Source organism: Falco peregrinus, chromosome 8 (assembly GCF_023634155.1).
Source record: "Falco peregrinus isolate bFalPer1 chromosome 8, bFalPer1.pri, whole genome shotgun sequence".
In the NCBI taxonomy this organism is placed as follows: Eukaryota; Metazoa; Chordata; class Aves; order Falconiformes; family Falconidae; genus Falco; species Falco peregrinus.
In genome coordinates this window covers 28224608-28296696 of record NC_073728.1, presented here as the reverse complement: position 1 = coordinate 28296696, position 72089 = coordinate 28224608, and the positions used below count along the sequence as shown (strand labels likewise).

The 72089-nt window shown below is 40.1% G+C and overlaps 1 protein-coding gene across 1 annotated transcript; it reads left to right on the top strand.

Annotated features, from left to right (window-relative positions):
• Positions 1-30224: 30224 nt before the first annotated feature.
• GYPC (glycophorin C (Gerbich blood group)) lies at positions 30225-64742 on the top strand. Its single transcript, XM_005237668.3, has 3 exons — positions 30225-30434; positions 57686-57736; positions 60167-64742. Exons 1-3 carry the CDS (start codon positions 30401-30403, stop codon positions 60361-60363), a joined length of 282 nt encoding a protein of 93 aa, XP_005237725.1. The 5' UTR covers positions 30225-30400; the 3' UTR covers positions 60364-64742.
• The last annotated feature ends 7347 nt before the right edge of the window (positions 64743-72089 follow it).

Genomic DNA, 72089 nt, shown 5'->3' with positions numbered 1-72089 from the left:
ATGATCATGTCAGCTACAGGACTGGGTGTCTGGGAAGTGGTGACAACAATCCTCATGTCCCTTTAGGTGCAGGAGCTTCCACTATACTTCAGTTAAATGAGACCTGAACCCTAACTCCCAAGCTGAACACACTGAGCACATGGGAGAAGGAAATCTGTACTAGAAAGCGTATTCACACTTTGTAAACTGACTTATCACTGACATCCAGCAAAATCAGTGCCCAGGCACACATCATGTTTTGGGTGTCAGGCCAAAAAGCCATCCTTATGTAACCCTTGATCCAGCTCTGCATACAAGGTGCAAGGCCATGCATCCTGTTTGTATGCAAAGCAATTCAAACTCCAGGTGTCCTATACCCCACCATTTGTTCTTAAGGCATGTTTTATGAAGTTCTGTTTGGAAAGTACCCCAGTGCTGACTGGACTGCTTGGTACCGGTGGTGTTAGCACATTGCAAAAGCAAATGAACTAGATGATGGTGGGCATACAGAGAAAAGAAAACAGATGTTTTACTTTTGTGTTCATATTCTTAGGTCAGTTCTAGCTTGCCCTAAGATATGCTTAAGTCTGTGTCTAAACAGAGATTTCTACCGATACAGTACAGTGCGAGATAAGTTTGGGGAGGCTGGAAGCAGTCAAACAGTGTCTGCCACACTGCACAATAAATGGAGTAAGGAAAAATGTAACTAATGATTTGCAAGCAAAGCTGTATGTCCTGTGAAACAGCACTTCTTAGGCACGTTTCAGACAAAGCTTGACACCTTCCCTTTGCACTCTTTTCAGAGAAAAAAAAAATTTTATGGCCAGGGCCTGAATAATTTTCTGTGAGACACAGTTGTCTCTTTCCAGAAGCTTGCACAACCTCCACCTCATTATCCGCAGGAACCAGCCTGTGGAAGCGCTCCACATTCCACACCAGTAACTGCACAGCTCCTTTCATCCCTCCACTGTCTTCTAGTTTTGTTTAATTGAGCCAGTACCTTCCAAAATCATTAGAGCAGCACAAGATCATCATATCTAAGCTGTTGGACCCCGAAATCAAGTGCGGAAGGAAGGAAGGAAAATGTGTGTATGTGTGTGTGCGTAGAGGGAGGAAGAGCATTCATTTTAAAGAAAATGAAAAGATTTAAAAATGCAACAACCAGTATGTATTGTGACCTTTCTGCCTGAGTTGCCACTTCTCTCAGTACCACAGCTTCAGTGACCAGCTGTTTTCCCATTACTATAAAAGGAGATACCACCCTAAGGAAAGAAATTCTCTGCAGAAGCAGTTGATGTGTATGGTGCACCAAACATCTAGCCATGTTGCAAAGGCTTTTTGCAGTGAGCAGGTATGTATGTCTTTGTGTGCATGAAGAATAATGAATGAAGATTCATTTTCTGACTTAATTGATTTGCTACCTGAATATAAATATTCTATGCTATAAGGTGGAATCCACCAGTTGAAAATAAGCTGAAAGCAGCTGGAGGATACCTTTGCTTTCTTGGGTGCCTTTGCTATTGAATTTCTTTAAATAAGTAGAAAACCAAACTATTTCAGAACTAAAGACTTAGCCATAATTATATAGACATGGAAGGTCTGCTTTTGGTGATCCCGAGGTCTCTATTCCCAACATCTAAAGAGTATGATAGAATAAATGTGTCATCATCACTAAATTAAATCAATATTCTTCCCCAAACAGTATTATCAGAACAATGAACTCCAACATTAATTACTCAAAGGGTGACTGGGTTCAATAACTTATTAAGAAAACATATATATTGGGCCTGTCCATGCAAGACAAACAGGAAAGAAGTAATAGTACGTCAGGTAGGACAGAAGCAGCATGTTTGCTACAGCTTCACATTAATAACTCTTCTAATAAATTTTCACTAAAATTTTAGAAAAACATACTTTGAAATCAATTGAAATGTGACAAAATATATCATAAAGCAAGTATTAATATTTTCTTTTTCATTTTTTTCAAATATGTTATGTGATGTCCCCCAGGAATCTCACAGCCTGAGTTATTAAAGAACCCAGATGATGGAATGAAGAATATATTTACTACACCTGCAGACCATGTCATGCTGGAAAAATCTGATAGTTATCCTGAAAATAAACCTTGGATGTAGCGTGGTGAGAACCTACTTTTCCTTTTAATCAGCAGATTATAACACATTTCAAAGAGACATTGCTGTAATAACTGAACTGTGCTGCTGTGTGAGTGTATGTGAGTGTATTTATCCTCAGCTCACAAGGAACAAGCATGATGAGAAGCATGGTGTCTAACATGAAGGAAGGGAGAGGAAAGATTTCAAAAGCCTGTGTTATACTCAGGCTGCCTCTTTGTAACTTCGGCAAAGCTTACACTGAGAACAGTTTCACCTGGAGGGAGCAGAGATCACTGAGGAGCTGTGACGACTGCAGTGATTATGAGCAACGTCTTCAGAGACAGATTTTCCTCCTCCCGTGCTGTTTACACAATGGTGTTATTTTAGATATAAGGATGTACATCTGAGAAACCACATTTATAGAAATACAAGGCAAGAATGAGAAGGTGAGAGAAAAACAACAATAAGAACCTCGCATAATACAGAGGGGAAAAATAGCCGCACAATGTCAAGTTCCACTCATTTTTACTTTTCCAGTAGGAACAGGAGCAGGGGATTACATTTACAGGTGAATTACTGCTATCAACAGCAGATCTGTATTCTCAAAATAACAAAAGCTTTGAGGCTTACTCAAACAGACATCTTTAAGATGTAGAGTAAAATCAGAACACAGTGGGAAGGGAAAGATGGTACCACCACTGCCATTCAGAACTGGGCATCCCAGAGGAATAAAGATATACCCAGGGCAACGTATTTGGAATAAAGCAGTATGTGCAGTAGGGAAAGGAGTGCACTTGGCAGCTCTGGTCCATTCAGACCGGAGCAGGACACAGTTACCTGAAGGACCATCTGTCCTGAGATGAGAAGCACAGACTCAACCACAGGCCCAGCAGGTTCTATGACTCAAGCTGGGATGAGCTGAGAGCAGTGGACCTGCTGGAGAACTGGGCTGCAGCACCCACAGCTCTGCCTGTTCCTGCCATACAAGAGTTCAGGCCAGCGCCGAACCTGGAATTAAATGAAAGTTGTGGAGGTGTGATCTTAGGAGGCAGAAGTGGCTTCAGTGTTTGCTGAAATCAGAAAAGTCCATTTGGCTTTTCTTCTTTCATTTTTTCCAAATTGTAGGAAGGCTTAGAAAGAACGGAGGGATGAGGCATAGGCTGGAGCTCTGATCTGGCTGGACTAGAAATCTCATAAATGCCCTTTTGAGCTACCCAACAGCCTCTAGCTGTACTATTGCAGTGCCAAGCCCAAGGAACTCTCTTTGCTGTGTGTGTAGTTTGCTGTATTAACTTTAGTCTTGTCCTGCCAAAATATGGCAGGGAATTTGAGCCATCTCATGTCTCACCAAGAGTCTAAGAAAAATGAGTTCACTTCGCCCCTTGTTAGATCATTTAGACAAAAGGTAAGCTATATTAGGAGATGTAAATTGCTAGTGGCTTTTCCATGTCTCTAATAATATTACACTAACACAGAGAGTCAGTAGTTGGGAGGAGTTTCCCTTATTTTGTTTTGCTTTGAAAACTATTTATTTTAATGTTTCTATTTCATTAGAAGGAAAAAAAAAAAGATTTGCATTTTTTAATATTTCTGTTTCATTAGAAGGGAAAAAAAGATTTGCTTTTTTTTTGGTAGGAGAATAAATTTTAATTATATTAGCAAAAAGCCAGAATCTTGGTTCTTGAATAAGTAAGGACAATTAGTCAAAATATTTACATATAATAGGAAGCATGTTCATGTCAAGGGGGAAATAAGCCATCAGCTTACTTTTCACTGTAATCATGTAATTATTTTTTCCATCTGCAACATGGTATTAAAAGACATATGACTGACAGATGAAAAAGGAACTAACAGTGTTCTGTGTTTCTTTTTGCCCAAAAGGAATTAAAAAAAAATGATGTGAACCCATTGGCTAAAATGAGGTTGGCCATTTATAGAACGACTTCTTATGAGTAGAGTTTCTGTTTCCTTTTGTTAAACTTTATTTTAAAAAAATCAGCCTTTTCTAAGTCAAATTTAAGGGTGATTTCTTTCAAATTAGTCGGCAAATTTCATTGATTCTTTCTAGTCCTTAGGTTTAGACCTGATGAGTGCAAAGGAAACATTTACTTGCCTACATAGCCTTTGCAGGAAGTTTTGGTTCTGTTTATTCCTTTTTTTGAGCACAAAAAGGCTTTGATCAGGTTTTTTTAACTCAGCAGCACAACTTAGGCTCCTGAGCCACACTACACCCTGCTATGACAGTTGTGCAGTGCTGGCTGCTGGATGCACAGCTTGGCCGTCTCCCATCTGCACATGACAAAATCTGTCTTTTATTCCCTGGATTCCTCTAGGAGGACGTCACAACATGGGCACAGCGGGAACCAGCATGGGCTAGTCTGGATGATCAGGGGACCAGGACTACCCAAGATGCAGTATAGACATAGCCCTGGTGTCCACATAACTGCCCTCTTGCTTACAATATCTGAGTCCTAGCACCACAAAATCATTGCTACATGGCTCCAGGCGAGAAGGTGGCATGCATCCTTGCCATCCTGAAACAAACACCTGTCAGTATAAACATAACTGACATATCCATGACCTTGGGAGGAAGTTCCTTCATAGAGGCCACAGGATCAGGTCTGAAAACTTCGTTTATGTTTCTCAGTGGGGAGTCCAAGCGTTCAGCACTTGCCAGGAACGCTCTACAAACAACTCTCTAGCCTTTGCATTGTGACTTTCTGAACTTTCTTCTCTATTTGCCTTCATTTTTCTTTGAAACACAATTTACATCACAGGCAGCAGTGGGAAGCTGAGAATTCACAGATCCCACTGATTTAATGTTAGTTTGCTTGGGAAAAGGATGGAGCAAAAATTGCCTAAAAACTAAATAAGCACTTTCAGATTAATAAATATTAATAGCAAAGCTTTGCACTTACAGATCAGCTTCCATCTGGAGGTCTTGACTGGCTTCATAAATATTAACAATCCGTTTCCATCAAAATCTATCAGAATATTTCCACCGGGAGTCTATGAAAATGGGTCTTGCTGTTGGATTTGTTGGTGATTATGATTTTTACCCCTTTTTCTGACTCACATCAATCCTATTCCTCCTTGGATCTGGTCAGGCATTGGAACACATGCTCTGAACAGGACTCCATCTGAACATCTCTCCTTGATTTGTGAGCTTAATTAGCTCTGAAGTGATTCTTTCTTCAAGAGGTGGTGGCTCCCTTTGTGTTTGGTTTTCCCCTCCTCTACAAGCAGGAGGGAGAGCTGGTCAAAAAAAGTGTTATCATCAGGAACAAGTGCATCTGCCTCAGCTGGAAGTGCAGGCTGCTCCTGAAAGCAGGATTCAAAGCCCTTCTCTTATTTATTGAACACCCGTACCTGTTAACCATTTCCCCGCTACCAGTGGTCCCCTGTGTTACAGAAGGGCTCTGTTTAGAATCAGATCTCCATTCAGAAAGTGCTCAAAATGAGAAGATGGAAGGTGATGTAACACCTTGAAAGGAATCATATCTGTCAAAATAGTAGCTTTTTTTTTCTTGACTTTGCCTGACAACAGCACTTCTGTAGAGTCAAAACTCTGCACTGCAAGTTGGCTGGATGCGTGCCTCTTGGAGAGTCACAAGATCCTGGATAGTTCCAAGGCATCACCAGCGGCAGAGCTGCTGCTTCCCATGACACAAGGTGACATTTCAGTTGTGAAGTGAGCAAGAGCCCAGAGCTGCCACCTCACACAGAAGCCAAATTTGTTTCCCCATTAGGGTACTCTTTTTGCTTGCTCATGCAGGTTATTTGCTTGTCTTACTCTCTCGCCTTTTTTCTTGCTTCCTCAAATATAAATTCATTGAATAATCTCTTAGGGTGTCCACAGTGCCAAAAGAAAGACTAACATAACCCTGTGGAGACAGAATTTTCTTCAGTCTGGTTTTCTGTTGTAGGAGAGTTGGCTTTGTTTTCATTTCATGGATGCAACCACTGTTACAAACTGTGACAAACTACTGGACACTTTTCTGGTTTTGCAGTTTCCAACTAAAAGTATCTGGTTTTAAAATATGTTTTAAAAGACTACTGACTTTTTTTTGTATTAATTTTAAACAATTTGTTCTTTTCATGCCTGATTCACTTAATAGAAAGTGAATATTTGAGACTGGATGTTAGAGGGGAATATTGTTTTCCCTTCTCCTACTTCCCTTGTTTCTAAATGAACAAATACATAATCAAGTAACAAGTTCATGGGATGACTTGGCGGCTATTTTGGAAAAGAGGAAAATAGTGAAGAAAGGAGTATATTTGTTTAAAAAGTCAAACAAATCATGACCTATGCATTCAGTCAGGAATCTAAGATTCAACCTTGATTTAAAAAAAACCACACAAAACAATATTGTGGAGCAGCCTGACTCATCATGCTTTTAAAACAGAAAAATTCAAAGAAATATAAAAAAGGTCTTTTTAAAAAATCAGTTCTGTGCCACATAAGCCTTGCAGCACTGTCTGCAAGGTATCCAAGCTTATAATGTGGGTCAGAAGCCAATACCCTTGCTAACAGGGAGAGAGTGGGAGGATCATTTCAGTTGCCTTGTCCTCAGTGTTTTGTGTTATGGTTTTGTCCTGAATAAATGGTTTCACAAGTGAGCTGTTGAAGTAAATTGCCTTTAAATGACATAAAAAATGAATTATAAATGACAGCATTTTCACAGTTTAAAGCAGAAATGTTAGATTCAGTTCTTTCCTTCTTGGATCTGAAAGCTCTGAACATCTTGTGGAACACACATACAATATGAATGCTGCAGCATCTTTGTTTGCTTAGAGAATTTTCAGATTAACTCAGTACAAAGTCAATTCATCCTCAGGCAATACTCCAGCTTAGCCCAGGGGGTGAAATTATGTGGTAACTTTCTGTAGTGCCTTCCATGGCTGAGGCTTACCTCCAAAATCTAAGCTTTTTACCATCAAGCACATATCAAAAGTAATTATTGTATTTTATGAAGTGGTACTTAAAACCAAGCCACTCATGGTTACCAGAAAAGTGACCCACAGCACACAACATGCAAAGACAGGTTAAAGGATCCGTGCTTGTTTCATCTAGCAAAAACAAGGCTAAGATGCTTGCTGGCAGTGCCACTGTCTGCTCTAATTATGATGCCTGTGCTGTCGTTTTTCAAACCAAGGGAATGGTAGCACAAACATCCTGGGACCCAGGGGCCAGCCCTTCAGGTAAGTGTCAGAGATCCAGAGTCATGGACAGCACAACTCAGCCAACTTGACCTATTCGCTCCTTCTGCCGGCTGAAACTGCCAACATTAATTCATACCAGAGTGCAGGCAGAGCAAGGACATCATTGCACATAGACTGGCCATCAGCTGCCAGCCACTAGCAATGCTTGATTCCTACCTGATCTGACTAATTTTTTAGATGTGAAAGAGTTTGCACTTCACTGACTCTTCTGTGGGCTAGCCAGTCCTGCCTAGAAATATAAGTAGCTTTAAAATAACACATTTTTTTTTAACTGCTCAGGATTTAACCTCTTACAGTGATAACATGAGAGGAGAGGTAGCCTTACATGAAAGCAAACAGTCTGAACCTTCTGAAAAGAGAACTCAAAGTTGAATTTTCACTGTTAAGTTCATACAACAAAATCCATTTTATGTACCTCTCTCTGCTCCCAGAGAAACATTCTCCTCACCTTCCCCAGGTGCCCTGGTGATTTTGTAGGAATTCCTCCACAAAGGTCAGGGATTTTTCCTTTTTTCCTTTCCCCCCCCCCCCCTCAAAAGAAAGAAAAGAAATTACAAAGCACCTAGCATCTGAATGGCATTCAGATCCAAGACCTCCCTTTTTGTCCCCACCTGGGGCACCTATGTTCATATTCCTTTTCCTGCATTTCTGCAGATTCATTTTAGCCACAACCACCATCTTCTGTTGCAAAGTATGGAATTTTAGCCCTTTTGCTGAGGCAGCGCTAGCATCGGCCACTGGGACTAGGGATATCCCTTCTTCCCAGTTAGGGTTAGTAAGAGCAGGGTGCTGTGGCCTTGATCAGTTCTGACAGAAAATGCTCTCAAGCAAAGGAAAAAGTAAAAAAGAGGATGCCAGGATCAGGCCTTTGCTGGAACGTTGTTTCCTTCCTGTAACACAATTCCTTGAGACAAGGGTTTGTGGGTGTGCAATGTGTGGCATCCTCTTCCTCCACGTGTTTATTCAGGGCTCACTCAGCCCCATGGACATCAAAACTAAATCCCTCCTTACAAGCCTTTGTGGTGAGTCACCCGCCTACCGCGTGCTTAGATGCGCATCCAGGCTACCTGAATGTCTCATGTAACACAGAGGCAGGTTTATCTTTCTGTTTCTGGCCTTTCAGCTGTTGAAGGATCTTACACTGCACTACAGTGTCAGAGGGACATACTTTTCCCAGTGCAGTTCTGATTCATGAGAGGACAACGTTTGCCACAGAAGCTGAGGGCTTAAGCAATCTCTTTCCCCTGCTTCTGACCAGAGCTCTCATTCTTAATGCTGCTAACAGATATTCATCTCTTGCACAAAATTGCCTTATCTTGCTCCCATAAAGGAGACTGTCTGAGATGCATCTGGGAGCACTGGAGGTGAATGCATGTTTATCTGCCTCTTTCAGGATGTCTTAGCTCAGAGATAGGGGAAGGATACTAGACCTTTTGTTTTCTCCTGTGAAGAAAAATATAGGCTTTGGGATGGGCTGAGAGAGACTTTAAACAAGAAATCAGGTGGTTTGAGGGAATGTGAAGAATTATTTTTTCTTTAGAGAATAAGAAAATAGGAACAGAAATAAGTAGAACTGGGTGAAAAGTAAAAGAATAAACAAGTATGATGAACAATGGAGAGAGGTAATGAAACAAGGCCAGAGCTAGGAATGGAGAAAAGGGAAAAAAGATAGTTTTCCAGAGAGAAAGCACAGGTCTAAATTCTGCAAGCCATTATTTCTTTCTGAAGGAAAATATCTGAACGGCAAAAAAAACCCCAAAGACACTGTGATATCCCTCTCAGGATGTCTTCCAGCAGAAGACATGGGGTATGCATGCCCAGCAGCAGTATGGGGCTGCATCAGCAATGGGCTGCTGTCCTGTGCGGGCAGGGATACAGTTGTGTAGGAAGCCCAGTGCATCCCTAGGAAGATGAGATGACTGCCCATCTGCTCACCCTGGTGTTTTGGCTCTGATATTGGCTGGGATCCCAGAGCTGCACAGGGAAAAAATTGGGATGGCAAAATGGTAAGGACATTTTTTCCTGTCTAGCTGGTTACTCAGGCACTGCTGTCTCCTTCCTCTTGCTCTTCCTGGAAATCAGGAGCCAAACCCCCCTTCCTACATCAGTGATTGCCAAGTTCCTCTCAGCGGAGTATGACAGGAGAGGAAGAAGCCAGTGCAAGTGTTAGGGATCCCAGGACATCACCCTGACCCCTTCCTTTCCTTTCCCATGAAGGGGATTCCAGCTGCAGTTCTTACTCTGTTTTAGCTTCAGGCTCATTTTATTTGGGCCTCACCATGAAAAAAGTTAGGGCTCCCAGATCAAGAAAAGAGAAGGAGCAAATAGTAATACTACTGATAATAGCAGTAATAACATTAATGATGATGATAATTTGGAATATGTTATATGGTGCAGAATGAGTCAGAGATGGGAGAGCAGGAAATGAAAAAGAAGATGAAAAAGAAGCAGAAAAATATTCTGACAGGCTTTTCCCAGGGATTTTTGCTATTTTTCTGCTTTTGTTGCATTGTGTTTCCTTCTCAATGCAAATACAAACCCAGAGCTCCTGCTGACATGGAGACATTCTTCAAAAATGCTAATATGATCTACATCACTCCCAGAGACAGGCTCTCATTTTGAACACAGTTTGTGATAGTTCCCAGTTTCACCCTCCAAACCCCAGAACAAACTGATGCAAGTTACAGTCTGGAAAGAGAAATGCCCACTTCTAAATTAAGGCTTTAAAATATTCCCCGCAAGTACTTAAAAAAACCCACAAGCTGTGTGTTATTGTCATTATTATTACTTAAAATATATCTAGGGAATCTAATCTAATATGCCACCCTGCCTTGCAATGTTGAAGTCCATCAAACCAAGTTAATTAACCAAGTGGAATTAATTAATTCCTTTGATACCACCCAGTTTGAGAACTGAGTGTTTGGGACTTTTTAAACCTTCAAACTGTCAGCTGAAAGAAATTATTTCTTTTAAACAAACACAAAAATGAAAAGATGTTCGTGCTGAACAATATTTTTTCTGTATTGATCTAAGATTATTTAGGCTTCGTCCTCATACTGTAATTTTTCTCATTATTATTTTTTTATCAATCTAACATTCTAGATGTTGGGGTAGAATATAAACATTATTTTGGCCCCAAATTAAGCCAAGGCAATAAAATGTTTAGAGCAGAACCTAGGTATGGAATTCATAGTGGCCTAAGGAACCCTTTTTTTCTCCATTAACAATGGCTGCTGTAACATGGGCTCTCACCTCATACAGTATTGTCATCATCAAGTGACTGCATAGCACTTTAGACTGGAACTGCATTTTGGTCCTGTTACTTCTTGCCTTGGCTCTGTGACCATGAAAAACAGCAGCTTTGTAAGTATTTGTGTATTTGTGGCCATTTCTCCACTCGGGCATCTTTTCTTTAGGCCAAGGGCCTAAACCAACTTTTTTTTTCTCCCGACATTTTATCACAGGTCATGCTTACTAGAGCAATAGTCATTCACTCTGTCTCCCCTGAATTCTCTTCAATTGCTTCATATCTTTGCTGCAGCGTAGTGTAGAAAGCTATACATGGGAGCTATCTAAAGCCTTGTCAATGCTCAGATAACTTTCTATATTTATACAGATGATACTCCTCCTTATGTGTTTGCTTTTCCCATGACATCATGAACATGACATGACTTCTTCAAGTGTTACAACTCTTCAGCTGTCTGAAGAACTGCTACCTATTCACCATCTTCTGTTTGTGCAGTTGATTTTTCCTTTCCTGCTCTGCTGTCTTATACTTCCTACTTTTATATTACGCCACCCCAGATTTTTTCCAATCATGCCACCAACATACCAGAATTCATTTGAATTCCTATCTTCTCCAGTGTCTTTGCAATTCTGTCCCAGCTTACACTCTACAGTTTTAATAAACATCAACATGATTGGTATTGCATCAGGCAGGTTGTTAATGGAAAAATTAAAAGATCTGGGCTATAGGCCTGCAGAATTAAATTCAAAATATTATTCTGTTTGAAGATGGAATCACCGAGTCCCTACGTTTTCTCTAAGTTGATACCCACTGGATATCAGTTTCATGATATCAGCCCCCCACCCTCAATTTTCTTTTGCTGTCTCACAGAGTCCCTCTGTATCCTTTCCCCACTAACACTTTTTTTCACAACTGAGGACAGAAAACAGGAACAGGAAAATGCCCCGTGAGGTTTGACTGTTCAGTGCTCCTCAATGCCTGCCTGCAAGTCTGCCAGAACCAATTTTGCCTGCTGCTTCACTTTGCTTCTAGGCTGATAAAAAGTGTACAAAGCATCACCTCATTTTTCCTGGGGCCTGGGAAAATACATCTTCCTATTAAAGAACATAAATAGCTTCCTAGTATTGTCCCACCAATGATGAACCCAGTCATTTCCTTCTTCCTGGATGTACAAAACTGTTTGTCCAGACATGCCAGATTCCCCCTGTCTTGTTATTCACAGATCATGGGGACGTGCTACTGGGGAGGTGGGAGGTGGAGTGTCGAAACAAAAATCAAGTCCAGATATATTAATAAAAGTGAGCAGAATAATGAACCAAAGTCTAGACATTCAAAGACACCTAAAACAGTAAAATCCTTTTTTTTATTGTATATATATGCCAGTCACTGTGGTTTTATTGTGCCTAATATGTTTGCATACATATACTTGCAAATCCTAACCAACATTTCCAGACCATGTTCAGACTAATTACTGCAGCATCTAATGTAGACTTAGTCTATATTATTATATCTATTGTCAAAAAGCAATGAGCAATATAGACACAGACAGTGAGTGTCACATCACAGGTGAGGCGCACACCACCTAACTTGTAAAGCCTTCAGAGTTAGCATCCATATCTAAAGTAGGTATGGAGAGTGCACAGAAACAGGTATTCCTCAGCTGCAATTTGTCACAGCCTAAATTACACGTTTAAAAAGGATTACATTAATCATGTCCTGGAAACACCTATTGCTTTCCCTTAGTCATAAAAGGAAACAACATGATTGGCATGTCTGTCAATATCACACATATTCAAACTTGGAAAAAAAAGAATCTCAGTGGAAAGCTTGGAGGTGACTTATCCTAGACAATCCACAGACAGAAACAAAAGTTGTGTCCAGGTCATTGTCATGTCTTGTCCTACTTTTCTTTGCTGATCTGATGGGAATAAACACAGCCCCTGTTAGTGTCACCACTCCCCAGGACCTGGAGACTGTATTAAGGGCTTGAGCCCCTTCCCTTTGTGCTAAATGTCAGCAGAGAGGTGATACCCAGCTGGATAATGCAACTATTCCAGCTTTTGAAGCTGGGTCACAGAGGACAAAATATTAATTATAAGTTCATATGACTAACTTTTCTCCAAGAAGCAGTCTTCTGAGTTGCTAACTTAAGTTGAAGTGATGTGTTACCAGAAAAGTGAAGGCATTTATCAGGCAAGGATCTCAGAGTACATCACTTGAAAATAACATAATGCATGGCTTTGAAGGCATAATACAGCAACTTTGGAAGTGCAGGGGAGTGGATGTGACTTACACAGATTTCAGCAGGTTAATACGTCACTATGCATAGGCAGGTAGCAAGCGAGATCAGTGAAGGCAGGGAAAGGGACCGGGGGCTTAGTATGCAGAAGTCCAAAGATGTAGCATTTAAGCATTGCAAGTACACACAACATGAGGATCTAGAAAAAGCAAGGGGCCTGTCATTATTTATCTGTGCTTTTCTTAAGCTTAACTCTGGATTGGAAAAATTATTTGAAGCTCTTTGGGAAAAAATGCTATTTAGTCATGATATACAGCATCAGACTTTTGATTTGGAGAAGCCAAACCTTAAGTGTACTTGTTGAAGCAACTGTAATATCAGATAATTGCAAATGGTACTCGCTAGCTGGGGAACAACAAGCTGGTGAAGAGACGGATTTCCAAGGTTTCAGAAAGCATATGGCAATGCATCAGAAGAAAGCAGATAAACAAGCACTCAGTTAAGCAAAACCCCTCCATTTCTTCTACAGGAACTGGTGAGCATCTGAACAAGCAACATGATAACTACATCCAACTCAATAGTTTTGTGATACATATACAGAGTTATTAACAGTATCCAGCACAGAGCCAGGCTTAGACAATGATAGATGAATGGATAGAGGAAGAACAGGCTTATGGTCTGAAACTGAGAAAGGCTCCGAAAAGCTCTGGAAAATAGACATGTTGAACTTAGGAAGGGATCTGCTGGGTGTCTTCACCACCATTTCAGATACCTTAAGGCAAAGCGAAGGTCTTTAGAGTGACGCAGCTGGTCTGGGAATTGACTGAAATATTAGTCTTTTCTTTCATGGTCATCTCAAAAAAAAAAAAAATGTACAGGAAGCAAAGATCTGCTGTTTTTAAAGTTTGTCTGCTTCAACAGGAAAAAACAATGAGATTGTCTCTCATTTCCAAGGACATCCTAAAAGCAGGCAGCAAGCACCCGGCTTACTTCACCAAATGGACAACACATTAGAGAATCCACAAGAAACACAAACAAAAAAAAAAAAAGCTTCAGCACTCCTTTTGTTTTGGGACATTTCCTTTACATAGCTGTCTGACCAGATATCTAACATTGTTCCTTATCAAGTGGCTGCATATTTTACTGCAATAAAGCACTCCAAGCAGAGCCTTCAACCTTTGTAAATTTTAAAAAGCCATTAGCCTGGTGTTAAGCTACCACAATGCAAATTTACAACTACTCACATGTCTGATTTGCAGCCAATCAGGTGAGATATGAGTGGGAAAATTACATGTCAGTCTTCAGCACTTAGAGATGCTGAACTTCATAATACATGGTAAGAGATGCTGTGTCACACCTCTCTCCAAACTATCAAGCTGCAACAAGGTCTTTTACCATCTCATACCAGCATACTCTTCATACAGTCCCTCTGCTACCTTCTCCTCATCTTGCTTCATCCACGGCATGTTCTCTTCTCTCTTGCTTCTTCCTCAGCTGCTCTCTCTTCATTGGCTCTCAACCACTTAACTTAACCAGCCACAGCTGCACCTTATCTACATCGGCCAACCTGCTGCCGCTGAAGCCAACCTACAGCTGTATGGTATCAATGCTAATTAACCCAGCTTCATTTCTCTACAATGTTGACTGCTCTTCTGGCCTTTAGATTATGTTACCATGAGAAAGAACTAGTGTCCCAGAACTGGAACTTGGTCCCACTGTGAATGTGATGTGTTGGACCTACAGATATAGAAAAGTAGGAGGAATAGCTGGGTGTCTGATGTGCATATACAGCAACTCTTTTGCATGCCTGAAGTGTGTAATTGCATTCACTTCATGTGTACATTATATCCTAATTGACTGTTGAATCAGCAAACCTCACAGATAAGAAGATGATTTTTTTTTCCATATTTACAGACTTAATCTTACTCTCAAATTTTTCAGTGATTTGGGGTCTTGGCTTTTATTTCTTTTGTCTTCAGATATTTCTGCACAGACAGGAGTTACAGGAATTTCTAACTCTTTGGTATAGAATTATCAAGACCCAAGAGTTTTACAAACATGAAAAAATACTTCTAGGAAAAGAAGAAATCAAAGACATTTCAAAAGGCAAATTACGATTCAAGCTTTTGCCAACACATTTTTTATTGGTACACTTAGATAAGCAACAGCATAACTATATATGAAAACCTGTAACAGGTATAAAGGAATAGTAAAAAGCAATAAAGGAATAGGAAATGAATAGGTAAATATCTGCCCTGACCTCACCAAAGCAACCTTTTTCTAGTGAAGGCATCCACCAGCAACAACAGAAGTAGTAAATATCAAGATTCATCATTGATATTGCTGGTTTCAAAGACTCCTTTCTGTCAAAATGCTCTCAGTGACAGGTCATCTGCTCTGGCCTCCATCCTTTTCTCCATTATCTCCCAAGGACATATTCCCCTTCCAGTGAAAGGCATATGTAGACACAGACCTTCGAAGCCTACTGGCAAATCACCACCTGCACTATAGTACAAAAAGTTTTCCAAGAGGGTGAAATTTGGTACCAATCTGCAGCCCTGTTCTGGGACGCATGGCACCACTTTGATACAAGCTCCTTCCAGAAACTTCAGTAAAATTGCATATCATACAATTCAAACTGGATGAATTTAGAAACAGGTGCCCTCAGCTTTGAAAACAGATGCCTCATAAATAGCATCCAGACATTAGAAAACCCAAGGACTCCTGAGGACTTCACAAAGCATAAAAGGAAGCAACGTTAATACATGGTTTGGAGGAATCTGGTGCCAAAAAAAGAGCAGATATTAAAAGCAAACATCAAAAAGAAATAACAGTTGTTTTGAATAGTTGTTACAGTGTTAGGCATTGGGGAGCTGTAAAACTTCCTCAGCCATTCTTGTTGCTATCATTTTCCTACATTGTCACTAATACCCAAGCTACTGTAGTAATTTAATTTTACTTTATTGCACTGCTTTTCCAGCCCTTCTAATGAGATAAACACTTCTGACGGTGTTGAAACTTGAGGTGACAACAATTTGCAAGACAGACCAGGCACAGAGTATGAACTGTACAAGTTATGAACAAAAAGGAGAAGGGTGGGGTGGGGGGGTGGGGGGGGGGGGGTGGGGGGGGGGAAGTAAAGTATACTTTGTGTTCTTTGGAGTTAGACCAGAGAAGAAGGACCCCAGTTCTCACTGATGAGAGGTATTTGAGATAGTGGGGAGCTGGTTCAGCACACGACTATCCGTAAAGTTTGTCTTCAAGACAAAACTGGCTTTCTGATTACATTAAACAAGTGGATGGCTGCCTTTGTGGTTCACATGCTTGAACTATGCTCAGGATGCTGACCAGTTTGAAGCTCATGGGTGACCTTTTAACAGGGGATGTAGAAAATGTCTGCTTTGTACAAGGAGGGTGTGCCATGAAAAGCTAGTTTATTTAGTAGTGTTATGTCCAGAAGCAATACAGAATGTACAGAGCTTTGCCAGGGATGCTTGCCTTTCTAGAAAAGCTCCACACAGTATTGGCACACTCACCCTGCTTCCTGACACCCGGAACTGAGACAGACAGACCTTCTCATTCAGAGGTAGCTTGGTTTACTTTATTGCACCCTTACTCTGGACAGAATAGTCTGTCTCTCTCTGCCCCTCCTTTTCCTCTTTCTAAAAGAAAGAATTTCTTTCCCACTCCTTTTTCTGGAGCTCTTCCCCACTTCATCTTTGTTCTGCAATATTACTTAATTTCCTATTGTTTACTACAATGCTACATACTACAATACTTCAACTACTATTATTTTTTCTCATTACCTTTTACTAAATCATGAATACCTCCTACTTCTCACTTTCATGCACCAAACCATCCTTGACCTCTTTGTTTGCCATACATTTCATCAGCACAACTTTTGTTGGTAACACTATACCCTTTTGAGCATTTTGGGGAAGTAACAACAAGCAGGTTGTTTTTGGTAAAGCACACTTTGTCACACCAGGGAAGAAGAGGTTACATCACAGGGACAAATGTTTCATGATTTCCAGGGGACACCAATCTGTTTAGAAACCGTAACTGCAGGTACAACAGAGCTCATGGCATCTCACTAACATCCACAGCAGGATAGCAGAGAAAGCCTGTAGTGAATGCCTCTGCAGTGAGAAACTTTGATGACTTGGGCTCATGCTGAGAAAAGTAGTTGTGCTGAAGTCATGGAATAAAGTAGAAAACAATATAGCCTCCTACTCAATTGTTCTTTCTGGTTAGTTTTTAGGTATTCTGAACCCCAGGTCAGAATCTCTTTTATTTCCAACTGAGGTCTATCATTTTACATCAGTGGAGAATTTGGGCTTTTCTCTTTTGTGCAGGGAAGAGTTATATTAAATTCAACACCTAATATCACTCTCATTTACATAGTGCTACATCTGAAGTTCATCTACTCTTGAATCCAAAGTACTGAGTGCAAATCCAATAGGTCTATCCCACTTTTACAGTGAGGTAACAGAAAGTAAGCTGTGTGCTTCAGTACAATAAGAGCAGAAGTAACATACTGTAAAAGGACTAAACTTGGAAATAAATTACTGGGATTGTACAAATACAAGAAATAAAAATCTCCTGGGCAAGGAGAGAAGAGTTAAGACACTCTGTCTGGAATTGCAGTCTATTTTCTTCTCCAGTAGAAGCTGTCCTGGACTTGATACACCAGCTGCCGTCTGATATATATCTCCTGCCTCCCCATATGCTTTATGTATATACTTGCATATCACTCTGCAGTCAGCCAGCAGCTTTAAAATGTCACACTGATAGCTCGCTTGGTGACACACCCCACCTTCTGTGCTCATGGCTTGATTTGTAGGTCTCAAGTCTACTTATGTACACATAAAGGCAGAACAAAGAGGTGGTTTACAGTGAATTTCTTGAGCAGTGCTACAACAGCAAACTCTGGAGTGAGCTAATACATGTGGTTTCATCGGCATGTGGCCTGTAGGGACAGAATAGACATCACAATCATATCATCGGGTACTCTGCCCTTTACAGGCCATAGATTTTCATTGGCTAGTTCACAGATTAATATCTTCAAGGCCACTCAGGCCACAGAATGATATTGAACTAATAACTTCTGTTTGGCTCATAAATCTTCCAGCAAGATGTCTGTAAGATTTCAAGAAACAGAAAAAAATCATTTTTTTTTCTCAGTACTTTTTCCAAATCTTGATTGTTAAAAAAATGTTTCTTTTCTTCTCATTTGCATTGTTACAGAGTAAATGCACAATTATTAAGTCTCATTAAACTTTAACTCACTAGATTCAAAACCCTTTTTAATACCTGCTTTTTCCTTCCCATGGAGATACTTGTTAGTAATAGTCATATTACCTCTTGATCTTCTTTCTGATAAACTAAACGGATGTATGTCTGCAGCAAGGCCTTGGCCTTGAGTGAAACATAAACCAAATATTCTTAAACATATCTATCTTCCATGCTTTCAAAATGGAAAAGAAAAAGCTCCTCCATGCTGCTGCTTTTTGTTTTCCAAAATTCTGACAAGAACACAGAAGTTAGCTCAGACCTCCACAGTTTGCATAAGAGGTGAGGCCAGCCTTTGGTCGTTTGTCTCAGACTTCTTACAAAGATGCAGCTGATGAGATTTTTTTAGAAGGGCACATTTAGTTTCAAGTAATCAAATGGCCTTCCCAGGGAATTCAGACAGTCTACGCAGGGGAGCAAAAGTCCCTGTACAGTCAATAGAGGGAAAGAAAATGACACCAAATGCAAGTTAGCACACCTAAAAGAAGCACTCTTCCTTCTCTGCTTCAACAGGTAGCCTCCATTTCTCTGTGGTGTGGTCCGATCCTCTCACACACAGTGGGCTCCCAAATGGACCTTACATCATAGAAATGGTGGGGCACAGAAGTCCAAATATGAACCAAATAAACCCTGTATAGCAGACATTCTGCCTTCACAATGACAAATGCACTATTCAAAACAGACACTCAATAGTGAAAAAGCAAGAAAGAACCTAAATCAATCAGTGGCCAGAGTGCCCACCAAGAAACCCAGAGTGCTCCTAAGGGCTTTTCACACTAGGAGCATGAAATCAGTGATCTCACTTGTCTGCAATGACCTCTAACCACAGTGCTATGCCATGACCCCAGTGGAAGGTAACTTCTTGGCAGAGCAGAGAGGTAAAAGAAGTCAAGAGTTATCAATATCTGTCTGTGGCAAAGACATCAGTTAAGAGCAAAGTGGAGATGCAGTGACTTCTCATTGTGTTTGTATACATTTTACAAGGAGAGACTATGTTGATATAATTTGTAGTCTGACAGACTTTCCACATTTTTACTTTCAGAATGTAAATTATGTAAGATTTTTACTTGATTTATGTTAAACTAACGTAACTTCTAAATGGAGAAAACCCCTTCATATCTCAATATTATAGCTGTGTTTCTAGATAATATTTGCAGTGCAAGATACTTCAAAATATATTTTTTTCCCCAGTGATCAAAACCCTCAACATTTCCAACCTTTTCTGTCACTACTATGTAGGTGATCTTCTGTTCCTAGGAGGAATCCACATAATTTTTAGCTCTCTGGCACTAAACTGTGATTTTGCAATATGAGTTCACTGGCAGAGTAGGAAATTGTTAGAAACATTCAGTCTGCCTTCTGCCAGTAGGATAACTCATGAGTACAATTACTGAATGTCCCCACATAGCTTCCAAAACTTATAAGACATTGACCTGATGCTATTAAAAAGCTGACATAAATACCTTTTTTTTGGTGTCTGTGGAATTAATGTCTAGGTATTGCCCATGGTCATTCAATTACATTGACAGCATCAATGCTGACTTTAGTGGACAACATAAAAATATTAACTGATATGATAACAAGAGAGTTAGATTGCTCATATACATGCACAGATCATTTGTTATGAGGTATGGGTAGCTGGATACAGCTGTTAGCACACTCCATGTTTGGGCTGGGCTGACAGCTGGGCAGTTGTGCTGGATCACCAGTGATTTAGGAGAAGTTAGGTGGAAAGATTAACAAGTCAGGGCTAGTAGCAAAAGAGTTATATGGTAACATGAGACAAAAACAACATTATTTCATGGAAGCGTTTCTGACTTTTTTTCAGGTAAATTGCACATTTTTAATACCTTAGGAGGACAAAACATCATCATAACCACTATGAACGACAATGGCTTTATACATAGACAGTATCTGGGTACTCTATTCGGTAACATCAGATATCAGCAAGACACTACCATTCTATTTTTCATTTTATATTTTAGCTGAGAGACTCTAAGCTAGATCATTTATATGTAAATTGGGTCCAAATCCCCTAGATATATTTAAGCTCCTCTTTCTCTCCTTTATTTCTCCACCTACAAAAAGTACACAGCAATATTTGTACAGATATCAAATGTGTGATCTTACAGCCCAAAGATTAATTATTTTAGGCTATTACGTATAGCAAAATTCCAAAACTTTGAAGGTATTGCAGAAAAAAATTATTATTCCACGGTAGCTAGTGAAATTCAGTTTTCTGGGGGTTATTTCCAGTTCTAAACTTGAAAGAAGATGGTCTTAGAGCCAATATGTGATAAACAGAGGGATAAGTTAATAAGTATTTGCAATTACTTCTTTAGTAGAAGTTAACCATTTCATTTCAAAAAAATCTATTCTTATATTAGAACTGGTATATCTCCATCTCACTATCAAAAATTATATCTAACGTTGTGTTCTACATTGTATTAACACAGTACTCATACAATGTTGCTGAGTAAATTTCTGCATGCATTACAGCTGAGAGGAACCATTCTCACTGAGGTGAACATTAGCAAGGACTACAGTGACTACAAACCAGTAGAGGTTTTCAGAGAAACGTCAGGATTTGAATTAATGTTAAAAAAACCCAACCCAACAGGAGTAAAAGAAATAAAGTTAGTCAAAAATTATTTGGCTGTAAGTATTGTACTTTTCAAGCAATTAAAGCTTTTATGATATTATGTATAATATGCAATAACACCACTTTATTTAAATATATTTAAACTATATTTGGTGTATTGGGTTTACATGGCAAGGTTTTGGTAGCAGGGGGGTTACAAGGGGCAACTTCTATGAGAAGTTGCCAGAAACTTCCCCCATATCCAATGGAGCCCGTGCCAGCCGGCTCCAAGATGGACCTGCTGCTGGCCAAGGCCGAGCCTGTCAACCATGGTGGTAGTGTCTCTGGGATAGCGTAGTTAAGGAAGGGGGAAAAAAACCTGTGACACAATCTGCAGCTGGAGAGAGAAGTGAGAATTTGTGAAGGAAACCATTCTGCAAACACCAAGGTTGGTGGAGAAGGAGAGAAAGAAGGTGCTTCAGGCACCTGAGGAGAGATTCCCCGGCAGCCCGCAGTGAAGTGTGAAGCGAAGCCCCCGGCGAGGCGGGCTGTCCCCTCAGCCCATGGAGGGCACCGGGGGAGCAGATCCGCCCCCCCGGCAGCCCAGGAAGAAGGGAGAGGTGGGGGAAGGTGATTTTAAGATTTGGTTTTATTTATTATCCTCCACTGATCTGACTGGTAGTAAGTTAAGCTAGTTTCCCCAAGCCGAGCCTGCTTTGCCCGTGACGGTCACTGGTGAGCGACCCCCTGCCCTAATCCCGGCCCAGGAACCTTTCGCTGCATTTTCCCTCCCCGGCCCAGCTGAGGGGACAGGCAGAGCGGCTGCGGTGGCACCCGGCACCCAAACAGGGTCAACGCAGCACAGCTGGACATTTCAGAGAAAATTTGACATTTATTGTTTTAAGTTAAAAAAAAAAAAAGAAAAAACCCAGATTATGATGGCAGGTGAAATTTCAAATGATGGAATATTGATACAGTGTTAATTAACACAGAGTGTTTATTCATGCTACATGATGCATATAATCAGTTACACTTACTAAATGACAATTTGATTGCCCACTATTCCAAAGCATACCAGCACTTTTATATGCTAAAGGCAGGGACTCTGACCATTTGTATTTGCTAAGTACAAGAGGGACAGCCTCTGTGAGGATCATGAAAGGTAGCAGGGTAGAAATAGCAAATTTAAATATTCCTAAACATACTGTATCATCCTTTATGTCTGGATTTTAGCAAAGAAGGGTGTTGTTTTGGTTGCTTTTTTTTCTTTAGGGGGGAGACAAAAGTATTGGATGTGATGTATTTCATCTCACTAATTTTAGCCACAGAATAAATCACCTTCTGGAAACCTCTATCTCCTCCTTTGATTCAGGAGGAAATGCAGAAGACTAGAAAAGCTTATGTGACTAATACCTCAATCACTGAAATTACATAAAATGACACTAACCCTTTACCTTTAAAAAGTTTCTTCAACAGACTGCCTCATCTTAGAATCTAATTAGGAAATTTGATTTGGGTGATGTGGTAGAGAAAGTGTCCATATATGAATATTTATAGGAAGCTTGCAGTAATGAGGAAGATCTTCAAGCATGCTTTCTACTCAGAAATAGACCTAAGCATGCACTTAATTTTAAGAGCATTCTTTGTGTTTTCTTAAATCAAGGTAGCCATACGGGCATTCTTCAGTGCTTTCCTAATACAGATTTGAGCTTCTAGAGACAAATCAGTAGTATAGTGCTGGTGCTACACAGAATTGCTCCAGCTCTTTTTTCAGTATTTAAAACACTATCAAGATCCAGTGATCCTAGAGATTTCTGAACTAGGATCTTTCCCAAAACTTCCTGATCTAAACCAATTCCATTCCTGAACTCTTCCTGTCAGATCCTTTGAGCCTGACTTCACAAGCCAAAATTCATATTAAGCTACCTGATAGAGAAAAGATATGTTTATATTGTTCAGATGTTTTTCTTGTAGTTATGTTTATTGTCCTGACTTATAACTTCCCAGGCAGCTCTTTGATTTAATAAGGAAGAAAACTATTTCCAAATAACATATTGTAGGTTTCATAGTGAAGTATATGTATGTCAGTAGAGTTTGCATGCAGCTCGCTACAAGAAAGGAGTAATATCTACGTATTACGTTTCGCCATCTTGCCTTTTCCTTTCAGTTTGATGCCTACCATATTCAACAGGAACACAGGGATGATAAAAAGTAGATCTGTGGGAACGCTGCAGAATCAACAGCTGAACAACATGGTCATACATGTCATTCAAATAGGTTTCAAGGAAGTCAGTGACATTGTGCTCAGCATGAAACATTTGGACTCTGCATTAATACAGAACAAAACTCATTGTATAATTTAGTCAGCAAAAGCATTCATTGCGTGCCCCAGTGCCTGATTAGTTGTGAGTGGGTCTGGCTAGCTGTTGCAGTTGGGCTTATTGCCATTCCAGCATGTGCAGTTTGAGGGTTTTTTGCTTTGTTTTGGTTCTTGCAGCTGTATATTCTCCTGCTGAATGTAAAAAATCTTGAAGTAGTGCCAATCAGATACAGCTGAATTGCCTTTGCTGCAGTAAAAAAAAATGATCAGCATGCAATTTATTATTAGAATAGACCATTTAAAATTTTTACTCCCATCACAGCAGACAGCTATATCCATTTTTGTATAAAAACTTACTTAGCACAAATAAAAGGAACAGCAGATCAGCCATTCTGAAGACAGTATTCTATTTTAGCTGGACTCCCTGGGGAGCGGACCTCAAGGGTAGCCACATCCAGTGCATTTAGTTGCATTTGGGGAACTCTTTCTCTCCCACTCCCTGTACAACTCTTGTAAAACAAATTTATTATCAGTGGCTTAGGAACCTCGCTACTGTGAGATAAATATTTTACTATTTGAGAGAACGACCAACTACTCATTAAACAGGGGTGGGTGAAATTCTTTTAAAATTAAAAGGAAAAACAAGGCACCCACTCGTGTCTCACTAAAAGACAGTGGGAAATCACATGTCTAATACTTGATTTTGGCTTTGAGAGTCCTCCCTGGAGCTCTGGTTTTACAGTCTTTTTCTCATCTGCTTAGTTCCAGTGCATAGTCTTTTGAAAGCAATGGGAGGAACTGTCTGCAGGATATTAGTAAACCCAGTCACACTACTGCACTTGGAAGACACATGTGTTCATATGGCAGGAGTAAAAAAACATGGTTTTTTTCCTTACAGTACACCAGTGAGCAGATAAGGAAAAATATTTCTACTGTAAATTTACACCAGGATATTAGCCAGGGGTCCCCAGATCCTATGCTTATTGATTTAGAAATTGTTTAGAGTAAGGTTTAATACAAAACAAAAAGAAAAAAAAATCACTAACCAAAACAAAAACAAAAAAACCCCAAAACAACAACAAACTAAACCCAACACTACCAGCATAAAAGTATTCATTGCTTTGGGAGCTCCCAAATGTCAACTTCATGGTCCTAAGCGCTGCCCTGCATGCAGTATATGGTAACCACTTGCCGCCTTGGGAATGGTCTCCAAAAGCCTAAGGATTTGCAAACGCTACCACCAGGGATCAGAGAACACACCCAGAGGGAGTTTAGGAGGACCCAGATCTGTCCTAACTGCTTGTAAACCCTTTCTTCCAGGTGCAGTGCTGAGTTATTCCTGCAATTCTAATGAACTCCATTAGGATTGCTAAGTCTTCCAGTTATTTAATTAATCACTTAAGAAAGGAAGCAACTTGACCAAGTCAGTAAACACAAACATCTTCATGATTGCTTAGACAAGTTGCAAAATTAAAGAAGGAACAATGCCAGTTTAAGGTTCTTGTAAGATACAAAAAACTAAAATCTCATGACCCATGAGAAAAATGAAGTTCAAACCTCCCTTGGGTTAGGAATTTTGTGGAGTTATTTTTAAAGCAGTGACAAGAGCAGAGCTAAGCAACAGGATCTCAGGGTCATCACACATGTCCTCATGGTGTCCTAGTTTCATTCAATGTAACTACTATGCCTTTATCATGTGCCAGCTTTGTGCTCAGATTGTGGGTTGAAACACTAAACTGCACTGAAATATCTCTGAATTTATAATTGATTCAAGGCTATGAAAAGCAGTCTAATAATCAAAGTGAAGGCTGTTGCTACATCAATATGATAAGGAAGATATCTAGCACAGTTATTCTAGAAGTGTACTTGTAAAAATTAACAGGACAGCATTAATGTGGTAGGATAAGTACCTTTGAGTAAATTTAGCTTGTAATTCTGCCAGTTGTGCATTGACCAGAGGTACAGAAGAGAAGCAAGAGCTCTTTGCTCTTGCACTTATAGAAGAAAACAGTCTTAATCTGATGCCTTTTTCTCCAGAGAGGATAGTACATGCAAGCTAAAAATGAGAGCAAGTAGGTCTGTTACTTTTTAGGTAAGCATCTACCAATCTGACTGTGTCTGTTTGGCTCCACGCTGCTCAAACATGGGGAGCAGACTCAGGAATGGATTTAAAATGCACACACTTACCTAACACCTTTGTTGGACATGCCACAACTATTGTTTTGGTCAAAGCTTTCACACTATGAATTAGAAGGATCTCAACTCTTGATGTGTCCCACCCATGCCTGATCCATTCAGATTAGAAAGGGTAGAAAAGATGCTGTAGTCTTTACTAAAGTAAAAGAGCGCTTAGGATCCAACCTTTCAGAGAGCTTAGGTGGAGACAAGCCCATAGTTGATGTTACACAAGGACAGTCCGAGTGATGGATAGGCAATCTTTGAGGGCATTTTGAGATGCACTTAACTAGCAGTGAAAACGTATTTTAACACTGGGGTGACAAAGCATGCAAGGCTGAAAAGGCACCAGGACTCTTACCTTTCAATTTCCTGGCCATCTTGGAGTTATGCAGGGACAAAAAAACCCACAAGTTACTGAAATTATGCTACAGATAATACGGTTCCAACTATGTAAACAAGAATGATGGTTTTAAGTCAAACTGAAGGTTTAACTATACCAGATCTCCTAGGAAAGATGACTTCCAGTGTTTAATTCTGTTTTCTGTGAGCAAGTCTTCCGTTTTGTTTTAAAGTTCACTATGCTTAACTTTTTTTATTTATCTTTTTGTTCCTTTGTTATGAGAAATCCATGCACCAAAGCCTGCTCTCAGATTTCTTGAACTCAGCAAGCCAATAGTATGATTCACTCCGTCTACATCTACCCAGTCTGTTACCACTGTCCCAAACATGCAGCATCAAACAGCATGTGAACATCCTGTTGACTGGTCTAGAGTACAAGCAGATAATGTGCTTTTCAGCGGTGCTGGGTATTAGACTGGAGAGGAGGAAAGAATCAGTGGGTCTAAGGCATTCTGTTTGATCTTTGGACATGAAAACATTATAGACAGTCACAAAGAATCTGCAACACTCTGTCCACTGAGCTCTTGACCTTACCCATTTTCCCCCCATGGTGTCATTAAACAAACTACAGCTCATGGAAAACCAAGCACAGGGTTGTAAAGAAGATGTAGAGTCTCCTTATGTTTCCGTTCCACAGAGTAATAGCATGTTTTGAGAAGTATTTTCATTCTAGTGACACTGGAGGTTTCCCTGAGAACACAGATACTTTACAAACACAAATGGAAAAGAACATGCCCCAAATAAACTAACAATCTAAGTGGGGACACCGTAAACACAAACAGGCACACTACATCCTTTAACTGCAAATAGTTGTGAGATAAGCTGGGGGCACACTGTGTTCCAAGGATATGAATATATCCCAAAGATTCAAGCAGAAGTCAGAGGCGTGGTAAAAATAAAGACATATGTTTGAGATACAAAGTAGGAAGGAGAGCTGATCTCTTATCTTCAGAGTAAATCCTTCTCTTTTGGTCTTATATGAGGGTTGAAGAACTCGTTCAGTAACAATTACTGTTATGATTACAGACAGAAAATTCTTACTCTGTGCCCCAAGGACTTCACAAGCTAGTTGTGCTTACAGTCCCTGGCAGCATAGGCATCATAAAAATCTGAGTTATACTAGCTTCATATTCCAACCTGGGTAGTAAGTCTACTTTGATCCCTTTTGCATGGTCACAAAGGTTTCATCCTCCATGACATTACACTAGACCTGCTTTCACCCACACAAGGGATGGGTAGTCTATGGCCAGTAATCCCCACCCTCTTAGCACAGAAATAAATGGGGAACAGGAGGACTGAAGTCAGGGTGGAGACCCTACTGTACATGGTAACAAATAAACAGACTATTACTCCTTCCAGAGATAAAGGTAATCAGTAGAAAATCATATTTCACAGGGAGTCCAGAATCAAACGTTTTTCTTGAGCATCTCTCGTATGAAGTATCCCTCGTTCAGGATTCAGCCTAGCTTCTGCTGCTGTTACATCCCCTCCTCAAAAGTCCAGATGGTGGATCCAAACACTCTCTCTGATGCTGGGGGGCTGCACAGGGTGGACAAAGAGGGATATTACTAAAGAGTTTTCCACTCAGCCTCTTTCAATCTTGCTACAGTTTTTACAGGCCGAGATTAAAGATTTTGCATTATGTTTTGTCATGAAGATCTAGTTTCTAGTCTGATGACCTACTGTTGTCAAGCATAACTTCCTGAAGAGAGACTTTTTCCTTTGGTTTATTTATTTATTTTCCTTCAAGAGCAGCCTAAACCCTCCCTTCCTGTTGAGAAAAACAGCTGCAGCACATGGCATCAGTGTGCCGAGCCTGAGTGACTATGAAATATCATTTATCTTGGAGCGAGATAGTATCAAAGAGAACAACTGTGTGGGCCTGACTATGAATCCATTACCGAGTTGTGTTCAGGAGGAGTAGGATAAGTTGCGGTATCAGAGGCAAAAGAGGTCTCACTTCTGAGCTAACACTCTTGAACCTGAAAGAACTGCCACATCTGAAAGCACTACTGAGACAACAAGGGAATTTTGGTTTCCTTCCTCAGAAAAACACTCTGAGGTTTCAAAGGTTGGAGATACAAAAGTGTTCACGAGGGCAAAAACCCTATACTTCTACTGCACATTAATGGGAACATGGTGGCCCCAGAAGATCAAGTAATTGGCCGATGAAAGCCATACGGCTGACACACACACTTCCCAGTGTACCTGTGTTATCCCACAGATCAGGTGTATCCTGTATGAATGCCACAGCCCTTAGATATAAAATGCTTTCAGCCACCCTTTCACTTTTTTTTGTTTTGCGGGGGGGGGGGGGGGGGGGGGGGGGGGTTTTGTCAGAAGCAACCACTATATTTGAAGTTTAGGAAAGAGTTCAGACAAGCTGGAAATCAACAATTAACCACATATTTCCCCCACCATGACTCCACTCCCCTCTTTTGCTCTGGGTTCCCTTGGTGCCTCCTGGCCCTCAGGGGTAGTCGGCTGAGGGTCAGAGCAGGCAGAGAGCACTGGGCTGCTCTTTGTTTCACAACCCGGTCTCAGGCTCCTCCAGGAGCATGCTGGGCTGTGTAGAGCTGGTTGTGCTCATTTCTCTTTTCAACCTCACATATTTCCCATTAATGGTGAGTGGGAAAGGTCAGGGAGTATGTCCTTGAGGGCCTGCTTGAAGGCAAGCAACAGCCTTGGGAAATGGCTTTCTGATTTCCTGGAAATCCCAGCCTATTCAATAAGCAAAGAAAGAAGTCCTAGAGAAGAGTGAAAATATCAAGGTGCCAAAGGGAACTTTCCTATGTGGGCTTGATTCTGCCAGAATCCTTCTATGTAAACTTGGGTATAACTCCCCTGGTGTTTTTGGTGGTAGGAGGGTAGCCTTAATAAGAACAAAGAAAACAGATGCAGGAAGTGTTGCACAGATGCAAAAGGGCTATGCACTAGGAGCTACCTGGGTAGAGTTTAGGCAGCCCACTTGAGTGTGTGTATGCCATCTTGAGTAGCCTGCCACAAGACTCCTGGGAAAGGTCCAAGCCACTGGCACTAGCATAATGAAGGCATCAATACTTCAGTTCAGCTGCAGTGGCTGAGAAGTCCTTTCTCAACAGCAGTTGTGAAATTTCTCAGGGATCAGGATGATGAAAGATTTAAATGTAATAACTTTGCATGACAACAATTCTCACGCCTTAGGACAGAAAGTTCCAATTTTACCTGTGCACATTGTGCTTCAAATATAGAAAAAGAGGTAATAAATAACATGCCCATCAGTATTTTCATAGAGGATCTATGTGGTGTAAATCAACGCCGTGTTATAGAGTTGAAGGCAGTGGAGCAACGTCAGTTTTTTCTATTATTTTTCTCTCTGTATTTTGTGCCTTGCTTTGTATATCATTAAATGTTCCAGGGCTTTCTACTGTGAGCCCAGAGTGTGGAAAATGCTGAGTAAAGTCATTTACTGTATCCATGCTCACAAACAAGCTGTTATTTGTTGTTGGCATGTAAATAAGTCACTGTTCTTTCGATTGTATAGCTGTTTAATAAATACTGTGAACCAAGTTTGCAGCATTGATTTTTTGTAGGAGGTCACTGAGATGATTTCACAGAAATACCCTGCAACACTTTTGCAAAACAGGATGAGTCTCAGCCTGAATTTCATGACTCTGTTTTTTTCCACTTCCATTCCGATGGTTACTGTGTTTTTGCTGTCACAGGCAGGCGGTTAATTCACCCTGACTCACAGAGACGAGGAAAATGGAAACTTTGTCCACTCTTCTGAGTGTCTAAGACATATGCATTATAAATTAGTTGTATTTTGGTATGACCTAGAAGTCCTAGCCCACGTCAACTGCAGACAGGCTGTGTATGCACACCTAAAACAACTACATACAGCTGATTGCAGTATAGCATGTGGATAGCCAAATATTTTTAAATGTCAAAAATATAAATGAGGGAGCTGGTAGTCTAGTCCAGGATGAAAAATTTGCTGTGGAGTATAAGTAAACTAACCCATGCCCACCAATAAAGATATCCTATTTATAAACAATGCCTACCTGGAGATTAAAATAAAAATTCTAAGACTGGGGGGACATCTCTTGTATCATCTTCATTCTACAGACGGCAAACTGAGACAGAGATTAAATGCTTTGCTGAAGGTGCCATAAGAAGCCTGTGTCAGTGCCAGGACTAGAGTTACCTGTGCCTCAGCCTGCGCCTCAGCCACAGGTTCCTCCTTGTTTTGAGCACAGGGTAGATCTGTGCTATATACTGACACAACTACTCCGACCTAGTAAATGTCATTCTCAATTTTCACTCATTAAAAGGACAGAATCGGTTAGACTGAGTGTTAAGGATGCTGCTGGGCAATGAAAATTGAAAGCCCTACTTTCAGTCTCACCCACTGGTGATAGGGAAGGTAGCCAGCTCAAGTTTTGCACTTGAAATAATATCAACAGCGGTCAGTAGGGTTTTGGGAAGCAAATCTAATAGGTGCATCTAGATTTGGCAAAGAATGAAAAGAGCATTTTCTTTCCACTGGTTGCTGGCTAGTAAAAGCAAAGGGGTGGAACACATCCAAGTTGCAAAACTTGAATACAGTTACTGCTATCTGCAAATGGGTGCCCCTCCCCGCTCATGTGAGCTACACAGGCAAAAGAGAATGACACATGTGCTGTTTCCTTTTCCAGTTGTAAAGGGGTCAGGAGCCAGGCAAGGAGAGCCCGAACAAGAGGAGCATTTTCCTGGGCTCTTCCAGCTGTTCTGTTCAATCCTGCCGTCGGTTCTGAGCAGGGAAGAGAGACTGTCAAGACAAATAAGGCATTTTTCAAAGGCGTAAATTATGAGTTACCAAAACAATACAACATCTCAACCACGTGAGTACTCTTATTCCCCCCACCCCACCCCCCCCTTACAATAAGAGTGGTTTTTTCAGTCTGCTGCTTAAAGAAAAGATTGTCTAATGTGTTTCATATGTAAAAAGGAAAAAAAAAAAGAGAGAGAGAAAAAAAAAGAAAGAAAAAAGAACGCCTGAAAGTAATCCTGAAGAGAAAAAGTTGTGATGAAACTGTTTTCCTTTTTTATTCTTTGTGTTTGTGCACGCGCGGGTGTGTGAAGAACTGAAAGAGGCTCTGCAAACTTTGGCTTCTGAATAGGAACAAGCAAAGTTAGTAACGTTTCTGCCTAAACCCTGGCTTAGAAAAGTTTCATTTGAATGCTTTTCCCTCCCCCCACCTTCAGGAATGAAAATATAGAGCATTTCAAAAGCATACTGACGCTTTTCTGAGATATTAATGGTGCTGCCCAACTTGTCTTCAGAGTTTCAAGCTGTCTGTGTGTAATATGAGACACAAGCCACAAACTGGCAGTCTATATTTAAAGCCACAATGCATTTCTGCTCCTGGAAATTTAGAAACGTGGGATTAAGGACAAGCAAATTAGTTTCTCAGCAAGAAAGGGTACAGGAGGGCAAGTCCTCTGCTGGCGTAACTCTGCATATTTCAGTAAATTTTAAAAGAGAGTTTGGCCTGAACAGTCAAGTGAGCACGGAGGCTCAGCTGCAGCGTGGTAGCGTTCATTTTGGGACAGTATTAAAAAGAAAGCAGAGGGGAAGAGGGAGGATTCTGTTTTCATAAGCTGAGAAAATCAATGGGAAAATTCTGAATATTCAGTGCTGCAATAGCTCCATATCTCTTTTATGGCTTTAGTATAATCTTTGCTGTTTTAATTGAAGACAGTAGCTTTGTATTATTCTTAATAAATATTCTTTTATATAAAATTATAAAATAATAAAAAATATCTGCCAATAGCAGAATTGTTTAGCATACCATGGTACCAGTAATGAAGGCAAAAAGTACAGACGACACTGCTGTGATGTGCCTGTGGTTCAGGATTTGATCCAGAGACTGCTGTAAGAATATTTTTTCTGCGTGGATGTTGACACTGATGATGTTTCCCAAGCTCTGAATGAGGCAGGCTGATCCAGCAGAAATGACACAGTGAGCAGCACCTCTGCAATCCTGACCAGTAATTTCTATTTACCCTTCAGTCCTTTTTGCAAGTTCTAACCAACAAGAAAGATTAGATACTAACTTTATATTATTTTTTGATCCTTTTTATTCAGCAGTTAAGAATATTATAGCTTGTTTTGTATTGTTTCTATTATGGCTTGGTTTCTATTATTGATAGGAAAGAAACATTCAGGGTTCTGAGAGCTTGGGTTTGGAAAACCTTGAGTAATTTTCTGCCATTGGTGCTCTCCAAGCTTGTGCAGGTGGGTGGTTGTGACTCACTGAGATGCATTTTGTTCATTGTGCAATATCAGCAAGGGTCCAGACCCAATCTTGTATCTTTAGTGATGGGCTTGGCCAGGTGACAAGTCCAGGACCAGTTCTAAAGTCCTGAATACATTACAAATTACTTCTCTGACAGACCCAGATTGTTCGAGGACTCCACAGAAGGCCCTAGGGTGAATCTGGATGAGGAGTTAGTACCCCAGGGGGCCTTTTGTCTGTTCATAATGAAAAAAGGCTGATTCATCAGGTTCTCTTGTTTTTTCCAAAATCTAGGCAGGAATTCTCAGCTTGAACCATTTTAAGATCATATGATTGCCAGTGAAAATGAATGGCCTCCAATCTAGCTAGAAGAAGTATTCTGACTGAAAAATATTTACTACCTATTCTTTATTTGACCTCAGAATTTCCCTTACTGATTCAGACAGGATGTTCCTTTATTTAGTTTCAGTCTCTCTTTGTTTGATTTTTTTTTTTAAAATTACATGTATCAGATTTATGGATTAAAACCAAAATTAAATTAGAGGGAAGTCTGATAGTATTCTATTCCTGTATAATGCAAGTTTGGTGCATTGTTTTTATAAAGGTAGAGGTTTTGGGGGTAGGTCTTGTGGAAAAGGGTCCTATTTCTCAGTAAAATTCCTGCAATTTTTGCAAGAAACAAGATATTGAAAGATCAGTGTACTGACAGGCACTGCACAGCATGGACAGCAGATGTTTGCCAGAGAGGCAGAGTAATTGGGAAGACAAATTTGCTTCATAACCATAGTGAAAATCTTTGAAATGGGTGTGAAAATGCATAAAGAATCAGTAAAAACCTTTGACTATACTGAACATATTAATTCTTTGCTGAATACCTGCAGGTGAGACCACAGAGCACCTGCCTACTGATGTAAACTGAACACTGTTAAGTTACCTAATTGCTCGTGTTCTTTGCTTATCTCCTTGTGTTCGCTCAAGGCTGATAAGGAATTTGTATTCATTCTATAAATACAGTATGATCCTGGCAATTCAGGTGGGAGCAGACTACTGTTTCAGATTTAAAATATTCAACTCTGTGAAACTTGCAAATGTATTCCGCATCGATATGGGGATGCTACACCATCTAACCTTGGGCACTTCCCATGCCCAGCTCAGATATCCCACTGCTTTGAGTGGACTCTCTGTATTACTCAACAGAGAGGCAAGGGAGCCAGTAATTCTACCTGCTGATGTTAGGCAGTGTGTGTATATTTACTACGTCATTAATTGTTAATGGACATTTGTGTGTGGCTGGAGTAAAAATGGAATGCCTAAGTAAAGCAGTCTGTTACCAAAGCCAAAAATGGAGTTCGGTTTGGATTTCATTGACTTGGATTGAATACAATACTGTGCTGTGGATATGTATCCAGTTTGGGGTTTTTTTTTAGTTCTTCTGATATAAAGTGGACCTAGCCTGACTGCACGAATCTCTGCTCAGATGTACAGGCAGTAGATGTCTGATTTATTATAAAATCTGAGGAAATCCATAGGTTTGTCAATCTCTGTTGAGACTGCAGCTTTTGTGCTCTTCCTTTTAGACTGCACTGACCCAGTTTGGAGGCAATGGGACAGCTCAAATGAGGTGAAGGACTCACGCAAATAAATGTCACCTGGTCAAAGTTTGGTCTGGGAGGCAGTGATCTATGCAAAACCATCTTCAGGGGTCAAACGTTTTCATCCCTTTGGAGAAGGTGCTCTGCACCTTACAGGACTTAATCCATACTCAGCATGCTGGGACTGTTTTATTTGGAACCTTGTATACTCCAAATGCCAGCCGTCAAAGGCGTTAGTGGTTAAGGAAAGCAGTTTGTGGAGGCTTCTCTTCCTCACCACCTACCAGCAGAAAAGGTTTTTCTTCTGGGCAGGTAGCGAAGCAGTCCAGTCTGTGCTTTGCAGAACAATTGGCCCAAAGGGAAACCAGGAGTCAAGACTGGACCTCAGGCCATGCCACAGCTGCAGAAAAAGGAAGAGGGTCAGGAACAGGGTGAAGCAAAGCATGCCTTGTGAACTGCACGTTTTCCATCTGCATTGCCAGCTGTAGTTCAGCAGTAGCCCAGCAGTGCAAGCCCTGCTCTGGGGGGAGCAGACCCTGCTGCTGCCTCTGTCCCACAAGCTGGAGGTCTCAGCTCCATCATGCCCATCTTCTCCACCTGCCACAATGACAGCTAGGGTTTCTGGCAAAAAGAGTCAAGTATGTGTGGGATGTCCCCTCCAGAGAGGTTGAGAGCTTGCCAAAGGTGCCCCCCCCCCCCCCCCCCCCCCCCCCCAATAAAGGCAAAGTGAATGGTGAATCTGGTTATGACAGCAGCCTTGCCCTATCTTTAACTCATTTTGAGATACATTTTGGGGCTGCAGACTGATCCTTTAAATGTTCATGGAGCAGTACCACTTGGGTTTCACACAGGGCCTGTGAGAAGCCACAGATGATCCCCGTAGGCTTTTAATCACGTTATTCACTGTCTTGGCAATAGATTTGATTTCATTGCCCTTAATCAACAGAAGCACTTGTCTGTGACAATAACTAATAAACAAAAATGGAGGCTATTGATTATGAAAATTTTGGTCATCACTGGTAAACTTGTGAGCATTTATAAGCAAGGAAACCTATAGATTATAACAACCTCTCATTTTTAGCACAGAAGTCTCAAAACAGGTCCCACAAGCATTTATGTAAATTGGCTGCCTCTGCTTCTATATTTGTCTCTCACCACTGTGCATATGAATTGGAAAATTTGGCTTTATACCCCAGGGCTTTCCCTGACACCCCAATTGCCTGAGATGTTGATGTGAAAGTCTGTGAATTGAAAGACCCAGAATGCACCTGAAATTTCAGTAATTAACAGCAGAAATGTTGGTAAACCTCTAAGCTGGAGGGAATGGGCGGGATGTCCACCCAGATAGGAGTCTGCTTTTTTAAAATACACAGCTCTCAGCATTTCTGGACACTGCTTTTCACACATACACACACACACACACAAATAGGGGGATGGAGAAAAAGAAAAGAGAAGCCAATTATTTACACAATAGATGTTAAAGATTCAGGTTATGGCTGGTTATGTGCTTAAGCCTATTAGTATTACAGAATCATGCAGTGTCTGCATCTCATTGCTGATACTGCTGCACCTTTCTTTCTAGGCTCTGGTGGAATATACCCTGTATCCACCGCTGTTCAAATGACTGAGTCCAATCAGCAAAGCCTTTTGTACAACAGGCTTTCAGGACTGCATTCTCTAATGAAAGTCTGTTTGTGTGTCTGCTCTGTGGAGTGCCTGTCTCTATTGTTGGGGCGGGATTAGTATTCCTATAGCATACAGAAATTCAAGCCAGCAGAGGGATCTGATTGTGCTAGGTGCTGTATAGGCACCCTTTCTTCAAAAGGCTGGTAGCCTACCTAAAGGATGGATTACAGGTAGGAGAGAAATGACTGCTTCCCAGGGGCACTCTGGAGAGGCAGCTTTTGGCTGTGGGAAGGCATTTTTAGCAGCCAGGAGGCAGGAGCTAGTATTGATTCCAATAGACCCACTGGGGCAACAACTCTTTGCTTCCCACTCTCTAATTTTGTAACACATGCTTAGGAAAAAAGGTAGGTCTGAAATCATTTAGCAATTGCCCTATTTATTTCCCACAGAAAGAACAGAAAAATTTTACACATGATATTTGGTGCTAGTAGAAACTTTGTTTACTTTTTCTTCTTTTTTTACCTCACATTGAAGTTGTGATAGGAAATGCATGAAAAATTGAGGGACACCCAGATGTTGCAGTGACAAGAATACATGAACACCTTAGCTGGGCAAATATTTGGACAGCACACAGACTGTTTTACTTACTTCTGAAAGACTTAAGTTCCTAAGTCAAATGAATTTGGCAGTGTTACCCCAGTAATGAGTTGATGAAAAATTCACCAGCTGCTAGGCGTTCTGAAAAACTACTTGGTGAATGAAGAAAAGTGGCACTTGGAGAAATCAGGTTTGGTTTGTCAACAATTTATGAACACGCATGGAGAAAGGGACTGTCTTCTCTGGATGATTTATTTGTAACCCATAACTCAATTGCATCAAGTAACAATACTGCAACATTATAACAACAGACATGCAGCTCGTAATTTGTAGCTGAAATAAGATCTGAACTCTGTTTCTCCAAGAGTCAGCATGGTCTAATTCACACCAGATTCCCAATGTTAGCATGGAAATCAAATGCACTGTCTGTGCTATGCTGCTCCCTTATTGCAGATGTACCTCGCACGTGTAGTTTCACCAATGAGACATCTGGCTAAGTGATTTTCCTCTTAATTAATCTTCTCATCTGCAAAGGAGGCCAGTGTCTCATATCTTCTCTTCTGACATATGTTTCACCACAGGGTTCTTCCTGATGAAGCAGAAAACTTCACTTAAAATCTCAATGGGTTAAACTAGTTCTACTGCATTGAAGTTTTAAAGTGATTTTTTTCCTTCTCTCTCCCTCTCTTTTTCATCTTAGGGGGAAAAAAAAGAAATCAGTTATTTCATGAGGGTCTACCTCTTTCTTCTTCAGATAAGCCCTGAAATGGAGTTAAGCTTTTTATCAGTAAGTTGCAGGGGGGTTTTTGAACACACCCTGAGACAGCTCCATGTTATCATGAGTGATAAATGCCTATTTTACTGGAGACTGTATGTTTAAAATGTCTAGTTTTATGAGGCAGTCCACCTTATAAAGAGCATATGTGACAAGGTCACAGCAATGCAGAATCAGACATCAAGTCTTTACATATGTGTAGGTGGTTAGATTTGCAAATAGAGACTATTTTAGTATCATCAAACCCAGAAAATGGATTTGAATTCTTTATATACATACATATATGCACACACACAGTGTATCTATATATAATATACTGTATAACGGTATGCATATATATACACAGACATACATATCTATACACGGACACCCCTCTTCACCACTTACATGGCTTTTCACTAGTCAGACTTCTCAGTATAGGGAGTTTTATTTCCCTGACCATATCTCTATTCACAGATCAATACCCACACAAACACGTTTCCCTTTTTGTATGATAGATACCTTCAAAAGTGGCAGAAAAAAATGACTGTATTTTTGAAGGCTTAGCAGAGGCATAAACTCAAGAACAAGAAAGAAAGCAAGGAGATGGTTTGGGCTACATAAGAAGCTGAAAACATTACAAAAAATCCTTTTTTTATGATATAGTAAAACATTAGAGAAACAGCCTTATACAAACTATCTCTTGCAGACGCCAGATTCAGATGTCTCTCTGCTGACTGTATATACAGTTGGAGCGTAGCAGCGCATGACGGTATAGACACTGAGTCACTCCATGTTTTGAAATTAAGCATCTACGTTACTTGCCTGAATCCATCTTGGAGACTACTACAGGACCCATGTCCATATAAGCAAAGATTCAGAGAAAAGCAATGATAATAAGAAGCAAAGAGGAAGTAGATGTTCCATATGGCTCAAGCTATTTAAAAAGGGAGAACCCAGATTAGGACAGGCCATGTCTGCACTCTTCTTCAGGCAGTGAATGGTTTAAACCTCAAGCAGGCAGGAGATTGGGTCAGGTTTGTGTTCTTCTAGTAGCTCATCTGTGCTGGGAGAATTTGGTACTTGCATCTTCAGGACAGTTTTACAGAAAAACTGGTCATTTTAGCGTGTTCATGCTGAAAAAAATTTATTCTTTAAAGAATAACTACCCTCGTTTGGAAACAGAATACTTATTCAAGAATCAATTCAATGTTATTATGTAATTGTTTCACCTCAAACAGTTACGGGAAAATGAATTTATACTGGAGTAGCTTTCACAGAATTGTTACTCCAGGTTCACTTGATCCTTTTGTGTAGGCAATTTTTTTCTCTGTACACAAGAAAAATAAGCTTGTTTTCTTTGCAACAGCATTCTTACTAAGACAAAAGCAAGAGGCTTCTCATCTGCTAATTGGATGTTTCAAACATTTCAGTCACTTAACAAGAGATGAAACAGCAGCCCTTGATGACCAAGTTCAGCTAAACCAAATAATCCTTAGTTAAAACAAAGAGCCTGAAAATCACTTAACCACAGGTTACTGAGGACTTACATGTATGAATGAGTAGAGGGAAAAAATGTTTCTAGTGCAAGGTGAAGAGGTACCATAACAAGGCAGTCATCCAAGAATCCAGGAAACCTGTATATATTTTCAAAAATTCTAAAGTATGTTTAAAATGACACCCTGAATGTTTTTGGTTTATTTCTATCTTCTGTGATCTATATGGGTGTATTGTTAAAATTTGCTTTCAAGGTTTTCTTAGCATGTATTAGGGCTATAAATTTACCAATTTATTAAATTATTGCTGTATCTGTGATGCAAGGATGCTCTGAGAGAGTGGACCAGACTCTATCAATACCTCTCTCTCACACCTGGCCTCCCAAGTTGTCTAGTTCAGGTACCCTCTGCACCTCCTAGTCCTTCCTGTCTGACCCTTTCTCAGCCCACAGGTAAGTGCTCATATCTCAATACAGGAAAGACACACAGGTCCCAGTTGTTAAATGCTATTCCCTCCCTTTTTTCAAGGACCTCCCACAGTCCTGACAGTGGGAAGGAAGAAAAGCATAGACAAGGAAGACATACATCTTCCCCTGTCCTCCTCTGGGCTGAGGCCTTGTTTCCTTTGGGAATCACCCCCCTTATCCATCTCCCTTCCTCTTCTCTGTTGGTTTGGCTTTGTTCTTTCATCTTCACAGATTGCTACAAAACACCTCCCCCCTCCAGATCTTTCCTGTCATCACATAGGAATTTTTATTTACAACCTGGGACACACCTTATACATCCTGGATCACACGATTGAGAGAGTTCGTTATTGTCTGTCTCTTTTGAATTTCCATAATTACATCAGTGGACTTTGATTTTTGGACTGTGTTGCATAGAAATCCAATTTTACTCTCACTGAACCCATTGGGAGTTTTTAGTTTAAAGAAGCCTATACTACCAGTTGTTAATGGCAATTAAGCCCTTGGTGGAAACAGGGCAATATACACAGGGTTAGGCTACATCTCTACAGAAACTCCTGCCTAAGCTGTTGAGCAGAGCAGAGCAGGAAGCACAACTGCTGTTGGGAGCCATGCTTCCGTTCCAGCTTCCGCTTTGCTTTGGGAAAAGGAGAAGTCATGGGGTTTTCACTCTTTTTCAAAACCACTCAGTGTGCTTTGCACACCCTATCACTTTTCCTTTTGCCAATCCTACTCTTGCCCCAGTCATGAGGAAAGAGTGGAGTGAATGGCTTCTGTTAACATCAGCACAGCCAAGAAGAGCTGCACCAGGTCAGAGAGGAGAAGGGTGCTTTGTAGGTCCCTCTTGTGCAGGCTGTGTCCACCGAATGGAAAGGAACAAATTCTGAAACTTGTTGATTGCCTTTGGCACTTTCCCATCTCCCACCGAGAGGTGTCTTCTCCTCCATACGTACAGATTGAGCAACAGCTAATGTCAGGATCCTTGATTATTCTTAAAAAAAATGAAGTCACCTTCTGTTTCACCTTTTGTAGAGCTGGATGGATCTGGTCCCTCCAAACACTTTTCTCATCCTGCTTACTTGCCCACCCACTTCACCATATATCCCCAGTTTATGCTTCCTCCTTCTCAAGCTTACCTTTCCACACCCTAACCCAAGAATCCAGATCTCATTTCTACTTACTTGCTGTACAAGGGACAATTTGAGATTACTTGAAGTCCAAGCCATTACCACAAAGGCAGTGGTGGTGTGGTGACTTCATGTAGTGAGAGATGGAAAAGATGGTGGTGTACAGCCCAGTCCCAGGAAGAAGCTAGATTGCTCATAGCCTGGGTTAGCCAAGTCCTTCCTCTGTTTCCAGCTCTCCAGTCAACGTCTCCTTCCTACTCATTATTAATAGCAAGCTCCCACCATCTTTCTTCTCACATCCTTCCCATTCCTTCTTAACAAAATACGGTCTCCTCCATTGCATGAATTTATCCTTTTTGCTTTGTTTAGTCTGCAGATTCCTCAGGACAGAAATCCTCTCTCCTTCCGTCTCCTTTCTAAACAAAAGTCACCCATTATTTGCCACTTCATTGCTGATGGCAAAGAGCACTGACCACATCCATCTTTCCAAGTTACCTCATCAAGTTGCTCATTCTGGCCTCCTGAAGCATAAAGATAAAATGCAAAAAAAACAACCTTAGGTAGGACATCAACTGGCAAAGTATATCAAGTTGGAAGGACTTTAGTGTTTTCTCCTTGAAAATATTTTCCCTCTAAACATATTTATTTGTATTCTCTGAGATAGTCTCTAGACTGTGGAGATCAAAGCATGCTGGAAATCCAGCAGAGTTTTAAAGTGCATTAAAGGTAGCGTGTTTCAAAGCCACATGCCTGAACATTTAAGCACCATGGAAGAAATGAAGTAGCAGGTGGTAATACATGTAAACATGATTGTTCTAATCTTCAAACTTTTCAACTTGTCAAAGCCTAACTCTGTGACACAACGTTTGACAAAGAGCAAAAATAAAGGATGCTGCATGCATACAAAGACACACAGGAAAGCATAAAGCCCAAAGACACCAGTCAGCTTTGGGGTTTCTCTTTCAGCTACACATCTGCTCTTGCAAGTCATTTACAGCAATAAGGATGTGGATTTACCAGACTTAAGTGGAACCTGGCAACTCTGAGCATGGAGCGAGTGCTTCTTTGGAGATTTAAATAGAAAAATGTAGTTCTCTGCTGCGTATTTTTCACCAAGGAAAATAGTATAAAATGCCATCCACTACAGACTAGTGGCATTTGTAAATGTCTGCATATTGTGAATAGATAGATATAACCAGTCTTTAATGTTCCTCACTTAGCAACTGAAGCATTGTCAAAATATTTTCAGGTGGTTTCACAGAGCCAAAGTGAGACAAAATGCATCTCTTTTTCTTTTTATTACTCCTAAAGAAATGAGAACATAATAATGAGAGATATCCACCAGATCTAACCCCTTTCCTGCCTTAACTTTTGGTGCTTGTTTTCTGATCAGCTGTAGCTGCAAACAGAAATCTTCATCACCTGAGGTCCTGGCATGTAAACTAATAGTTGCCCATTTCTGTCTCCTTCACATTTCTGCAGTTTCTCAGGAAATTCCTTACTCATTGCAGGTTAGCACTGCATTGCTGAAGTCAGTGGTGGTGAGATACTTGTACCCTGGAACTCAAGATCGCTCATATTGATTTCATTGGACTTTGGATTAGAATTTGCTGATTTCACATCTTCACTTTTTTAACATTATTCTGTTTCAAATGCCTTGACTTACCTCACAGCAGCCTTATCTACTATCACCACAGATTTTAATGAAGGCAAAGTGATTTGATTTATCACTGGTAACTAGAGCTTTTCTAGGAACCACTATTGAAGGCAGAGGGTAGTGGGGAGCAAATAAAGATAAACTGATTCTGTATGCTCCCAAAGAAGAATACTTCTTGCTGATTCAAGGTTGTTGCACATTAAGAAAATATATCTATGGCTCCTGAGCTTATTCTCCCTGTGGATTAATGATCCATAAGGGACTCCTTGTACCAAGGAGGAGTAAATCACCCCTCCTGCTTTTGGAAGGCAGAAATGTGACTGGGGACATAAATGGTTTTGCATTTCTATGAACTTTGCTGTTGCTCCTTGGTAAAAGATTTCCCCTTCTGGAATCCATTAAAATCTGTGAATCTCAGGCAAAGACTGTTCTTCCTCCTCCTGTGTTCTGTGTGAGATGTTTAATCTCTGCATCCTGGGGACATAAACATTTGTGAGCTGGAAACAGAGCATGAGCCAAGCCCTTCACTTGGAGTACGTCCTTTGATTTTCCTTGCTTGTAATGAATGAAACCTTTCATTTCAACAGCATCTGACTTGTGTCAGAAGGTTCATGACTAACTGGAGCAACAATGGGGAGGCAGAGATGGATGGAACTGTTTAAAATGTGTCATTGCTAAATAAGTAAAGATCAGCTTTAAATATGGGGGAAGAAAGCAAGAGAAGGTACGACTGCATGACTGCTTTTAAGATAAAGTGCAGCCTGGACTTTTTCCCCTTACTCCTCTTCATGACTTGCATTTCCTTTACAGAAAAGGTCATGCCTTCTCTCCCAGGCTGCAAAACCCCTCCCTGGGCAGGAAGCGTATCCTGTGTCCTGTTTTCTCCAGAGGCCGGTAGCAGAGCAGATAGGAGCATGACTTCCATGTCGTTGCTTCCATTGTGTTGTTTTTAAGTGACCAGAGTACCGAATTGCTGGGTAAATCCCTTCCCTTTCAAATGCAGTGTAGCACAGCCCCAGGACCTTGCAGAGTCTGGCAGCTGCTGGAAGTGGCCAGAGGGGGAAATGCAAGCTACTCCCTTTGGAGGCGTTGGAGCCTATTTTTGTCAGATATGAAATTGCAGCAGTTATTGCGGGGGGGCGGTGAGGGGAGTAGGGGTGGGTGGGCATACATCCTGTAATTAAAGATTGTGTCTGTGACTCGTTCCAGAGGAGAGGGATGTATTTTTATTATATTCCTCATTCAATGAGGAAAAATAGGCTTGGAAACCGGAACATCTTGCACATGCCATTTTCCACCTAAGTGATTTCCTTCACAGCTCACACCTGAGAAGAGACTGTCAATTCCCTAAGGGACCAGCCCTCCCCAGTCATGCCCTGCTGCCTGCAGCACACAGCAAGGTCCAGGGTTTGTGGGTGGCTGGGGGAAGTCTGCCAAGGAGACACTGATAAATATGGATGTCCAGCTTTGCAGATGATTTTGTTTGCCAGTATTTGGCACATTAAGGTAGCAGCTTGATGTCTGTGGGCATAGGCATCTATATCCCTAAGAGGATACTTCTCCCCACCCCGACCCCAACCCCACCCACCCCCCACCCCGCACTGAACATAATCCTGGGTGAGGGGAGATATAGAAAGAAATGCAAAATCAGTCCCTTAACAGGCGCAAAACTATGTCATGCCAGCTGTGGCCAAGGGTCGTATCATCTCTCCAGACTCCCAGGGCACGCATATCTGCCTTTCCCATTCCTCATCCTTGCTGGGATATTTCCAATCCATCTTCTAGCTAACAGTATTTGGTACCAATTTTTTCCCATCCTTTGTTTCACTACCATTGCACAATTAAATGGTGTTGTGGCATTACCAGAGCTGCCTGTGTGTTTTCCTTGGCCCTTACCAGCTGGCTGCATGGTTACACCAGTATTAAGAAAAAGAGACTTTCTTTCCCAGGGACACTGCCACCTCTTCCCATCTGCTGCAGTACCCATGACAAATGATTACCAACATTGGTTTGATCCTGATGGTGCTGGTATTCTTGCCTAACCAGGACTTAAATGTTTTTTTAGATCTGCCTATGAAAATGCTGTAGTGAGCATGGAGCTGACATTCCACCTTTCCCATTACAGCCAGCAGCTGATGCCTAATGGAGAGTTAAAGCACAGGGCAACCATCTAGGGATCTGAGGCATGGGAAATTCTTGAGCCAGAGTTAGTATTTCAGTGTTTAAAGGGTTGCCTTGGGGTATAAAAGCTTTTGCATTTACCAGAGTTTCTCATATTAAATACTTTAACGTCCTGTTCACATCCAGACTCAGGCTGGGTCTGTGGGCTGTTTTATCCACTTGGCAGGACTGAGCCTTGCCTCCCCCTCTTCCCTCTTCTTGAACGAGCTCTTTTAACTTGTACTTGAAGGAATTCAACCTTGGGAACTCAGCATTACTGAAGGCACAGCTTGTGTCAGGGAGCAAGGCACTCTGCCTTGTTTCCCCAGGTAACCACAGTGCCTCCAGAAGCCACGCAGACATGCACACAGTTGTGACTTTATCCTTTTGTCCCCTCTAACAGCCAGCTGTGCAGCAGGAGCCGGCCCCAGAAACTGTACAGGCTGTTGTGTGAAGCTATCCACGCAACCCAGCACAGCACAAGGGTGTTGACACGCCTAGCCCATGTCTGGGAATGCAAGCGGGATAGGGGAAGCCTCTGCCACTCCTTCTTCCCTCCTCATTCAGCAGAGCTCCTGCTTGTCAGACAAAACCCTTCAGTGGAAGGCTTTAAGGAGGTAAAGCCAGGCTGCTGTGTATGTCCGTTCTTACAAAGCATAAGCATATCCGAGGGAATGTTTCTTGCTGACTGTCTGCTACAAGGACTCCCAAGAGCAAAGAAGCTAGAAAGACAAGCCTTAGAGCTTCTGCCTATGTGTTTAACTCTCATGAGGGTGGCAGAGGCATGGGGCAGGGCTACCACATCTCATGAAAGTAGCTTAGTGGATTTAGAAACACAGGCATTCAGGTCTTGTGGAATAAGGAATTAAATTTAACAGACAGGCCCTGTAAAAATGTGGGCTGTTTTATCCACTTCTTTCAGTTTATTCCATCTATGCAGACAGAATCAAAGAATGTGAAGGGATGTGAGCTTTATTCATCTCTAACTTGTAACAGATACATACTTGTGTCCAAGCCTTGCCCTAACACGAAGTACAGCATAACTCCTCCTGAAATAAACTGCAGCTCACCCATATCTCGGGGTGGAACTTGGCTCTTAAACAAAGTTTAATGGGAGTCTGCTCTGGTTGAACTCTACTTATGACTTCATATTTTCCAGTGTTGTGCTAACGCTGTTGGTTTGTTCATTTTTCTTTTCTTTTCTTTTTTTTTTTTCCTCCATTTATACTAATAGGTGTTTCAGTGGGATAACTTGACCTTATGATACTGTTAAAAGCAGACTTCTCTGGAGGCAATGTTAAATAATTTGGGTGTGTTATGAAAGGGCTTTGAGAAATTTGCAGGCTTTCATGATGGCTTGAGAAGACAGAGTTTTGCAGCCTCTTAGGCAGCATCAGCTACTGAATTAAACTGGGAAGCTGGAAAACAGAGAAGATGGGCAGAGACTAAATATGATGATGTTGATGATTACTCCTTTGTTCTATCATGCTTCTAATATCCATAGAATGGAGTTTTTAAAAGTTTTCACCATTGGCCTAACAGAGCAGTTGGAATGCAAGACACATCTGCCACCAACTTCAAAGGGAGCAGAAGCTGTGTAAAAGATCTTTTGCAAATCCCACCTTGTATGTGTACCACTTGCTATTTCACTTTGTGTATTGGAGCACTGCTCTGCTTTGATACAAGTGCAAATGGGACAGCAGGAACTGCTGCTGCCCCTTTGAATTCTGCTGTGGAAGAGCAGCATCGCCCCAGGGAGGGAGAGTGGAACATAGTAACAGCCCTGCCTTAGAGTCCCTATTTTGACAGCTGAGAGAGGAGCCTTACTTCTTAGTGCATTCCAATATACTCTTACACAGGGAATGCCAAGCCCAGCTTTCTCCATGGCATTTTAAAGCTACTGTATTTCAAAGGAGTCACTTGGCTGTGAAAATATGGAGTTTTCTGTTCATTCAGAATGGCCTAGCAAGGAAATGCCCAACTTTATCCAGCTGGTTTTCTCCTTATACTTGTCTATGGGGGGACAGTTTTTTTCTGAGTGTAGATTTGCAATGTACTTCACCCACCCAAAAGAACATTCCTGGGTTTTGCCCTCTCTGTCTGCACCTAGCAAACCACTCCCAGTTAACAGACCGATGGACAGTGAGACTACATGATGATTTGGATCAGTTTGCCGATAGGTAAATACCACCCACCTCTTCCCTTTTGCTGGGCTGGTTTTCTGCTGGATTAACTTGAATGGAAAAGGGTTAGGAACAGGAATGCCAGTTCCTGCTGCAATGTAACAGCCAGCTCAAGCCACAACAATTCACCCTCAGCTTTCCTGCATATATATTTCATACATTTAGGAAAGGAGCAGCCCAAAGGCTTTACAGTAAGTGAAAAATATGTTGATCAGAGAAGTGCCATAGCAAGCATTAGTTGCTATTGAAAAGTACTAGACCATATTTCTTTGCTTAATGACACACATTAATCCTCCACTGAAATTGCCAGGGCTCTCCAAGCCAAATCTGGTTTTAAAGGTTTAAAATATAGTCCAAACCATAAAAATGTAACATTCTGACCAAAAAAAGGAGCTGAAAAAAATCTCAGCAATGTCTCTTTGGTTTTTCCTTTGCTGTTTATACCACTAAGGATATCATATACAAGCTTCGAAATGGTTGCAAAACCATGGCATTTTTTAAATTGGTGACCAAAATATTAATATTATCCAAGTACCCACTGCTACTTCTGTTTTCAGTCCAGTTTCCTAACGAAATGAGTCTTATGTGTTCCTGCTGTCTATCTGTCTGCATAATCATCTGTTCATCCATCTGTCACCTCCCATCAAGAACTTTTGGATGCACTGACCAGCTTCAACCAGATCTGAAAGAGAAACAGAAGCCCCAGAAATTATTATCATTCTCCAAGTTATATGAAAGTCAACACTTGTCTACAGAGAGCCATTCAAGTGAGCAGTAACACAAAAAGGACTCCGTATTAGGAGACTAAACTAAATGGAGTTCTTTTCTAGTTAGAAATGTAGTAGCATTAAACTTTGGCACAATAAGATGGCTTTTATAAACATGACTGCAAATAGCAGGCAAAAGCTGAGTGTAAGACACTATTTAAGCACCTGCAGGGGAGACCTAGCCCTTCTGACCAGTACATGTTGAAACGTCTGCAAAAAAATCTACTGAATAACTTATAGAAAGGCTAAGCCGTCAGCACAGGCTTTGGAAAGGGCTGGGATTTATTTTCCCTAATTATAGATATATCTATAATATATAGAAAGCTAGACTTCTAATCTAAACTAATCTTCTGGGTTTGCTGCTTGGTTGGTGAGAAAAGAAATTCCCAGTCCATCCCCCAGGATTCATCCCACCTCTGTTGGAACTGAATGGATCTCCTTCAAGAAGGCATGTTTAGAATAGCATAGCATAGAATAGAAATAGAGTAGGAAAGGGGAAAGGGGAAAGGGGAAAGGGGGAAAGGAGAAAGGAGAAAGGAGAAAGGAGAAAGGAAAAAGGAAAAAGGAAAAAAGGAAAAAAGGAAAAAGGAAAAAGGAAAAAGGAAAAAGGAAAAAGGAAAAAGGAAAAAGGAAAAAGGAAAAAGGAAAAAGGAAAAAGGAAAAAGGAAAAAGGAAAAAGGAAAAGGAATTAATAGTTCCAGCTGGACGGGACCTACAACAACAATCTTGGCCAACTGCCAACTAGTGTCCTCTCTGCAGCACCTGTGGAGACAGTTCAGACCACAAAGACTTCTTTCCAGCCGTCAAACAGCTCACCAGGCTGGTTATCTGCTTTCCATCTACATGGGACTTACTATTCCTGTTTCATTAGGAGAGAGGAACATTACTAATGGGTTGTTAATGAATTTCACAGCAATATTAGTCCTGTGCTGAAAAACATTCAGTATACAGCTTCAATGAAGTTTTTTCATGCTTAGCTCTGTTAATGCATTCAATATGCTATTTGTCAAATAATGCCAGACAACTGTCCAAAAATAATAAACAAGCAAGATATTTTTCTTTTTTTTTTTTTCTTTTCAACAATTATTGCACAATCTGTCTAGAATTGCTCAGATAAATGATAGATGGCAAAGAAGTTTTGCTAAAATTGCTCAACTCAATTCAGACAGCTTGGACTGATACGTAAATGCTTTTGAGATAATAAAATGGGCTTTGTCTTTTTAAATGGAGCAGATATGCAAATGAAATATGAATATTCATTGCAGAATCCTTGGAAAATGGGAAATGTTGTTGCCCTGGGCTACTATTTGCCTTGCAAGTTTCTAAGGTGTTTCAACACGTTTTATTTTCTTTGTTCAATATGCTCAATATTTAAAGCATTTGGAAGATTGTTTCCATTACAGGTATCTCCATTAATAATATTAACCTCGTCAGTGCTCCAGGAAAGATCTGTGTCCCTAAAGAGCATATGCTAAACATCCTGACATTTCCACTTGCAATGCTTACTACAGAGTGCCTTAGGCAAGCACTGGTGTAGGAGCTGGATGTAGATGAATACAATTCATATCAAATAAGCTAGAGGATGAAGCACAGAGAGTTCCCGTTTGCAAGAACTGTGTCACCTGTTGGACTGCTTTGCTACAAAATATTGGTGGTGGCAATGAGACATAAAGGAAGAAACCTGGCCACGTTGGGAAAATAATTATGCTTTTCTAAGGAAAGTAGACTGGCACTACATTCTTCGCATTGTCAGGATAATATTTTTGTGCGTAACTGCAGGATTTTGCCAGGCTCCAGGTGATTTCTAGATGACATCAGCTGTAATTTGATCATATCACCTGTAATTTAAACACAAAATCAAGATTTTTCATCTCAAAATGAGAAACAGACGTTATCAGCCTGAATAGAATAATCACCACGTTTCTTTCCTTGCATGTGTGTGTTCACTAAAAGAAGTTTTCTGCCAGCAACAGAACCAGTGAAATACTCTTCCTTTTGGATTTATGTCTCTGCTCCCTAAAAATCCCAGCCCCAGCATACAACAGCTCCATCCCACAACAGCTCCCCATTCAACTCGCTGCAGCTCCTCTGGATCTACATGCATGATGCCTGGAAAGCATGTGCTGCTAAACAGAGCTTAAAATTGCTGAGTCCTTGCCCCCGTTCCTTCACTGCTGGACTACTCTAGTCTTCCTTTTCTTTCCAGCCTACAGTTTGCATGAAAATGGAGGCAAAGTGCTTATGTTTGCCTGCTCTTCCTTTAGAAACAGTTGCAGTTTAATAATGGAGTCAAAACCTGTGAAGGTTACAAGGACATTCAGGCACACAGCAGGGACAGAGAAAATTGATGCAAAAATGGTGCCAAATGTATTCAATGGAAATATTTCAAAGACTAACAAACATTTCAGTCTGTCTTAGTTAGGGGGCCTCATTTTAACTGTTCGTCTTGAATAGTTCCATATCCATAAAAATGGGCTGTTTCAAATGTAAAGCCTAATCTTGAGAAGTTATTAAGGTCATAATGTCAAGCACGGCAACATTAGGAAACACAGAGATCACCTTATCCTCTGATGACATGGTCAAAAGACCCGAGAGTTGGGACTGGGGCTGGTAGAGCTGTTAGGTACAGATTAAAAGCACATCTTGGTAAATAATTACAAGGAATTTAACAGTGTCTTACTGCATTGTATAACCATTTACACAAGGGGTTGGGAAGGAATTGTCATGTTCTCCAAAACCTCTTGGCCTCTGACTTTCCACTCAAAGGTTCTGGCTCAAATTTTTATGCTTATGTTTCTAACTTGAAAAGTTTAGGTCACCAAAGTGTGCTTCTTTCATGCACTGTTCCTCCAGAATTACAAGTTAAGTATCTGTTAGAGGTTGCCAGATGGGCTTTCACTATGTTCATAGTCAGCTCCTTTGATTACCTATGGTCATTTGTAACATTTGTAATAGTTAATCAATTAAGACAGTGACTCCTTTCCATTCAGCTTTGATCTCAATGAATGAACAAATGGCTGGTTTGTTCCTATTTTGATTCAGCAAAAACTGACTAGATCTTAAAATTGTTGACTTTGGAGGAAAGTCAGGCAAAAATTATTTGCCAGATAGTGTTTCTTTCAAAACTTTCCCAATTAAAAAGTCCCCAAAAGGAGTACTTTGGTCTGATGAAGGTGAGGGAGGTGGGAGGAGGAGGGACATATGCAGGGAAACATCCAGCTTGTGGACTGTACCTTATGGATTGATTCATACCCCTTTTGTCACTCCTTTAATGAAGCAATACCAGGTCAATTCACCTTCCCCAGCAAGATGTTGTATGTTTGGTGCATGAGCCAACTTTGATGGTTCTGGAGGAAAAATATAAATGATGGCCTGGTTACATTAACATATTTCCATGGAAAAGTAAGGAACTTTTGGCAGTGATATTACTATAAACATGAGGCAGACAAAACAAGGCACAACTTGGAAGTTGCCACACACAATATTTTTTGGAAAAAAAAAAAAAAAAAAGACATTCTTTCAGGTCCACACACTTCACACACCTTTGTTTGATAAGAAGGCAGCATTGGCTCTTCAGACATCAAGCAGCTTTCCCATAGGAGCACAGCAAAACCCCACCACTATACATGAGCAGCAAGACCACCTCTGGGTGGGCCTTGGTGGCTTCAAACATCCCATCTCTAAAACCAAGATTTCTACAGCATCCTTTTGTGAGCTTCACTGCCCTCTTGCTAAGGAGCTCCAGTGCCAGGGAGGCAGCTCCTTTCTCCAACTTTTCCTTTGCTCTGGGTTTCTTCACTGGCCCTGAATCCTTCTTGACTTCCCTGATGCTATAAGCAGCAGACAGATCCATCTGAATTTCTCTGCCAGTTTTTTACTGTATATATACATCATTGTGAACACACAGGACACGTTAAATATCTGTTACGAGGGAGGGCATGGGCCTACAATAAGCTCTCTCTCAAGCACCACACTGTACGGGAACTTTAAGGTTGTAACATTTAGTACTTCTAAGGTGGGATTGCCATTTTAATGCTCTTACTGGATGCACTTTTCTTAATTGCCATCAAAATCGGTAGTTGGTATTCAGCTACCTTGAGTTAAGGAGTTAAAGGACTCTAATGTATGCTTCTAGTAAGTGCAAATAAAATGAAAAGAAAGAGTATGTGGTTCAAACCGAAAAGGGAATTGGGGATGGAGGGTTCTTTGGAGGGGATAAACAGAAGTTTGATTTAATTGAAAAATCTGTGCTTTTATAGATTATGTAATCCTTTAAATAATTTTCTTCTTTTATTTTTTATTACAAAATATAGAAGGTCTGTTCAGTTTGAAAAGATCCTTACTACTTTTCACTTAAATAATTTCCCATATTTCATGAATATTTCCTCCTTGTCCCTCTTTTCAGTAAGGATATCATATGATTATTTTTTACAAGCTCATTTTTAGTGTCTTTCCATCTCTGATTTTCCCCAAGACTCAAGTGCAATTCAGCTTCACAAAAGAAGGAAAAACTGTGTGAGTGAAGCCTTTACTTCCTCAAGCATTAGAAAACATGTTTTCTCTTATCTCCTTTATAACATTCTAGAATGGTACAAAAATATTTTGCTGACACTGCATACCAGAATCAAATAAGAACGGCTAAAATTGTGTGGCAACCCTAATCTAATTAAACTAATTTGACAATATCTTTTTATAATCACTTTATTACAAAGTTTGAAAAGTCTTGAATATATTTTTATTTTAATTGGATGAAACTGGATTTTATCTTCTCAGGACTAATGATGAAGTACTTGCTAGCTAGAATAGCAAGAGGATTGGGCCCAGTGCATTTTAATTTTGTAGATATTTTTAGTCAGCATGATTTACCTCACATTTGCAGCACTGTCCATATAATTACCAAAAAGATCATCTGGTTGTTGTTGTTGTATGTCACCATTATTGTCCTTATAATAATTTAGTATATAAATGGAAGCCAAATTATTCTGTCTCTTTTCCAGACTGACAGATGAGAAACTGTTCCTTAATTTTGAAAGAACAGCCTTGATGTGTTTTATTATCTAATGGGAGATGGTGATGGCTTTTTCAGCAGAATGTGTCAAATTGATGGGTTCAGGCTGATGACCCTTCAGGATAAGAGATGCCAGCTCTGGCAGGGCACTGCACACTTAGTGGCAAATATTAAAATAGGTAATGACTTTTTTTTTTAATCCAGAAAGGCCTTAGTGCAATGCATCTGATATTGTAACACAGGCCAGAGAGCAGCTTGAGCAATTAACATACTTTTAACATGAAGTTTTCAGAAGTTGGTTCAACTTGTTTTTACACATGCAGCTGCAATGAACCAGTTCTAACTATAGCTTGTAAATTAAATCAGTGTGCTAAGGTTAATAGATTAATGATTTTCTCATGAATGCAAGGTATTGGCAAGGCACAAACAGAAACCAAAGGGCAAGGAGGACTTACCACCATTGCATAAACAATGGAGATGTTAAGACTTCATTAGTTCTTCCATACTAAATGTGTGGTAAGAAAAGTCTTGCATCAGTGGTGGCAATAGGGACACATTAAGACTTGCTTTTACAGTCAAGAGGAATGACGACTGCAGAAGAGCGTACAAAGCACAAAAAGAGCCCCTGAGAAAGGAACAGTTATAATAAGTACATTTTAATATACATAATATTAAAAAAAAAATGCAGAAATTATAATAAAGGCTTTTAACAATTGCAGAAGCTTCCTGGTAGACTCTGTACATTCCTCAATACTTCCAGAGGTTTATGTTTTACTGAACCCAGTCAAATACCTTACTATCATTTTCAGTGGAAGCAATTATACCAGGGATGAGTGCTTTTGAAACTCCAACTAAATTCTTTACAGAAAAGGGCAGTCTTCCTTTAAAATTACAACTTTTAAAAAATAATGTAAAATTAGTATGGTATGTTGTATTAGGTCAATTGATACAATCCAAAAGATAAATAATAATTTACTAGACTCAGTATTACTGGGTCAACTGTATTTCATTAATCTCCAGTTATACTTAAAGCTCTCTTTCAAATGTATGTATGTCTGAAAGAACAACCAGTATGGAGGCAAAATCCCTCTCTGAATCCCATTATTATCTGGTGTGAACCATGAAGTGGATATTATTCAGTTTGAACATCTCCCTTGTTTACTGGAAGTAAGCAGATAGATTTTACTACTATTTAAGAGAAAACCATTAAACATTTAATAGTTGAATTCAAAAGCCTACAGATTGCTTATGCACCTGCGACAACACAGTCAATATTTGAGGTGGTTCTACAAAGCACATCCATAGGTATACTGAGATAAGGTTGGGTTGTTCCTCACCTGGAAAAGTCCCACTAGCAGCAGTATTTTTCATAAGGTGGTTAGGTGAGCTGATTGAAGATTAAATCTTATGGCGCATTTCCTAGTCTGCACACCTAGGAAAGCCCTAAGAAGGAAATGACTGCCCTAAGGAGCTCAGCTCGTTCACAGGGATGGAATGAATTTCAAGCATTTCTTATGCAATAAACAGGCACATCAAGAGAGAAAATGAGTTGCCCAAGAAAGCGCTTAGAGACCTACCTGAGTGCAATTTAGCAGCCAAGGCTTTGTCTGAGATTGTAACCCCAAGCAGGCAGCAATGGAGCATCATGATAAGAGATGGCTTACGTTGCTAAGAATGAAAAGCGCAAGCTTGTGGGTAGGAAAATCCTGAAAGGCAGGAGCAGGAGCAGTGCTGCCTGACTGGTGCTGAGTGACTTTGAAAACTGGGTTGTAAAAGCTGCTTATCACACACAGATATCTGTATATTCACTCAGTTTGACTCACCCACTCCAAAACAGCAGCATTACCCACAGCTGCAAGGAAATTGTGACAACACAAACTGTAATCCGGGGTGTGTGTCTTTCTGTATTCGACACTACTTAGCTTTAATTTGGAGTTTTGTCTCAGGAAATGAGAGAGACACTGAGAAGTTTGGGGTAAGGTCTGTGTTATCCCATCAAATTGCCCTTCTGGATTTACACAGCAGAGAGCTGGTAATTTGCACCCTGGTCTATCCCGTATGATGATTCCCGTGCATTCATATCAAATGTGCTGAATGGGGATCCCTTTGCAGCTACAGTTCTCCTTTCATGCTTTTTCCATGTGTAAATCCATAACAAGCAAATATGTAGGTACTTCAATTGCTAACTTACAGTGTTGAGTGTAAAACCACTAAGGGTGCAAGGACCAAATGTTTGTGGTGGTTTTTTTTTTTTTTTTTTTTTTTCTGGAAACTCCTTTGGCAGGCAAAAAATTGATGCCTGAAAAACTAGAAAGCTTGAACCTCACTACAAGTTTATCCCGTGTGTCACTGACAGTAGCCACAGAAGCATGTGTCATTGTTTTCTGCAAGTAGTAGGATCTGAAATTGTGCTTTCTATGCTGGATGGGAGAAAGTATTTTGGGAACGAATACGGCTCTTCCCATCGTCATTTAAGTTGAATAGCTTGTCAGTTTGAATGCCTTAATGTGGTAATGCTCCTAAAGTAGCTCACTGATAAGTCTTGCGTCTTTATCAGGATTCTCATAATGCTTTGTGTTTTCCTTAAAGATCTGCTTCCTGGTGTCACAAAAGCATACCAAAACCTCAGTTTTAATCGACAAAGCACATTTTCTTCTTTGGAATTGTAGAGAAGGGCAGGGCAGGAAAGTAAGGCTTGAATGAAGCTCAGGTATGAAAGAAATGGCAAATGAAAAAAAAAAGTTTTAAATTATTTTAAAGCCAGTGTCATAATTTTTAAACAGAAAGTGACTTATGGCTTTTACTGGTTGAGATTTGTGATTTAAAAAATAAAAGAAACCATTGCAACTGCCAGGAGAAGTGCATAGCAAAACAAGGAAAGTGCTGAACCTCAAACATTTTCACTGTTGGACCTGCCTCCTTCCAACAAGTGCTCCTCAGCCAAACTGGAATGGGATCAGTTTAAGCTAGAAAATACCTCTCAAAATCAATAAAAGTCAAGTTTTATTTGAAAATTGCAGCTGGAGGAGATGCTTTAACAAATTTACCAACAAATTTAGCAGGAAAACTCACCACTGACTACATTAAGATAAAAGCTAGTTGTACTGGCTTTTCACCTTTGAAGTGCAAAGCCAGAGATCTGCCTGCAGCATTTAAGTCAGGAATATTCCTAGGGTTTTCAGAAGCTGCTGCTTTCTCATCATGATTTGATTGATGAGAATGAGACAGGTAGCAATTGTAGTTCTATTGCAAAATTCCTTATCTGTAAGTTTATGGGCAGAACTGGAATTTGATGAATTTCAGGTCATGAGACAAAGGCATTTCTTTCCCTTCATTCTGGCTTTTAGAAATATACTTTCCAACAACAGGCAATTTGATTTGTATGTTCTATTCTTGATTTAGCCAACTCATTCTGATGGCCAGAGATTTTATGAAAAACAAGTTTTCCCAGAATCTTTTGATTTCCGTGTGTCATGGCAACCAATAGCACTAAATAACAACGCTGTCTAAATGCTTTTGAGACCAGATTGTAGCTATGGACAAGGGCCAGTGTAACAGTGAGAGGAAGTTTTGCAAGGACAATTTAGCAGCAGATAACACAAAAGATATCCTTGAAACAAGGGAAAATAACCAAAACAGGTGCGACAGCAGTTACTGAAACACCATCCTCTGAGTGCTCTGACTGCAAAGGAGAGCAGAATAAAAAAGGTACAAGAAGGCCAAAGCCTACAGCCATCAGTTAAAAATTCCTCCACTATGATAGATACCTTTTTTGCCTCAGAAGTGAAGAGTCAGTCCCACAGTAATGCAGTGTATTTCTCACATAGACTGAGCTGAAGTTTAGAGAGACCATGCTGAGGTTCCTGACCAGGTGTAGATTCTTGTCTGGATAGTGGCTGTTGTCTCACCTCTGCTCTGGGAAGACGGCCTCATTTCATGAGCACATGCCTTGCATTTTCTTCAATCAATTTTCATGAAGGCTGATACTGCTCGTATCAAATGACACTATCTTCCTTTCCCCTGCCCTGCCCCTGCCTAGCAATGTTTTGATATTGCCATGAATTACTTCAATGTTTTTGGACAAAATGAAATTTCAGAGGCTGTGAGACAGGCATCGAGGGTCCATCTCTCCCCACCAGCATTGTTGCTCCAGAACTGATCTGAGGAACAGATCCTGGCAACTTCTGGTCATTGGCAGTCACTGCAGTGTCCTGGCACTCTGGATAATGCAGCAAAAAGGCCACCTGGGAGAACAAGAAGCCTGTTCTGTGGTCACAAGTCAATGCACAAAGGAGAAGTCAGACTCTCATGCTTGCAGTAAAATGGGAATTGTGGTGAGTAAAGCCACATCGTGATGTTAGCCAGCTGCTGAAAGGCCCAGCATCATCAGCTTAGCAGATCAGTGCCAACTACACGATAGCTCAAGATGGGTCCAGCATCCCTCTGGAAACTTAGAAAGTACAGTATGGAAATAAAAACTTTTCTGCAAAGTGATGATACTGTAACCCAATATCAAAAAGCACTGTGGTGGCAAGTACTAGAGATAAGGCACCTGCTTGTTATCTGCATCTGAGAGGCACCTGGGAGCAACAGGAAAGAGCAGAGAGCTGCTTGCATGCCTTTTTATAATTAAAGGGATAATGATTTGATCTGGAATTAATGTTTGGAAGCAAGCTGTGTGGCTAGGGAAGCACTTTAGAATTCACACCTTCAAGTATTTGATTGTTGTAGAGGAGCCTGCTTTGTTGGCATGCAGCATATATTTGGTATATAAAGAAATACAGAACAATTTGACCTTGAAGCAATTAATCTCTTCTGAGGCACACGGGTTTTGAATGGACGTAGATGTAATTAGAGTTTTTAAATTACACAAGGTGTGCTCAACCTTTCTGTCAGTGTATAGCTGGAAGAAAGTGTGGGAAGGATCTCTAGGGGAAAGGAAAGTATTCCTGCTTTCTAGAAAAAAAAGCATCTCCCATGTTTGGGAAGAGGGTGATTCTTTGACTCTCAGCTGTCCTCAGTTTATTGCAATTTGATATAAGAGACTGCTCATGAGTAAGGAGAAGGCTGCTGATGGTGTCTTATGCTTGCATCATATATCACAGATTTAGCAAAAGAGTCAGCTATCAGCCATAGTGCCACTGTTGAATTTATAGAAGGATTTGGAATTAGCATTTTTACCTTTTCCAGAGAACTTTTCTATCTACTGTATTTACCAAAGGGAAATTAAAAAAAAGACCTCACATAAGGCTCTTTGCCTTGTTCAGAAATAAATGTCATTTAGAATTGTATAAATAGTATAATAATAAACAAAGAAAGGAGTGTCCTGTCATAAACCTAGCATGGAAAAACTCCAGGAGTTCATCACCTTCTCAGTCATCCATATAATTCAGGTCTAAGTGTGCTGATACCAACAGCATGAAACAAGGAGCAGAGAACAAGATCAGACTTGTACCCTGATAACCTAAGGGGAAGCTAGTGAAGAAATGCTTGTCTATATGAATTGACTTTCACTTGAGGTCTGTATCTAATAATGAGAGAAAAATCCTCACCATTTTTTCGGATTTGTTTTCCTCTCCCCTTTAAAATACTTTGGCTATTCATTAGTTGTTTTGGATATTCTTAGTAAGTGCTATAATTACGACAAAAATGTAATTAAAATTCTAACTGCTCTTCCAGCAGCTTACAACATTTCAGACTGATTTCCTACGTCTTGACCATGTCTCTTACCTGGTCAGGTACTTCTTTTTTGCATTTAAATTGCAAAGTTATCTTTTTTATATAAATTATAATCCAGGAAAGAATGTAATTGGATTTATCAGCACCAAATTCAAACTTACTCTAAGTGGGGACTATATTTTATACCACGCACATAACAGGCTTGCCTTCATTCCCAATGTAAGTTTAAAAGAAAACAAATGCTAAGATTAAAACCAGGGTATTGCAAATAAATAAATACTAATTGAAATCAATAAAGGCAGATTAATTTGCATCAAATCAAGATCCAGACCATACTCCAAAGAGCCATAAATGGGAAAATAAATAAGCACCAACATTTTTTTCCTCAAAACTACCTTTCTGAGAGGCATTGCAGTACCTAAACCCTCTTAATTTAATCATTCACTGGAGGATGTTACAGGTAAGTGCTCATAATAAACAGTGGGTGTTTCCCTCAGGGCCATGATAGTTTGCATAATGTGCTAGCTATTTATTTTCCAGTGTTATGGTGACAGAAAACTGTTACAGTACAGCTAACTCTAATGAGAAGTTTCATAAATGTCTTTTGCTAACAAGAGATCTAGTTTAAGTTCTGAGTTTCAGAGGTTAAAATAATACAGCACCACCAGTACAGTTACTGCTGTTACATATGATCCAATTCCTTTTTCTTTAATTAACTTTTGTATGTTCTAATCTATTTATAGATGAAGACATCGAGACCCCCACAGCTGGAGCAGATGTGGCTGTTATTGGAGGTAAGTAGAAGACCATACTAAGCAGCACCATTAGAATTAAAACAGCAGGTTAACTGGTTTCTTGCATTTTACAAAATCCCTGCTTTGGCTGACAAGGCAACAGGAGTGGCACAATTAGAGTTAATTAGGCCAGTGGGAAATCTGCTCCCAGAGGGGCTATTGGCAAGATAACAAGATGAGATAATGAGCATAAACCATATAGAGCAGTACCAGCCCCATCCATTCCTTATTTTAGGACAAAATACCCAACAGTCCAGCAGCAAAGTCAACTTCTGATATTCTTCATTATTCAGTGGGCCAAGATTGTCATTTAATACAGAACTGGTGTAACAGCTTTGATTTGAGCCATTCTAGCTCATACCAGCTGACCCTTTATTGTTACAGAATATACCACAGTGCATTTCCTGGTGTTCCATTAAAGCTCTCTCATCCATTTAAACTAAATACAGTTGTCAGGATAAATGAGCAAAGCTATGTTCATGGAGAAAACCTGTCTTTTTATTTTTATTGTGTTTGTTCATTTCCATGCTAACGCACTAATTTCAGTCATTCACAAGAGGGTATACCAATCATTAGTGAAAATTAGTGAGGTTCTGCTGTTTTTCCCTCAGGTTCCATCTCTCGTAACTTTAATTTCAGCTTTCTATGAACAAGTAGCAGGTAAATTGATTTGTACTTAGTCCCTTAGGCTTATTAATACTGTGCTACATCCAAAGCCTATTAAAGCTTCTTGTGTCAAGGGATACCAGTGAGGTCCTAAAAATTGATGAAGCCCCCACTGCAACTATGATGCTATTATAAACCTAAAGTTCTTCGTACAAGTAATTTCATTTCTGCTAGCAGTAACCTCACTTTCCAGAACCGGGCACCATAAAATCTGTGGGATAACATTGCAGCCATGTTTTTTAAGACATAATTATCATTTTTATTTACCCTGCTAATATTTGCCCATTCCCATGTTTTCATGCCAACTGGATATCCCCACTCAGTTTACTGAAGCTGAGAAATCTAAAGCTTTTGAGATACCCATTCCTGCCACACATCTTGACCACAGCGGACAGAGAAGAGATACTGTGTACATACACCTCATAGTCTCTGTAGAATAGTAGAGATTTCCAAGGAGCAATTCATCTGACCAAATGTAGGCATTCAGTTCTAGAAGAGGAATCAACCTGCACACATACCATCTACTGACAGTAGAAGAAGCCCAAGGGGAGTAACTTAGATGAAGCCTCCTGAACTGTAAATGCCTACAATCAGTCAGATTACTTCCTACTTAGTGCGTCCTCATAGCAGCTTTATACTCCACATATGGGATTTTCCTAGGAATCTCCTGTTCTGGTGCTCTTTACTGTGTATTTCTTTAATGTTTGGTTTACTCCTGGAGCCATGTGAATCTAGAATCAGCTCAGTATCATGTACTTGTACAGAATCACAGCTAAAGCGTTTATTAAGTGGATCCCAATTGTATGCAAAAACTGTTAAAAAATTAAAAGTCACACAAGTTGAATAAACTTCAAATAATTTATTTTCACAATTCTTATGTGAACAATTTGATCTGGGAGGAGTGGGATGCATCTTGTAATTATTTAGCAATGGACTTGTCAGGAGTACCTCTCTTTTATGGACTTCTACGTTTCACAGTAGGAAAGAAAAAAAAGGAAAGAGCTCTGGGAAGCAAGGACACACAGTGTTCTCTGCACAACCGCTCCTGGAACTTAAATTTACTTTCCTTCAGTAGGAATGCTTCCTATCACCATTTAGTCTTAAGCACATTTGGGTTACCTATGGAAATTTTTGTCCAGTCAACACATTGCCAGTAATTAGCCTTAGTCCAGGAGACAGGGAAGATCTGCCCAGAATCCTTTTCTCCTCCCAGGTGTCCCTTCCACGTTCATTACAATCAGGCTTTCCTAATCAGAGCATAGCACGAAATGGCAGCTTGCAAACAGAAAGCAGTACTGCAGCTACACAGCTCTGCTATTTGTTGGACGTCTCCTAAAAAATACCCAGTGCCCTGTACTTCTCCTGATACTGAGGATGTTTTTGGAGGCAGGGCCAGGTTACCTACACACTTGCCTGGACATATTTTACTAGAAGAATGAGAGAAACCTATTTGGGTTTTCCTTTATGTCCTCTTATTTCTTCTCATTTTGTAGTGAACTTGTATCTCCAATGAGTTCAACAAAATCAAGCCATTGATTTGAAAGAAAGCTAGTGAGAATTTGACCTGCGTTCCTGCAGTATCCATACCCCATCTGCTTTTTTTGCAGTGTCAGGCTCTGTTCTGGCTCTGGCCACCACAACATGCAAACACCTTATGATACACAGGCTTCTCCCTATCAAGTAATTAAAGTTGTGATGTCTGGCTGTGAGACACTGCTTCTATTTTATTACTGGGAATACATTTAACTCGTCTTTTTCCTCTAGGTGTGATTGCTGCGGTGGTATTTGTCCTCATTTGCCTGCTGGTGGTGATGGTCCGGTACATGTACAGGCATAAGGGCACCTACCACACCAACGAGGCAAAAGGAACTGAGTTTGCTGAAAGCGCAGATGCTGCTTTGAAAAATGACCCTGCTCTCCAGGAAGCAGTGGATGAGAGCAAAAAGGAATATTTCATCTGAGAGGCAAGGATTTCCATGGAGACTTCCCCAAGGGAATCAATCAGAAATGCTACATCAACAGAAGGGCTGAGAGATGGATAATATGAGGAGACAGGCAAGCATCCTAATTGAAAAGTATCTCTTTACTTTTTTTTTTTTTTGTCACTGCGTTGTTTCTTTTCCTCCACCGGTGAAGAACTAAATGCCAGATACTTGCCTGTTGATTTTATTAGCAACACAGCTGGTCACAGTTGAAATCAGTATCAGATAAGAAGAAACAAAATCTCAGTATGAGTGATACACCAAAACCAGGTACAGATAGCAAATGTCAAGCCTTGACATTTGGTGAAAATAGCAGATGCCAATGGAAAACACCCTCTTAGAGCTAATGATGCATCCTATGTTGATATGATACAGAACTACCTGAAATTGAATTTCAAATGGTCACAGAACAAACATTAAACTAGATAAAGCTGATGTAGCTGCAACAAAAATAGCTTTATAGCCCAGATATCTCCCCCTTCCCCTTAAATGTGCAATTTTATGGGCACAGGGGACTTTGCTTTGTTTGTTTGGGGATTTAGATTGGGAATTTTTACATTGTTTTTTGGATTTTATATATATAAAAGTCAAAGACACTTCAAAGAAATAAACTGAAAACATGGAAAATGTAAGAATGAAGGATTTTTTTCTAACTTGCTCTGCATGGCAGCTTGAGAACTGCAAAATGTTGGAAGTCACAATGTAGTGTATAATAGTCAGTGGACTTACAAATAGGATTCCAGTTAGTTGGTAAGTTCCCTGCACCCATGCATAAATAGATAGAAATTTAAAGGTAAAGCATTTTGGTTTGAGCAGGCCTTTTGAAACAATGGAGCTCAGTTAGATTTTTTTATGTAAGACATTTTTGCCTGAGTATTTATTTATTTATTTTGCATTGGAAAATTCTCTTGAATGCCCGCCAGCAGAATTTTGGGTTTTTTCAGGGAGAGGAATTCAGTTCTGGTGCAGATACAGATACAGATAAATCTTTCACAAATGCAACTATAAGACTGCCACTATAAATAAGCTTGTTCATCTGCATCCCACTGGCTTGTATTGATGTCTCCCTCTGTATGGCCTCTGTATTGTGCTAGGTAAGAGAATTATACCTACGATCGATGCTTTATTATAAATAAATAAATAGATTAGTCATGGTGGGCCACATGAAAAGATCTTGTTCCTCGCCTAAGAATTGACAGTGATGAGTTTCTTTACCCCAGTAAGTTGGCTTCCTAATTGGAGCCCACAATTAGCTCTGGAAAGGGGATAATTGTTCTCTGCACCTGCTCATCCCCAGCTGCGTTGGTGCCCTGGACTACTGAAAATAGAGGGGGAGAAACACATGATAACAAATAAGACATTGATGAGCTCTGCTAAATTCAATATGTTTTTTCCTGTGTTTTAATCTATATATGTATGTACATATATATAAAATTATCTACAACTGTGCTTTCAAGTCATTGATGATCACTTGTGCTCATTTCTTGGCACTAAAGCTTGGAGAGCTCCTGGACTCCAGTATTCATTATCAAAAATGGCCACAAAAATGCTGGAAGAGAAGACAGATCTGAACAAGAAAAGGGGACTCAAGTGACAAAATGGGACAATTTTGTCTTTTAATCACAATCTCAGTCTTTTCTCAGTTCCTGAAGGAGATGGACTCTGAATTATTCTTAGAATCCAAATACCTTTGATTTTTTAATCTTAAATCCCTGTGTGCTTGCATTATAACCAAAGAATATCATAATCGTGCCAAATTTACTAAATGCTGAAGATATTTTTTGTAACATACTATTGCACAACCATGTTGTATTCTGTGGCTAGCGCAGTATAAAATGCACAAAACCCAGCACTAGTAGAGCTCAAATATTTTGATATTATACATCTGACTCTTTCTTCTAAGGTACATTACTATTTTATTCTTTTTACCACTTTTTTGTAAGATATCTGGCTTTATTTTTCTGGGACAAGTGTTGGAGAAATTCATTAAACTTATCTGTAAGACTGAATTTGTAAAGCTGAAGACCCCCGACCCTCCAGTTCAATAAAAATGTAAATATTTCCTCTGAAGACAGGGTAAATGGGGTGACTTGAGCTCTGTGGCATCTCCCACACAAGGTGTGGGAACACCAAAACACTTTCCTGCAGTGCTAGCAGGACTTACAGAGGACTACTAGCCTCTTGTTTCCTTTCATATATGCAGAACCATGTAATGTTAGTTTGGCTGTTAAAGAAAATTTACTTTAGAGGAAGGTGTGAGGGACATGGGGAAGAAATTCCTGCCTGTCTCCCCAGTCATGAAATTCTGGTTTTTGCTACTTGAGCCTGCTGATTATAATTAGACAACTGTGTCATACTTGATACACAGGAGGACCTGAATTAGTGTCTCTTTTGGGGTGCGTGTGATTTTTGTAATTATGGGGTGAACTGAGACAGACTAACTGTCCACGCTGGAACTATAGAGACCAGATTTTCTGGTGGTACAACATAAGTTCAGTGGAGCTCAGTCAATTCTTACCAGTTCAGTCAACACCAGGCTTTGTGTCATTGCTTCCCCTAAATCTGAACTGAATGCAACTACGGGTCTTTGACTATATCACTTCTTAGTAGCTTAATTAAATCTCTTTATCCCATTTTCCCTGTTCATCTAGGCTGACAAACAGTTCAAACATAGAGGAACAGCTTCCCTGTTGGTAACAAGCCACTTTGAATACTTCCAGAGCAGTGACTATAGCAAGAGCTGTGGTTTCAGTTAGCTTATTTTTCACAGTATCCTTTTGGGTTCCAGGCCTTTACATATTTGGAAATGACTCAAGCACACTGAATGGAGAGAAAAGATGGTTTGTGAAGATTTTCTAATTATTTGGGTTTTTCAGGACAAATTTTGCTTTGTAATGAAGAAAGCTCATGACATGTGATGACTGGCAGACTCTAATGGCTTCATCCTGCTATTTTCTACTTATACAATAACTCTACTGTCTTAAGTCATTCAATGTAGTTGTGAAAAGAGTGCATGACAAACTTCCTATAACATTTAGGACTAATTAGCAAAACATCCTTCTGCAAGCAACATGCTGTGCTAAAACAAACATCATGTGCAATGCTGAAGCATCCCAGTTGACAGCCATAGCTTTTGATCACTGATGATGAAATGATTTTTACAATTTGCTTCCTGAATAGAATTAAGGAAACAGTTTCTTTTTCTCCCACATACTTTTACCCCAGGTCTCTCCACTGCTGTGGCCTGTTGTCCCGCAGCTCTCTGGTGCCCCATCTCCCCAACTGTGACTGCCATTCTTGCTTGCTGTCCCCCAGGTTCCTATCTAGACCCCTACTGCGTTTCCTATGGCAAATGATTGGCCATTTACTTATGCATTTATTTATCTGGTTTTATCCATGAAGATACCATGTCCCTCTCTGTCAGACCAGAACCAATTTTCAAAAAGGTTTAGGTTTGGATTGCCAATCCTGTGTCAAATTTGGTCAAACATGACCAACCTGACCTGAGATTGATTTACAGAGTCATCATGTATGCCACATGTTGACAGAAAACGGGCTTAAAAATAGCACTGCAAGCTCGGTAGTTAGTCAAATTTAGTGCTATAAACTCCAGTGTTCACTAAACAAGGGAGTAGCATGATGATCCCTCAAGCAACTTGTTTTTTTCCTGAGGCCTTAATGCCCTATGAAAGATTGTTGAATCCCACTTTGCATAGAAAGCCACAGGTCTACTTTTAAAAGTATAAGTCATTTTTAGATGATGTACAGGAAAGCTGTGCATTGAAATAACCAATATTTGCTGGGGCTGGAATAGAAAAGATAAATATGATCTTATAGGAACATCAGACATTTTTAAAAGATATATGGAAATGACAAGAGTTAAACACAAAATTTCTGATTATGTGGGCAAGCTTTAAGAGTGGGTCCATGGAGCTTTCGAATTCTCTTACTGGAAAAACCCATTGCTTTCAAAGGAATATGAGTCTCTTTTTAAATCATCTCTTGGGAAACTTGAAAACAATCTTCACAGATTCAATATTCTGCTATTCTGCTTTAACATGTGGAACTCAATTTCTTCTAATTTTTGGAGCATACCTGTACAGTCCTCCCCTGCACAAAAATGACTGCTAGACAGTGTCAGCCCCTATAGCAGCATTACAGCTCAGCAGAGTAATTCTGTCCAAAAGCAGCCAGTCACAAATGCGTGTCTGGCCACCCATTGCTGGACCCGGTATGCATATTTTTCTGGGGCTTGGCCTCTATCATTCCAGGTTTTCCTGAGATCCAATGTGACATTGCACATTAATGCAGTCCTGAGGAGGATTTAATCAGCCACTAGTCAAGGTAGCTTTTTTTTTTTTTTTTTTTTTAATTTTATTTTAGAACAACAGGACCAAATCATTTTGGGGGACTATTAAAAGTAGTTCCATTGGATCCCTCAGAACATCAATATCAATTTTTCTCTTAAATCAAACCTAAGGATCATTGGTGGAACACCAGGACAGGAAAATAAAATAATATTAAAAAAAAAAAAAAGGGCTATTCCTTTTCAGCAAGGAACGCAGACAAGTGCTGAAACATTTATAGCGGCAGGAAAAGTAGAATAGCAAAACTAGCTAAAGCCTGTGAGGATTCCTCACAGAATACAGAGAACATTTAGACAAGATGTACATTCATGAAAATATACAGACTAGGAGAAACTAATTAGATGCCACTAGAGATGGAGAGCAGTTTTTCATCAAACAAAATAGATATTGCTGTTTGGAGAAACCGAAGTGTATTTACTGAAGGTAACTGCTGACTTCAAATTTCTTTGAATTATATGAGGTGTTTGAATTCCTTGCATGTGCAAGTCCAATCAAAAAATGCTGGTAAATACACACCAAAAGGGTACTCACCTTAAAGTGTTAAGAGCTGTTTACTGCATTTTCTAAAATCTTTCACTTCCTCACATAAGAAAACTTTGTATGTTTAGAAAATGCAGAAGCTTCACAGCAGCAGTTCATGTAAGGCAGAAAACTGAAGAACCCCTGCACAAGCAATGAGCACACATCTGATGTCTGGAAATGCAGATAGGTGATAAAGGAAACTAATGATATCAAACAAAAACGTACATGGTGAGTAAAATTTCCAACCATGTTACAAAGGAATTAAAAGTCTATAGTAGTAGAGGTCCTTCTCTAGTTCAAGGTGGTAATAGTGTCAGGGACTGGAAATAAGGAATCCTTATTCTACAAAACTGTTCTTTGTGTGGTTGGGATAAAATCCCACTGAATTCAGCATGACAAGAATTTCACTGACTATATTTATTCTCCCTAAAAAAAAAATGCATTCTCATCCATATCAGAAACACACTAAATTAAAGCAGAAATCTTTGTAAGTGCTGATCTTTCAGCATAACCTCTTGCCTTCACACCATTTTTCTATTGTTTTGAACTGTATGTATGATGAAAAATATCTGATGCATTGTATTAAAGTCTATTGGAATTGCAGTAGTGCTATGACAAGAACAGAGAGTACAGGACATTCAAAGCTTACTGCTGATTGTACATTAAAACTGACTATAATGTTTGTATTTACCAAAGCTATTCAAAATACATTACACTGCTTGTGTAAATCTACTATATTTTGAATTGAAAAAAGAAAAAGAAGCTAAAATACAAAGAAACAAATAACTTTATAATTAAAGTTGTCATTTTCAGCATTTAAAAGACTGTTCTCATATTTTTGTTCTCTTTTAAAATACCATGAACTTCTAGAATTGCCAATTATGTTGTTTTAATAAGAATGTAGATCAAAAAGGAATAGTAGGCTAGAATTTTTCTTAATAGAGCATGCAAACCCTAAAAGATATACTGGTGGTGTTTACATTAAAAAAGCAACAGAAGCTTTTGATAGATTCAAGAAGGAATCAAACTTCAAATAAGAAATAAAACAATAATTTTCTCTGAAAGAACATTACCCCGTGAATGCCAGTGTGGACCTGTACACAGTGTTAAAAATTCTAGGCAAGCTTACAAACATCCAATGGGTATTTACTGATGGACGGCCTGCCTTTCACCCAACTGCTACGCAACGTGAATGCTTCTGCTTCGCTCTTCATGCTTCCCATAGAATTCCTCTTTTATCTTAATATATCCCTAGTTAAAGAATATTCAGATGCTTTGCCTAGTATAATACGTATTGTAATAGACTCATAGAATCATTTAGGTTGGAAAAGACCTTTAAGATCACTGAGTCCAACTGTTCACAATCTAGCCAGTGTCACCCCTTTTTTCAAAGATCATTGCTGTTAGTTGGAAAAAAAATAAAGTAGATCTTTAAGTGAGATGTTATTGGGTCAAAATAATGCCTCAAAATGGTGAAAATCTGGAGGATACCTGAAAGACAGTGGATCCTCTAAGTTTTAATATTCGTAAGTGGAGAAGTTGTGATAAGAACAGCTCTTCCAATGGACCTTTCATGTGGACTTCGTTGAGTAGGGCTGTTTAGAGGCTAGCAGTAGCCAAATGGTTCATCAGCAATGCTCTTGCTGGGATGAGAGGCAGAGGGGTAAGACTACACACTGGATTCTCTTATTATCCAGTGCCTTACAGAAATTTGACCTTGACTTCATACCACATGACAATGGGATTAAGTGTTATTGGAGGTACTTCAGCAGCCCAAATCTGTGATGGATTTTGCTGTTACCAGTGGCACTGCATGTCATGCCATTCCATGGAGACTGGCCATAGACCATTTGTGAGAAATAATGAAAGTGTGTCAGCACCAAATTAATCCTTCACGGATGACCAGCAGCTGACAAGCTTACAGCAGAAACAAAGAGCTGAGTAAAGGAAAAAATACCAAATGAAGGGACGTACGTGAAAATAAGAGTTTTCAGTGCCATCACACAGCAACATCTTACACGTACATATGATTTGCTTCACACATTTTCTATCATTGGTGCTGAACCTAAAGCCTCAGTGCAGGATATATAGACTACACTTAGAAAGAAAAGTGTAGACCCTGCAGTAGTGAACCTGCCTCCCAGCAAAAATTTTGATTAACATTTCTATTTCAACTTAAAAAAATCAGAGAAAGGTGTAATACCTCAATCTTTTGCAGCTGGTCTTGCCAGGGCTACATGTAGAGAGGTTTCCTAATTACTGATGTTTGGTTAATGACCAGAAAGACCTGAGTGGTCACTCAGATCCCAGTATCTTGGAAAGAAAGTATTTAATCTCCTTGAGGGATTGCTAGCAGATTCACATGGAAGCCCTTCTCAATGTGACATATGGATATGCTAATAAAATGCAACTCAACACCACATTCTTGGTTAGTGGGAACAATCATCTTTATTCATTCTAACACCTAATGGAGTGATCAATAGCATTTTAATAAAGACCACTGTAAGTCATATTTAACTCAAGTAAGATTTTATATTGCGTTTCAATTAAATACGCTTTCTGCCGTTCTTTACCATCAATTTCTGCTTTCCTCTCCATTCATAAATTTTTGTTTCACAAAAGCGTGTGTGACCCTCAGGGCTCTCCATACCTTTTCTAATATTCCTGTAATGTAATGCACAAATACAGCCTTATGCTCAAAAATTCTGCTATAGAGGTGAAATATTTCCATTCCCTTCTGTTCAGCAGCAGCACAACTTCCCTACCAGAACAGAAGCTGAAGAATCAGAGTTTATTACATCTCACAGTTTTCTGGTAAAGGGATAAAGACCATTGTTCCATGAAGGGAGCTCAGGACTGTCAGTCTTTCTTCTTGCATGACATGAGTGATACTTCTGACACTGGGATGTAAGAAAGCGGAATGAAAAATGAAAGACACACTGCAGAATCAGGAACAAGCTGATTCCCCTGAACACCAAGGTGCTGAACACTTGCCAAAAGTTAAACCACAAGAATCAGTCATAGCGACTTGCGCCCAACCCCCAAAGAATTCTTTTTCTTAATCTTCGCATTCAATAAGTCTCTCCCCTTCTTCCCCTCCAAAAACATCTGGCAGATGCGTTTAAGTTTAACCAGATCTCTCATCTCTGAAGTTTCACTGGCTGCAATGAAAAATGAATTACAGGTCCAATGAAAAGAGCAAATAGTTCAGGATCAGATTACTTTAAACCTTATCTGACCTACCAAGTCAGCTTACTCACTGTGCCACTCAGAGGTATAAAGTTACATGGACTTTGAAAGCCTGTCCCAATTTTTTCATCTCACCGCAGCCCCCGCAATCTAGTTTTTGCCCTCCCCTCCTGTAGAGTCAGGAAGTTTCCTATTAGATTCTGGCTGACCTTTTCATAGATCACATCTTCAGGGGAGGGAGGGTATTGTTGTTGGTTTGGTTGTGGGGTGGTTGTCCATACAAAAAAAAAAAAAACAAAACTCATAACTTGACAGAACAGTTTCATGAAACCCCATTTGGTAAGGCATATCAGTAAGGAAGGTAACGGTATAGCTGTGAAAGGTCACATTCCCAAAGGTCAGCCTCCTTACCAAAAGCAGGGGGACACAGAACATCTAAAAGAAATCATTTCCAGAATATTGTTCTGGCATGGAACAAACAATTATCATTTTTATAAACCAATTCTTTGGCCAAAGTTGAATTTTTATTGAAAAAAATCGCCTCTTAACTCCTCATAATTGTCTCCTCTCTGCAATAAGGAGTAAATAAATAATCAATCCGAGAGAAAAGCATTTTTAATCAAACAGATGAATGAGAGGTCATTATGCACTAAAACTATTTATTTTCCAGCAGTTCTGTGCTGCAAGTAGAGTTTGTTAACACTGCACAAAAGCAAAGTAATATTTTTTTTTCGCCTTCCCTCTGCAGTAACGTTCATGGAATGTGTTTGTGTCATTTTATCTAATAAACATTTTTCTTGTGCAGTGTCTTCCCAGGTCTTGCCCTCTCTCTCTACGTACATTGGATGGTTAAGGCGGAGCTGGGAAAATATGTATAATCATCCATTGCCTGGCTCTGAGTCCAGGCAGGAGTTCACATCTTCCAAGTGCTCTATCTTGTTTTATTGGTGTTATTATGGAAAATTAAACCCCTGAGAAAACGCTATACAGTTTCTTAAAATTGTATATTTAACATGTTCCTCTGTAGTCACTACCCAGATGATCTGCAAGAACCTATTCTTGCTTTTTATTTGTTAACAATCTTCCAACATCATCTTCTCCACCTTGTTCCTGTGTTAAAGACACTATTTCTTCAATCTTAAATCTCAGCCAACATTCTTCCAGAAAGCATGAGAAAATTACAGCCTCATCTATCAGTGCAAGGCTGCAGTTGGGTCATGGTACATTCTGTTGCTAGTAGCTGGTTTGTAGGATGTTCATTTCATTTTAATTAGCATCGTCAAAGCCGACTTTGGCTTTCCTAACTAAAGCTGGTCCTGTAGAAAGCAGGAAACCCCTTTAGATTCTGCAAGTAAACCAAAAATCTCCCGTATCTCAGGTAAAGCTCAAAGATTCCTTACAATAACAAGGTTGGAGCAATGTTGTCTTCCACAAAGGTGAGAATTTCTGCAGCTATACATGCTGGTACCTTAGAAGCCATTGGTCATAAAGAGAACTGAAACTGTGACTGTTACAGCTAAAAGCAGAAGCTTCTCCAGATTTAGCTAAGCAACTAAAAGCTGTTCCAAAACACAAGTGACTTCCTGCACTTCTTTGTCCACTGCATCATGATATATACTCAGTGAGTATCCCTTTTCAATAAAACACAAATTTTAGTTCTCTTTGCCCCAGCCACAAATTGGTGTGAATATTTCATCCCATTGCAGCTAGAAACTATGTTTTAGGAGGCTCCCTTTATCTGTACAACATCTTAGAGACAATACAGGGGCACCACAAGCCTTCTATGAGTTAAAGAGTAGAAGAAAGACTTCCCCAAAAGAGCAGTTATATTTGCCCAGTACATTTTATTTGCTTAGCAAAGCCCATCAGGATAAGAATTAAGCATTTCCTAAGAATTATAAAGAAAAAGAATGAGTATCTGAAATATCCATTTGCAGCAAATTCACAATGAAATTGTTAAGTACTGGCTTATTTTACTAGTGGTTTCTGGAGTAACAAGGAGACAGCACTCTTATTAAAAGAGTTCCCATGTTAAAAAACCCACTATTAGTTACAAGCACTTGACATGCATTGTCAGTATTGCAGATATCAGGAGATAAGGCCCCTTGCCAAGGTGAACAACTTTCTAAAGGTATCATCTCGTAAATGCTTGGGGCCATAAGATTGACTGACTTTCACGTAAATTGGGATTGTTATGGTTTCACATGTCATTCCAGCCGCATAGCTTAGCTGGTGAATTCCCTGGTAAGAGTAAAAGAAAATAATCCCTCCAAAGATATATAGCCTTCTGCTCTGTACACGCATGTAGAACATTGACATGCCCATTCCACTGTCATGTCAGTGGCTGCTGTGGCTGCTAAACTATTCTAATCCAAATCATATTTCCACCTACAGGCAACACCTGAATGTAAAACCACAGAAATAAAAAGATCTCCATGACTTGGGAGACAGCCAGTCTCTGTCTGTAGGTTTCTGCCTGTGTTTTCTAGGTTCTTGCTGATGGTGAGTGAGACAGCAATACCTCTCACATGTATTCTCCAGATTACATACCCTGGTTGCACAACACCTCACTGAAACAACCTTGCAAACCACAGAATTTCATATTCCAGCTAACTGGACAAGATAGCAACACAAATAGTATTTCTTAAGGTATCTTTTTAACCACATATAGAGAAAGTTAAGCCTTACACCACTGTACCCATTAACACCAGTGGCAACAAGACAGGGGAATGATTTGTACCCGCAGGTGCATATGTCCTAATTTTGGATGGATCATTTGATAGAGATACTAGCAAATTCCTCCCTTAGCTTCATAAAGAGAACAAGCATCTGGAATCATTGCAACCACCCCAGCCTTGCACAGGTTTTTGTAGCTGTGGCTCTGTTTCAGAGCAGCTGCTTCATCCCACTGTTATTGCAAGGAGCTTCACCATCTCACATCTCTCAGATCTGTGTGCAACCTCAATAACCTCCATATCAACATCTGTCACCAGCTTGCAAGGGCTACCTGCTACAGACAAAGTGCTTTCCAGAGGATCTTACCACCCCTGACTAAACAAAACAAAAAAACAAAAAAAAAAAAAAGGACTTTGCAATAACTTTAACAACAGCTGAAAGAGACTACAGATGCTGGGCATAGTCCACAACTCATAACAGCAGCTGGATCAGTGTCACACCTCTCTCCAAACTATCAAGCTGCAACAAGGTCTTTTACCATCTCATACCAGCATACTCTTCATACAGTCCCTCTGCTGCCTTCTCCTCATCTTGCCTCATCCACAGCATGTTCTCTTCTCTCTTGCTTCTTCCTCAGCTGCTCTCTCTTCATTGGCTCTCAACCACTTAACTTAACCAGCCACAGCTGCACCTTATCTACATCGGCCAACCTGCGGCCACTGAAGCCAACCCACAGCTGTATATTATCAATGCTAATTAACCCAGCTTCATTTCTCTACAGACCAGATGCTGTAAAACCAAAGCAACCTGCGGTAATGGTGTGTTGGTGGGTGACACACAAACACATGGACCTGGGAAGGCAGATGAGCTCTGCCATGGTACCTCAGGAACTGTGGAGAGAACTCACGTTGCTTAGCACCTGTGCTGTATAAATACAGCTATATGCTTATG

Bases quoted from the DNA above. Each gene is read 5' to 3' on its own strand.
- GYPC (XM_005237668.3), top strand. From the start codon at position 30,401: ATGAGTTACCAAAACAATACAACATCTCAACCAC. The intron at 30,435-57,685 runs GTGAGTACTCTT...ATCTATTTATAG, and splicing joins CAATACAACATCTCAACCAC to ATGAAGACATCGAGACCCCC. The intron at 57,737-60,166 runs GTAAGTAGAAGA...TTTTTCCTCTAG, and splicing joins AGATGTGGCTGTTATTGGAG to GTGTGATTGCTGCGGTGGTA.